Raw genomic sequence first — 72,089 nt, forward strand, 5'->3', positions numbered from 1 at the left:
GGAAGTCTTCTCTGATTCTAGTTTGATATATACACCTATGCTGTAACTCTTAGCACTGTGTGAATATTCATGTGATGGCTGCAATTGCCTGATTCCTTATCATGTGTCACATCACTGAGGGTAGGGTTCTATGGCTTTTTCAAGCTGATAATTAGAATGTCCTTAACACATTGGACCCAAAATATATGCCATTCATATTCTTCTAATGAATGGATAAATAAAAAATTAAACATTTAATTCTTTCCCCCCTTGTTTTATAGGTAAACTGCTTCTAATACACAAACTCAGCTCTTGTAAGAACTAGATGGAACCAAGGAACAATATATCTTACTTTGTCCTCTTGGGACTCACAAAGAATGCAAAGGAGCAAAAAGTCCTTTTTGTTATGTTCTTGGTCTTTTACATTTTGACTGTACTGGGCAACTTTCTCATTATCATTACTGTAACTATCAGTAAGACGCTGAACTCACCGATGTACTTTTTTCTTGCTAGTTTATCATTTATGGATGTCACTTATTCTTCTTCTATTACCCCCAGATTGATTTCAGACTTGTTCTTTGGGGAAAAAAACATATCCTTTGAATCTTGCATGACTCAGCTGTTTGCAGAGCACCTTTTTGCTGGATCCGGGGTCTTCCTTCTGCTGGTGATGGCCTATGACCGCTATGTGGCCATCTGTAAGCCCTTGCATTATCTGGTGATCATGAGGCACAGGGTGTGTGTTGCGCTGCTGGTGGTGTCCTGGGTTGGAGGTTTTCTGCACTCAGTGATTCAACTTAGCACTGTTTATGGGCTTCCATTCTGTGGCCCCAATGTCATTGATCACTATATGTGTGACATGTACGCCTTATTGGAACTCGTCTGTACTGACACCTATGTCACTGGCATCTTAGTGTTGGCCAATGGAGGACTGATCTGCACTCTTGTGTTTCTGCTCTTACTTGTCTCCTATGTAGTCATCCTGCACTCTCTGAAGAACCTGAGTCAGGAAGGGAGGCGGAAAACCCTCCAGACCTGTGGTTCCCACATCACTGTGGTTGTCTGCTTCTTTGTTCCCTGTATTTTCATAAATGCAAGACCTGCTAAGACCTTCCCCATTGACAAATCTGTGAGTGTGTTCTGTACAGTCATAACTCCCATGCTGAACCCACTAATCTACAGTCTAAGAAATTCTGAGTTGACTAATGCTATGAAGAAGCTCTGGAAAAGGAACATCGTATCTCATAGTAAATAAGTGCATCACCCAACATGAAGGGAGTCATTTGACATCAGGGTTCATTTACTTAGAAAGCAAAAGTCATTTTAAAATTTGATTCTGATTTCTCTTTCTTCAGAGACTTTATGATAATTACTTGAATGTTTGCAATTAATACCGCTATGCTATTAAAAACAGTTTACTTACCTACTAGAATGTAAGGTCTATAATTACTTGTTTGCTACTGTACCTAGAAAGAGGTAATGCCTATATATCTAGGAATTAGTAATATATATTAAAATATAGAGATTCAATTTCCCAACAAAAGTCCATAGGTCAATGCATAGTTTTTCCAGTAGTCATATATGGATGTGAGACGTGGACCATACAGAAGGCTGAACACTGAAGAATTGATGCTTTTAAACTGTGGTGCTGCAGAAGACTCTTGAGAGTCCTTTGAAATGTGAGGAGGTCATACTAGTCAATCCTAAGAGAAGTCAACCCTGACTATTCATTGGAATGACTGATGCTAAAGCTGAAGCTCCAATACTTTGGCCACCTGATGGGAGGAGTTGACTCATTGGAAAAATCCCTGATGCTGGGAAAGATTGAGCACAGGTGGAGAAGGGGGTGACAGAGGGTGAAATGGTTGGATGGCATCATCAATTCAATGGCCATGAATTTGAGCGCAGTCTGGGAGACAGTGAAGGACAAAGAAGCTTGGCGCACTGCAGTCCATGGGTCCACGAAGAGTTGGATATGACTATATATCAAGAACAGTAATTTAAAATGAATCAAGAAATTATTATGAGTTTCACTGATTTTTAGCTTTATATATAGTTAACTTTTAAACTTTTTATATAGAATTTTAGCTATTATATAGTTACCCTGAAATTTAATCAATTCATGTATTTATCTTTTTCACTCTCTTTGAGAGACAGGATACTTTTTAGATTTGTGTCATTTAAATGGAACATTTTTATGTATACAATTTTATATATTTAATTCTATATAAGTTGCTTTCTTTACTATATTTAAGTTGCATTATTCACAAAATGTTTAACTTAATGCTTTAACTTTATAAGAAACATTGAATTCAAAAAAGATATTAGTAAATAATATAAAGAAAAACCAAATAAATTGGGATGCAATGTCAAATAAATTTCCTATTTTTATCTCAGTATTTTCTGGTCCTCATGCTCAGAATTTAACCCTAAATTTGTTTCTTGATTGATGGCTTAATTGGCGGCTCAGTCAGTAAAGAACCTGCCTGCAATGTAGGAGACCTGGTTTCGATCCCTGATTCAAGATCTCCTAGAGAAGGAAATGGCAACCCACTCCAGTATTCTTGCTTGGGAAATCACATGGACAGAGGAACCTGGTGGGTTATAGTTCATGGGGATGCACAGAGTCAGATAAGACTTAGCGAATAAACCACTACCACCAACAATCTTTGAAACACAATATATTAGCCAAGTGTATATTTGCTTCTTTCTATATATGTAACACTTGCTTTTGGTATCTGACATATGAAAAATATTTCTATTATCAATCCATAATATCTCTTAACTATTCTTAAGCTACACAGCACTCTGTATAAATTTACACTAAAATTGACATGTCCATTCCTCTTTATTTTGTTCCTAAACTTCTCTATGAGAAATAATTTTCCAATAAATATGCTTTTGAATTGTGCAATTATGAGTTCCTAGGCACAGAATTTTTGGTATGATATTTGAACAAATGTTCAAGCATTATATTCATTTAAAATGTTGATACTGATAGTTATTGCTAAACTATCATTCTTGAGGTCAGTGTAACAGCTATAGTCCTGTCCACAGTCTGTGAGAATTCTTTCAACCACATTATCAATGACCAATTCCTGAAAGGTATTTATGACATCTGGTTAATGTTATTTTTATATTTTAACCACCACCCTTCTCATGTAATTGAATTTGGGCATCTTTCCACATACTTAATTTATCTGTATTTATTTTCCTCTGGATTATACATATATGTATAACCTATTTTTTGTTTTTATTTTTATGATATAATGATATACTAAAAATTGGTATCTTTTACATTATCTATATATTTAATATTTTCTGGTTATATGCTTTTAACATTTTATCCTATGTAGAATGCTTTTTCCTTGTAATTTATTTTATGCTTTATATTCAATTTTTAGAATTTCTTGTATCTTCTTTAGGAAGAATTTTCCCAGTTCACTTGTACCAAACATTCTTCAATCCATTTTTAGGATTTAATTTTTAAAGTGTTGTGATATCTTGTTTATTATATTAAAACTCCTGATTCATCTTGAATTAACTTTGTTATAGGAATTAAATAGTGATGAAGTCTTAATTGTTTCTCTAAATTTTAGAATTTTTAGAAAAATATTCACAAAATTATCTTAGTGCCATTGGTTTGAAATTCTGACTATGACTAGTATATCCTGAAGTTCCAATTTGGAACCAATTTGAGACTATTGTTTTTCACTAGTCTCTTTATTTATGTGCAGGTTGACATATAACTGCTATGATATATAACATATTTCAATATGTGCAGAGACTAACTGTCCCTTATTACCATTATCTTTCAGACGTATGCCTAGGGTGGTATATTTATAATTCAAAATTAATACAACTAAATAATAAACTGAATATAAATAAGATAAATAATGTAGTTTAAAATTAAGTTAAAATAAGTTTAAAATAGTTTAGTCACAAAACAATGTTGTTATTATTTTTAATAAAATTCACTTTAAGAAGGTTAATTTAAGAGGAGCTTATATATTTAGAGTATAAAAAGAACTGCTATCCAGATAAGAATAGGTGTCTTCAGTTAATAAGTCCCCTATCGTAAGTTTGGGTAGAGCTTACGGTTCCTGCCTGTTTTTCTTATCCCTTGTAGATAGCTGTGGGTTTTTATTTATGACACCTAAAATGCCAAGAAATGCCAAGAAAAAAAGAAAAAAAGTCGTCTCTTTCAGGAAGTCCAGAACTCAGCTCTTTCTTGAGTATCTCTTGCTGCTGAGATCTCCCTGCCCACAGCGGTTGCCAGAGCTCTATGTGGCCATCTGCAGAACCCTGCCCTGTGAAACTATCGTGAGTGACAGGGATGTGGTTTCTTTCGAGCATCACAGGCTGGAGGGTTTGTCCTTGCAACACTGGATTCTCTTCACAGTGTGACTGCCTGTCTGTAACTCCAATGTCATAGACCATTCCTGTGTGCCTAACACCCTTTGTTGAAACCTGTCTGCATGGACACTCACACCACTGGACTCTGTTGCTGCCAACTGTGGATTCATTTACCCATTAAAACATTTCCTTCAGAATGGGAGAAAATAATAGCAAACAAAGCAACTGACAAAGAATTAATCTCAAAAATATACAAGCAACTCCTGCAGCTCAGTTCTGGAAAAATAAGTGACCCAATAAAAAAATGGACCAAAGAACTAAACAGACATTTCTCCAAAGAAGACATACAGATGGCTAACAAACACACGAAAAGATGCTCAACATCACTCATTATTAGAGAAATGCAAATCAAAACCACAATGAGATACCATTACACGCCAGTCAGGATGGCTGCTATCAAACAGTCTGCAAACAATAAATGCTGGAGAGGATGAGGAGAAAAAGGAACCCTCTTACACTGTTGGTGGGAATGCAAACTAGTACAGCTACTATGGAGAACAGTGTGGAGGTTCCTTAAAAGCTGGAAATAGAACTGCCATATGACCCAGTAATCCCACTGCTGGGCATACACACCAAAGAAACCAGAATTGAAAGAGACACGTGCACCCCAATGTTCATCGCAGCACTGTTTACAATAGCCAGGATGTGGAAGCAACCTAGATGCCCATCAGCAGACGAATGGATAAGGAAGCTGTGGTACATATACACAATGGAATATTACTCAGCCATTAAAAAGAATGCATTTGAATCAGTTCTAATGAGGTGGATGAAACTGGAGCCTATTATTTAGAGCGAAGTAAGTCATAAAGAAAAACAACAATACAGTATATTAGCACATATATATGGAATTTAGAAAGATGGCAATGATGACCCTATATGTGAGACAGCAAAAGAGACACAGTTGTAAAGAACAGAGTGTTGGACTCTGTGGGAGAAGGTGAGGGTGGGATGATCTGAGAGAATAGCACTGAAACATGTATATTATCATATGTGAACTAGATCACCAGTCCAGGCTCGATGCATGAGACAGGGTGCTCAGGGCTGGTGCACTGGGATGTCCCAGAGGGATGGGATGGGGAGGGAGGTGGGAGGGGGAACACATGTACACCCAAGGCTGATTCATGTGAATGTATGGCAAAACCACCACAATATTGTAAAGTAATCAGCCTCCAACTAAAAAAATGTAAAAAAAATTAAAATGAGAACAGATTATAGAATGTGTCAAGCTACAGAATTGCTGTGTGTACGACACGAGCTATGATTAATAACTACAATACCTTTCTTTAGTTCAAAGTGAGATCATTTTCAACTTTTATAAAGAAATACAGTTTTTGAGTTTACAGTTTAAATAACACCCTAATGAGGGTCAGAAATTGTCAAAGTTTTTCTCACATATTTGTTAAGCAAAAACTAAAAGTAAAAAATGATGCTTTAAATGCAAAAAAAAAAAAAAAAAAAAAAAAACCAACAACAACCCAAAACATTTTCCCTTGACGGTGTCCTATGTGGAGATCTTGTGCTCCCTAAAGACATGATTTGGAGCGGAGGTGCCCAGTCCTCTCCACCTGTGTCCACATCACGATTGTCATCTTAGTTGCGTCCTACTCATTTGTTTTTGCGCCCTTATATTTGCAGCCAACCCAAGGCTACATTTTACATCATCATAACTCCTGGCTAACTCCTTAAACATGCTTTCTGTGCCTGCTAAGTTGCCTCGGTCTGTCTCATTCTTTGGGACCCTGTGGGCTGTAGCCTGCCAGGCTCCTCTGTCCATGGAACTTTCCAGGCAGGAATCCTGGATTTGGCTGCCATTCCCTCCTCCAGGGACCTTCCCAACCCAGGGATCGAACTCCCACGTCTCATGTCTCCTGTACTGCCAAGAGGGTCTTTACCACAAGCACCACCTGGGAACACAGCCACAAATTTAGAGGCGAAAATGCTATGAGGAAGTTGTGGGATGAAATAGTGACTTTGGGAAATAATCATAGCAATGAGTTTGTCTCCTAAACGGAGAAGAGAAAATACAATTTTATGGTTCAGGGTCCACTGAACACTACTTATCAAAAGTATGTTGAGTTTTACCTATAGGTACTCAGAGGAACGGCCCAGGTAGGGAATGTTTACCATTATAAAAACTGCATTTAGATTTATGTATTGCCCAGTTGGTAGCTAAACTTTATTTACTTATATTGCAAGTCATGGCTACTTTATTTTTTCCTTTATTTAATAACTACTTTAATATTAAAAGACATTTAATAGCTACTTTATTAGATGTCTCTTTTATTGTTTGCCTCTATTAGAAGAAAATAAGATCCAGGCATTAAAAAACCTTTTATATAATTTCCCCCTGGTTTTATTAATCTGTGTCCTTACTCATAGCACAGTTGCTGGCATAACAGAAGCTACCTAACTTAAAAAAAATATATATATATATATATATAATTGGATAATTCATTAGTTATTATATCCAAAGTTTTGACACATTTAATTATATTTTTGATGTAAATTTTATTTATTAAGCAATATATAATGTGATTAAATTGAATATTAAATAAAAAAAAAGAAAATCTTCCCATGACGGGTGGGGAAATGCATAACAAGTTCCCTGAAACAACATGACTGGGTCAATATTTTATATTTGATGGACAATCATCTTATATGATTCCAAAGCTACTTTCTTTGTATGTTGCACCTTTCTGACATTAATTATGTGATTTGCTAGAGTAATATCTTTACATATAGATGTTCTTTAAAAACTTTGTGGAAAATGTCAGTGAATTAATTAAACAAGAATCAGTCTTGGACATATTTCAATTCCAAGACTCAATGATAAATGCAGCTAGAAGGAATGAAATATCCTCTGATCTTCACCACTAACAGGGAGAAGATGCTATGCACTTAGTGAGTGATGTAAATTTTTCAGGAGGTCCTTTCTTAGACTTAATGCATGGCTTAAAAAATTAGGGGGGTGTCTTTCAAAACTGCAAGTCAACTAGTCTGGCTGTGTTGACATGACAGAGTGAGAAGAGCTAAACCATCAAATGGGACTTTTCTGTTTGATGTTAGTAAGAATTCGAGCCAGCTTCCCTGGTGGCTCAGACGGTAAAGCATCTGCCTGCAACGCAGGAGACCGGGGTTCCATCCCTGGGTCGGGAAGATCCTCCGGAGAAGGAAATGGCAACCCACTCCAGTATTCTTGCCTGGGAAACCCCATGGACTGAGGAGCCTGGTGGGCTACAGTCCATGGGGTCGCAAAAGAGTCGGACACGACTTAGCGACTAAACAACGAGAAGCAAGAAAGCAGTTCCTCGGAAAACTCCCCTGGTAAATGGCTAGTTGCTATCTTCTCTGTACTTATAAGATATGCTGGTCATTTTGATACAGTTCCTAAAGCGATAAGCTTTTGTTTTCCTGTGCGAACCCTGGAATTCCTTTCAAATAACCAGCAGCGCATATAAAAATGACCTGAGTAATCAGAAGACTTCATGGAAAAAATGGACAGATAGCCAAATTACATGAATACCCTCAGGTAATAAGTCAGCTTTCTACCCTCAGTTGTCAAACTGGATGAAAATGATTCCAAGTGTTTATGAGTAACTTAAAGTCATCCTTCAGATTCTGAACAAGACTCCACAAGGTAAGACTAACTATAAGTAGTGGGAACCAGACTTACAGTCATGGGGCTGTGTTTATTAGGTAAGACATTTAATTACCTTGAAATCAATCAAATTAGATTCATTTATCTAAATCAATAAATCAAATTAGATTCAATTATAGGTATAGCACTTAAAAACGTGTGACTGGAACAGTAAATTAGATGTTCTCAACTTCAGCTTCTTCAATATGAAATGATGATTACAATTCTTGTTATTGTAAATATTGACTGTGTTACATTAAACTATGAGTTCATGATTGGAATAACCGATAGGAGTTTTGCGCACTGGAATGATGTCATCAGAATAAGATTAAAAAGGATAATTTGGGCAGCTTCAGGAGAACGAATTTTTGAAGACCAGGATAAACATGGAGAGAATTGGTGGAAGGCTGTTGCAGTGGACCAGTAAGAAATTAAAAAGCAGCGAATGATCATATTAGTGATATATTTTGAAAGTAGTGCCGATAGGCTTTATTAAAGTTTTATGAGAATAACTAATAGTGAAAAGCATTGAAATTTTTTGTCCTAACACACACATGGAAAATGATAACATTTAATAAGATAAATAGGGAATATTTCTTTAAATTTGGTTTAGAAAATGCCTATGTCTATTGTGAAAAATTTAACAGTTAGTTTTGTAAATATTAAATTGCCATTAAACTGGACGTCAAAATTATAGAAGGTGCATAACAAGTTTGCAAAATAGAGGAGAGATAGAGGCTGGGGACATGAAATTAAACTGCTGCAGCATTTATTGTTTAGGAAAAGGGAAATATCCACCTAAAGACCTAAGAAAGTATCAGTGAGATCTGAAACAATTCGAGATAGGGATGTATTTATGGCTTGATCTACCCACATTGATTGTGTAAACTGCCTTAAGTGAATCTCAAGTATTAAACTTTTCTGAGTAATACTCAAGTATTGCTCTTTACAAATGGTGCACCTTTTCATGGAACTCTCTTCCCATCATTTGTATTCTTTGATTAAAAAAAAAAATTCAGCTGAAATATTGTTTCCTTTGGGAAACCTTCTCTAATTTTAGTTGATATACTCCTTTACTGTAACTCTGAGCACTGTGTGAATAATCATTTAATGCACTTATTACACGGGTCTGGAATTACCTGATCCCTAATTTTGAGTCCTATCACTAAGGGTGGGGCTCTATGGCTTATTCTAGTAAGTAAGTGTTAGTCGCTCAGTCGTGCCCGACTCTTTGCAACCTCAGGGACTGCAGCTCACCAGGCTCCTCTCTCCATGAGATTTTCCAGGCAAGGATACTGGAGTGAGCTGCCATTTCCTTCTCCAGGGGATCTTCCCAACCCAGGAATCGAAACTGGGTCTCCTGCATTGCAGGCAGATTCTTTACCCACTGAGCTACAAGGGAAGCCCTGGCTTATTCAAGTTGGTAATTAAAATGTCGATGGCACATTGGAGTCAAATGATACTCCATTCATATTCTTCTGATGAATGGATAAATAAATGACTATACTTGTAAGGCATTTAAATGTTTCCCCCCTTGTATCGTAGGTAAGTTGCCTCTACTACCTAAACTCAGCCTCTGTACAGACTAAATGGAAGAAAGGAGCAATGTAATTTACTTTTTCCTCCTGAGCCTCACACAGAATCCAAAGGAGCAGAAAGTCCTTTTTGTTCTGTTCTTGCTCTGCTATATTTGGACTGTAGTGGGCAACCTTCTCATTGTGACTATAACTGTGAGTAAGACCCTGAACTCACCAATGTACTTTTTTCTTGCTAGTTTATCATATATAGTTGTAACTTATTCCTCTTCTATTACCCCCAGATTGATTTCAGACTTGTTCTTTGGAAAAAAAAAAAAAAGAACCTTTGAATCTTGCATGACTCAGCTCTTTGCAGAGCACCTTTTTGCTGGATCAGGGGTCTTCCTTCTGCTGGTGATGGCCTATGACCACTATGTGGCCATCTGTAAGCCCTTGCATTATTTGGTGATCATGAGGCCGAGGACATGTATTGTGCCACTGGTGGTGTCCTGGGTTGGAGGTTTTCTGCACTCAGTGATTCAACTTAGCACTGTTTATGGGCTCCCATTCTGTGGCCCCAATATCATTGATCACTATATGTGTGACATGTATCCCTTATTAAAACTCGTCTCTACTGACACCTATGTCAGTTACCTTTTAGTTGCATTCAATGGAGGACTGGTCTGCACTCTTGGGTTTCTGCTCTTACTATGGAGTCACCCTGCACTCTCCGAAGAACTGGAGTCAGGAGGGGAGGCGGAAAACCCTCCAGACCTGTGGTTTTCACATCACTGTGGTTGTCTGCTTCTTTGCTCCCTGCATTTTCATGTATGTGAGACCATGGATGTGAGAGTTGGACTATAAAGAAAGCTGAGCGCTGAAGAATTGATGCTTTTGAACTGTAGTGTTGGAGAAGACTCTTGAGAGTCCCTTGGACTGCAAGGAGATCCAGCCAGTCCTTCCTAAAGGAGATCAGTCCTGGATGTTCATTGGAAGATGCTAAAGCTGAAACTCCACTACTTTGGCCACCTGATGCAAAGAGCTGACTCATTTGAAAAGACCCTGATGCTGGGAAAGATTGAGGGCAGGAGGAGAAGGGGACGACAGAGGGTGAGATGGTTGGATGGCATCACCGACTTGATGGACATGGGTTTGGATGGGCTCCACGAGTTGGTGGTGGACAGGGAGGCCTGCCGTGCTGCGGTTCATGGGATTGCAAAGAGCCAGACACGACTGAGTGACTGAACTGAACTGAACTGCTAAAACATTCCCCATTGATAAATTATTGAGTGTGTTTTATACAGTCATAGCTCCCATGCTGAATCCATTAATCTACAGAAGTTCTGAGTTGACTAATGCTATGAAGATGCTCTGAAGAAGAAGCATTGTATCTCATATTAACTAGGAGCTTCATCAACCATGGAAGGAGTAATTTGACATCAGGTTCCATTTCCTTTGAATGAAGAAACTATTTTAAATTTGAATCTGATTTTTCTTTTTTCTAGAAAATTACGATAATTATAATTAAATAATATAATCATACAACTGTGTATTCATAACATTTTGCTCCATGCTACAATGTAAGGTCCAAAATTCTTGTTTATCAATGCACCTAGATAACTGTAGGGCCTATACAGCAAGGCATTAATAGCAAATAAATGATTTAGTGAGGAAAGTTATACACTTATACTGATTTTTAATTAGTTCATGTATCTTTATCTTTTGTACTTTTTCAGACAGAGTGCAATTTTTATTTAGATTCTTTTCATTTAAGTGAACTTTTTATTTACATTATTTAAAATATTTAATTCTATATAGGTTTCCTTCTTTACTATATTTCAGTAGCATTATACATAACAATTTTTACTTTAGTACTTTTGCTGTTTATAAGATAAATGAAATAAAATAGATAATAATAAAAGCATAAGTGAAACCAAATTATATGGGATGCAGTGTTGAATAAATTTCCTATTTTCCTTCAGCATTTTCTAGTCCTCATACTCAGAGACTGGCCAAAATTTGTTTCTTCATTTTCAGCCAAGAATAATTTTTGTCAGTGCAAAGTATGTGTCATATGTGTGTTTGTTCTTTTTTATGTATGTAGCACTTACTTTTAGTATGCAACATCTTAAAAATATTTCCATATCAACCCATATTTATCTCTTAATTTTCCTTATCCTGCACAATGCTCCTTATAAATTTAAAGTTAGTATGTTGATTTCTCTTCATGTAGTTCATAAACTTTTTTATGGTAAATAGTTTTCCAACAAACACATGTTTTGAATTGTGCAAATATTATTGAGGGCCTGGACTCAGTCTCTTTTCAGGGAATTAGGATTCTACAAGCCACTGGTAGGGCAAACCCTCACCCCACCAAACTAAATATAAACAAAAAATAGCAAATGAAAAACAGACTCATTAACAAAACTCAAAAACCTTGTTAGATGCAGTTCTAGAGATTTTGCAGGGGGCAGGGGAAGGAGGGGGTGGAAATACAAACATATATATTAGCTTGGCTCAAAAGTAATTGCAGTATTTGCCTTGTTGAAATTTGCCATTTGATACTGGAGTGCATTCTTAAATATGGTTATATTATATGCATCATTTTAATGCATGTTTTTCACTTTATGTTTTTTGCTAATGACCTAATACTTGCTCTGCATTTTAAATTTATTTTAGACTAGGGAAATGATGTTAGACAAAAAGCAAATTCAAGCTAATTTTTTATTAGAGTTCAAAATGAGTGTTAAAGCAGCAGAGACAATTCACAACTCAACAATGCATCTGGCCCAGGAACTGCTAATGAACAGTTCCTGTGCAGTGGGGTGCAGTGGTGGTTCAAGGAATTTTGCAAAGGAGATGAGAGTCTTGAAGATGAGGAGCTTAGTGGCTGACCATCGGAAGCTGACAAAGATCAATTGAAAGCAATCATAGAAGCTGATCTTATAATTACAGTAGAAGTTGCTGAAGAACTCAAAATCAACCATTCTATTGTCATTCAGGGTTTAAAGCAAACTGGAAAGGTGAACAACTTCAATACTTGGGTGCCTTATCAGCTGATCAATAAAAAAAATTGTTGCTTTGAAGTGTCATCTTCTCTTACTCTGGACAACAACAATGAGCCATTTCTCCATCGAATTGTGACCTGTGACAAAAAGTGAATTTTATATGACAACTGGCAGCAACTAGCTCAGTGACTCGACTAAAGAGAAGCTCCAAAGCACTTCCCAAAGTCAAATTTGCACCAAAAAAAAAAAAAAAAAAAAAAGGTCATGGTCACTGTTTGTTGGTCCACTTCTGCTCTGATCCACTACAGCTTTCTAAATCCTGGTGAAATCATTACATCTGAGAAGTATGCTCAGCAAATCAATGAAGTGAAGTGAAATGAAATGAAATTACTCAGCTCTGTCCGACTCTTTGTGATCCCAAGGCATGTAGCCTACCAGGCTCCCCTGTCCATGGGATTCTCTAGGCAAGAATTTTGGAATGGGCTGCTATTCCCTTCTCCAGGGGATCTTCCCAACCCAGGGATCGAACCTGGGTCTTCTGCATTGCAGGTAGATTCTTTACTGTCTGAGCCACTAGAGAAGTCCCAGCAAATCAATGGGATGGACCAAAAACTGCAATGCCTGCAGTCGGTATTGATTAAGAGAGGGGCCCAGTTCTTCTCCAGGATAATGACTGAGTGCACCAAACACATATAATTTTTCTTTTATTTTTCCCAATTATTTTTATTAGTTTGAGGCTAATTACTTTACAATATTATAGTGGTTTTTGCCATACATTGGCATGAATCAGCCATGGATTTACATGTGTTCCCCATCCTGATCCCCCCTCATACCTTCCTCCCCATCCCATCCCTCTGGGTCATCCACGATTTTTCGAAAGTTGAATGAATTGGTCTAAGTTTTACCTCATCTGCCATATTCAGCCTGACCTCTTGCCAACTGATTACTACTTCCTCAAGCATATCCCTTCAATGACTTTTGCAGGGAAAACACTTCCAATACAAGTAGGAGGCAGAAAATGCTTTCCAAAAGCTTGTGAAATCCCCAAGCCTGGATTTTTACATACAGGAAAAAACAAATGTATTTCTCATTGGCAGAAATGCGTTGATTGCAATGATCCTATTTTGAGTAATAAAGATGTTTGAGCGTACATATTAATATGTTGATTTAATAGTCACAGTCTGAAACCGCAATCATGTTTGCATCCATCTGTTTTATTTTTTTTTCTTTTATTTATTTATTTATTTTTTAATTATTATTATTTTTTCAGTCGGTTTTATCATACATTGATATGAATCAGCCATTAGTTACACGTATTCCCCATCCTGATTCCCCCCTCCCACCTCCCTCTCCACCTGATTCCTTTGGGTCTTCCCAGTGCACCAGGCCCGAGCACTTGACTCATGCATCCTATCTGGGCTGGTGATCTGTTTCACCATAGATAATATACATGCTGTTCTTTCAAAATATCCCACCCTCACCTTCTCCCACAGAGTTCAAAATTCTGTTCTGTACTTCTGTGTCTCTTTTTCTGTTTTGCATCTAGGGTTATCGTTACCATCTTTCTAAATTCCATATATATGTGTTAGGGTTAGAAAATCATACACCATGACCAAGTGGGCTTTATCCCAGGAATGCAAGGATTCTTTAATATCGGCAAATCAATCAATGTAATACACCACATTAACAAATTGAAAGATAAAAACCACATGATCATCTCAATAGATGCAGAGAAAGCCTTTGACAAAATTCAACACTCATTTATGATTAAAACTCTCCAGAAAGCAGGAAGAGAAGGAACATACCTCAACATAATAAAAGCTATATATGACAAACCCACAGCAAGCATCACCCTCAATGGTGGAAAATTGAAAGCATTTCCCCTGAAATCAGGAACAAGACAAGGATGCCCACTCTCACCACTGCTATTCAACATAGTGTTGGAAGTTTTGGCCACAGCAATCAGAGCAGAAAAAGAAGTAAAAGGAATCCAGATAGGAAAAGAAGAAGTGAAACTCTCACTGTTTGCAGATGACATGATTCTCTACATAGAAAACCCTAAAGACTCCACCAGAAAATTACTAGAGCTAATCAATGAATATAGTAAAGCTGCAGGATATAAAATTAACACACAGAAATCCCTTGCATTTCTATATACTAACAATGAAAAAACAGAAAGAGAAATTAAGGAAACAATACCATTCACCATTGCAACAAAAAGAATAAAATACTTAGGAGTATATCTACCTAAAGAAACAAAAGACCTATACATAGAAAACTATAAAATACTGATGAAAGAAATCAAAGAGGACACAAACAGATGGAGAAACATACCGTGTTCATGGATTGGAAGAATCAATATTGTCAAAATGGCTATTCTATCCAAAGCAATCTATAGATTCAATGCAATCCCTATCAAGCTACCAACGGTATTTTTCACAGAACTAGAACAAATAATTTCACAATTTGTATGGAAATACAAAAAACCTCGAATAGCCAAAGTAATCTTGAGAAAGAAGAATGGAACTGGAGGAATCAACCTGTCTGGCTTCAGTCTCTACTACAAAGCCACAGTCATCAAGACAGTATGGTACTGGCACAAAGACAGAAATATAGATGAATGGAACAGAATAGAAAGCCCAGAGATAAATCCACGAACCTATGGACACCTTATCTTTGACAAAGGAGGCAAGGATATACAATGGAAAAAAGACAACCTCTTTAACAAGTGGTGCTGGGAAAACTGGTCAACCACTTGTAAAAGAATGAATCTAGAACACTTTCTAACACCATACACAAAGATAAACTCAAAATGGATTAAATATCTAAATGTAAGACCAGAAACTATAAAACTCCTTGAGGAGAACATAGGCAAAACACTCTCCGACATAAATCACAGCAGGATCCTCTATGACCCACCTCCCAGAATATTGGAAATAAAAGCAAAAATAAACAAATGGGATCTAATGAAACTTAAAAGCTTTTGCACAACAAAGGAAACTATAAGTCAGGTGAAAAGACAGCCCTCAGATTGGGAGAAAATAATAGCAAATGAGGAAAGAGACAAAGGATTAATCTCAAAAATATACAAGCAACTCCTGAAGCTCAATTCCAGAAAAATAAATGACCCAATCATAAAATGGACCAAAGAACTAAACAGACATTTCTCCAAAGAAGACATACCAATGGCTAACAAACACATGAAAAGATGCTCAACATCACTCATTATCAGAGAAATGCAAATCAAAACCACAATGAGGTACCATTACACACCAGTCAGGATGGCTGCTATCCAAAAGTCTACAAGCAATTAATGCTGGAGAGGGTGTGGAGAAATGGGAACCCTCTTACACTGTTGGTGGGAATGCAAGCTAGTGCAGCCACTATGGAAAACAGTGTGGAGATTCCTTAAAAATCTGGAAATAGAACTGCCATATGACCCAGCAATCCCACTTCTGGGCATACACACTGAGGAATCCAGATCTGAAAGAGACACGTGCACCCCAATGTTCATCGCAGCACTGTTTATAATAGCCAGGACATGGAAGCAACCTAGATGCCCATCAGCAGATGAATGGATAAGGAAGCTGTGGTACATATACACCATGGAATATTACTCAGCTGTTAAAAAGAATTCATTTGAATCAGTTCTAATGAGATGGATGAAACTGGAGTCCATTATACGGATTGAAGTAAGCCAGAAAGATAAAGAACATTACAGCATACATCCATCTGTTTTATTATGACTCATTATAATTTCTATTTAAGATATCACTGATCCATGTGGCATAAATTATTCCCTGTCACTTTGAGGGCAAACCCATTGCACTCAGTGTTTCGTCAGTGACTTTGGTACCTCTGTTTGCAAGGTGGAGTTTATGTCTAATCTGTAGTGCAAATTATCATTGCTTTGTAGGCAAGAAAGTTTCCTATTATAAAATATCATCTTTCCTCTGAAAAATCAGACAATCTGAAGTAGTCCAGAGGAGCACAAAATGTTTCTAAAGTGTTTCCTAACTTGCTTCTAAAATCTGAGTTTGAAACTCCAAAATAAAGAGTTTGGATTTTTGTTCCTTCTTTCTCATTCTTTCTTTCTTCTTCTTCTTCTTCTTTTTTTTTTTGTCTACTTTCTTTATTGATTCATGCTGAGAACTTAAACAATGCCTGGCCCATAGAAGGTACTCAAGATTAGTTGAATTGATTAGATAAAACTTTGGAATTAGCATATACAGACTACTGTATTCAAAACTGATATCCAACAAGGACCTACTTTATAGCACAGGAAGCTCTGCTCTACATCCTATAGTAACCTAAGTGGGAAACGACTTTGAAAAAGGATGGATGCATGTATACGTATACCTGATTCACCTTGCTTTACACCTGAACTAACACCTTGTTAATCAACTTTATTCCAGTACAAAATGAATATTAAAAATAGAGATTTTAATTTACTAGTTTTGCTATTGATTGACATATTTACCTACTAGAAAGATGACCTTGGTTTATTTGAAGCCAACGATCTTTGCACATACTTTGGGCTATTGTGCTATATTCTATGTTCACATCATACACCGGTTAATGAGGTCACCTTAGTTCTTACGCTTACTTTAAAAATTTTGGTAAAATATGCATAACAAAATTTACAATTTGGCCATTTTAAAGTAGCACTAAGTTAATTCACATTGTTATGCAAACATTGCCACCATCCATCGCCAAAACTTTTTCAACTTTGCAAACTGAAATCCACAGCCATTAAACAAAATTCTCCACTTTCACTCCCAGAGCCCTGGGCAGGGAAACCGCCATTCTATTTCCTGCCTGTGAATTTGACTAAGTGCCTCATGTAAGTGGGATCATAACATTTTTGTTTATTGATGATTGCCTTTTAATCACTTATTATCATTTCTTTTCCCCATAAAATGCTTGGGACCCTTGCTGAAAATTACCTAAACACATATAGGAAGGTTTATTTCTAGACTATCTGTTTTACCCCATTAGTCCATTGTCCATCTTTATTGGACGTCCACCTTTATTGGGGCTGTGACTACCATAGATTTGCACAGTATATTTTATAATCAGGAGGTATGAGACTCCCAACCTTCTTCTTTTCTAGATTGATTTGACAATTTGGAGTTCTTGAGATTCCATATGAATTTTAGCATGGATTTTTCTGTTTCTGCAAAAAATGATTTTGTGGCTATGATAGGAATTGCACTGAATCATGAGATATTATTAAGTAATGCTCAAAATACTCCAAGCTAGTCTTTAGCAATACGTGAACTGTGAACTTACAGATGTTCAAGCTGATTTTAGAAAAAGCAGAGGAACCAGAGATCAAATTGCCAACATCCACCGGATCATCAAAAAAGCAAAAGCGTTTCAGAAAACCATCTATTTCTGCTTAATTGACTATGCCAAGGCTTTTGATTGTGTGGATCACAATAAACTGTGGAAAATTCTAAAGAGGTGGGAATAGCAGACCACCTGACCTACCTCTTGAGAAACCTGTATGCAAGTCAGGAAGCAACAGTCAGAACCGGACATGGAACAACAGACTGGTTCCAAATAGGAAAAGGAGCACGTCAAGGCTGTATATTGTCACCCTGCTTATTTAACTTATATGCAGAGTACATCATGAGAAACACTGGACTGGATGAAGCACAAGCTGGAATCAAGATTGCGGGGAGAAATATCAATAACCTCAGATATGCTGATGACACCACGCTTATGGAAGAAAGTGAAGAAGAAAACTAAGATCATGGCATCCGGTCCCATCACTTCATGGCAAATAGATGGGGAAACAGTGGAAATAGTGACTGACTTTATTTTTGAGGGCTCCAAAATCACTGCAGATGGTGATTGCAGCCATGAAATTAAAAGACGCTTACTCCTTGGAAGGAAAGTTATGACCAAACTAGACAGCACATTAAAAAGCAGAGACATTACTTTGTCCACAAAGGTCTGTGTAGTCAAAGCTATGGTTTTTCCAGTAGTCATGTATGGATGTGAACATTGGACTATAAAGAAAGCTGAGCACCGAAGAATTGATGCCTTTGAACTGTGGTGTTCGAGAAGACTCTCGAGAGTCCCTTGGACTGCAAGGAGATCCAACCAGTCCATCCTAGGGGAGATCAGTCCTGGGTGTTCATTGGAAGGACTGATTTGAAGCTGAAACTCCAATACTTCGGCCACCTGATGTGAAGAGCTGACTCATCTGAGAAGACCCTGATGCTGAGAAAGATTGAGCGCAGGAGGAGAAGGGCTGGCAGAGGATGAGGTGGTCAGATGGCATCACCAACGCAATGGACATCTGTTTGGGTATACTCCGGCAGTTGGTGATGGATAGGGTGGCCTGGGATGCTGTGGTTCATGGGATCGCAAAGACTCGGACATGACTGAGCAACTGAACTGAACTGAACTGCTGAATAGTCCAGCTTATAAATGTCTTCTCATATATGTGTGTGTGTTCTATATATCTCTCAGCAACATTTTGTAGTTTTCAGAGTGTAAGACTTTATTTTATTCTTTTTTTGATACTTTTGTAAGTGGAATTATTTTCTTAAAATCTCCTTGGGTTGTCCATGATCAGATAGAAATTCAATTTTCATTTCATCGAAATCTCTCAACAATTTGGAAATAGTAGCTTGACATTATAAAGTCCATATATGACAGATCCACAGCTAATACCTTCCTCTACATGAAAGATTAAAAGTGTTTCCATTAAAATTTGAAATAATACAAGAGGGCATATATTCTCTGGTCCTTCTTAACATAGTACTGCCATAAAAATTCCTGTGAAAATTTTAGAGTTTTCTAAGTATAACTCCTGTTTTCTCTGAAGTGAGATAATTTTATTCATTAATTTTATGTAGTTTTAGTTTCTGTAACAGTGCTTCTGATGGTAGCCACTTGCTATCCTTTCAATTTCAGCTTAAACATCACCTTTGAAGGAAGGTCATCTCTACATTTTCCACAGTAGAACTCTACCTCTTATCTTTTGTCACAGTATTCTATTTCTTATAAGCAGTGAATAAGACTGAAGCTACTTTGTTAAGTTGTCTCATTCTTTATTGTCTGACTCTAAGAAAGAAGATCCATGCAGGAGAAAACCTTAGACATGATTTTCCCCCAGGTTTCATTATCTCTGTGTCCTCACTCATAGGACAGTTGCTGATATGACAGAGGTGACTTGACTTTTAAAAAAATGGTAATAATTGGAAAATAATTAGCTATTATATCTAAAATTTTAATACATTTAATTGTGCTTTTTGATATAATGTTCATATATCTAACCAAATTAAGGTGATCGAATTGAGTACTAAACAAAAGGAAAGAAAATCTTGTGATGGCAGGTGGGGAAAGAAATAACAAATGAGTTCACTGGGACAAAGTTTTTGATTATTTTTGATTGACTTTAGCCTCATAAAGATTCTAAAGCTGCCTTGTTTTGGGTAGTGCACTTTTCTGATATTATTTATGTGACTTTGCCTATTAATATATTTACATATAGATTTTTATTTTTAAAACTCTGGGTGAAATCCCAGTGAATTAATTAAACAAGAGTCAATCTTGGACACATTCCAATTCTAAGGCTCAATGATAATTGTGGCTGAAAGGGGTGAAATATCCTATGATCTTCCCCCCAACAGGAAGAAGATGTTATCCACTTAATAACTGGAATCCATTTTTCAGGTGGTCCTTTTATAGACTTAAAGCATGACTCTCTCTCTCTCTATATATATATATATATGAGAACATCTTTCAAAATCTCAGTCAACGAGTCTGATCATGTTAACATGACAGAATGAAAAGGGCTAAATAGTCAAATATTATTTTTCTTGTTGAAGTTAGTAGGAAAGACGTTACTTGTGAAAAACTTCCCTGCCAAATAACTAATTGATTTATTCTATGTATATGTAAGATTTGCTGGTCATTTTGATAAATTTCCTAATGTGGTAAACTTTTGTTTTTCTAGGTGTGCACCATGGAATTCCTTTGGAAAAATCAACACAGCACATAAAAATGTGCCTCTGAATAATCAGAAGACTCTGTGGAGGAAATGGACAGATAGTCAAATGAAATAAAATACATCCTCAAGTAATAAGGTGGCCTTTTGTCCTCTGTTGTCAAATTGGATGAAAAATAATTTCAAGTGTTTATGTGTAACTTAAAGCCACCCTTAGATTCTGAACAAGCCTCCACAAGGTAAGATTAGCAGTAAATAGTGGGAACCAGGCTCATAATTAGGGACTGTCTTTATTATGTAAGAAATGTAATTACTTTGAAATCAATCAAACTTAGATTCAGTTCGATGTATGTCCCTTAGAAATGTATGATTTTGGGAAAATGGATGAGATCTTCTAGCTTTAGTTTCTTCAATTATAAAGTGATGATTACAGTTCTTGTTACTGTCAATATTAAACAGTAAACTGGGAGTGTATGATTAGAATATACTCTAGGATTTTCGAGCAGTAGAGTGATGACATTTGGGCTGCTTCAGGAGAACCGATTCTTGGAGGCTGGAATAAACATGGAGAGACTTGATAGGAGCCTATTGCAGTGGACCAGGAAGAAATTAAGAAGTAGAGAGTGATCAAATTTGCGATATATTTTCATAGTAGGTTGAATAGGATTTAATAAAGTTTTTTGAGAGTAACAAATGAATGAAGAGTGCAGCAATTTTTTGTCCTAAAAATAACATGGGAAAAGACAGCATTTAATGAGATAAATAGGGAACACCTCTTTAAGTTTTGTATGGAAAATGCTTATGTTTATTATGGACAATTAAAAACTTTTTAAATACTAAATTACCATTCACTTGGATGTCAAAATTAGAGATGTTGCATATCCAAGTTTGCAAATTAAGAGGAAAGGTAGGGACCATGGACATAAAATTACTGCTGTAGCATTTAATTGTTAGGAAAAGGGAAATAGCCATCTAAAAACCTAGGAAGTGTCAGTGAGGTCTGAGACAGTTCAGGATAGGGAACTTCCATTCACAGTTTGATCTACTCACACTGATTATGTAAATTACCTCAAGTGGGCCTCAAGTATTAGACTTTTATGGCTTTATAAATATTGGACTTTTTGGATTTCTCTTCCTTATTTTTTTTTATTCTTTCAATTCTTTTTTACACTCAGCTGAAGCTTTGCTTCCTCTGGAAAGTCTTCTGTCATACTTATTTGATATACTCCTCTACTATGACTCAGCACTGAATATTCATTTAATGGCACTAATAGCATGGGTCTGGAGTTGGTTGATTTCTCCTTATGTGTCATAGCACCAAGGGAAAGAAACTCTGCCTTCTTCAACTTGATAATAAAAATGTCCATGATGCATTGGACACAAATAGCTGTTCTATACTCATTCTTCCAACAAATGGAAAAAAAACAATTCTCATACATTTGAGTATTTTCCCCCTTTAACTTTCCCTCCCTGTTTTGTAGGTAAATTTCTTCTACTATATGAAGTCAGCTCCTGTTCAGATTAAATGGAATCAAGAAACAATGTAACCTACTTTGTTCCTCTGGGACTCACACAGAATCCAAAGGAGGGGAAAGTACTTTTGTTTATGTTCCTGTTTGTCTACATTTTGACTGTGGTGGGCAATTTTCTAATTATAGTCACTATAACTGTCAGTAAGACCCTGAACACACCAATGTACTTTTTTCTTGCTTGCTTATCATTTATGGATATTGCTTATTCCTCTTCTATCACCCCCAGATTGATCTCAGACTTGTTCTTTGGAGAAAAAACCATAACCTTTAAATCTTGTATGACTCAGTTGTTTACAGAGCACCTTTTTCTGGATCAGGGGTCTTCCTTCTGCTGGTGATGGCCTATGACCGCTATGTGGCCATCTGTAAGCCCTTGCATTATCTGGTGATCATGAGGCAGAGGGTGTGTGTTTTACTGCTGGTGGTGTCCTGGGTTGGAGGTTTCTTGCACTCAGTGATTCAACTTAGTACTATTTATGGGCTCCCTTTCTGTGGCCCCAATGTCATTGATCACTTTATGTGTGACATGTACCCCTTGTTGAAACTCGTCTGTACTGACACCTATATCGTTGGTGTCTTAGTGTTGGCCAATGGAGGACTGATCTGCACTCTTGTGTTTCTGCTCTTACTCGTCTCCTACGGAGTCATCCTGCACTCTCTAAAGAACCTGAGTCAGGAAGGGAGGCGGAAAGCCCTCCAGACCTGTGGCTCCCACATCACCGTGGTTGTCTGCTTCTTTGTTCCCTGCATCTTCATATATGTAAGACCTGCTAAGACCTTCTACGTTGATAAATCATTGAGCGTGTTCTATACAGTTATGACCCCCATGCTGAACCCACTAATCTACAGTCTAAGAAATTCCGAGTTAACTTATGCTATGAAGAAGCTCTGGAAAAGAAGCATCATATCCCATATTAAATAAATGTATCATCCATCATGAAGGGAGTCATTTGACATCAAGTTTCATTTTCTTAGAACGCAGAAGTTATTTTAAAATTTGTTTTGATTTCTCTTTCTTCAAAGAGTTTATGGTAATTATAATTAAGATTACAATTATACAACCAGGGTATAATAACAGTTTACCTAGCTACTAGAATTAATTATTTTGTTTATCAGTGTACCTAGATGGTGTAATGTCTATATAGCAAGAAATTAATATGTAATGAATTAGCGAGTTAATTGTTATATAGTTATACTGACTTTTCACCAACTTATGAATTTATATTTTTTATTCTTTTTCAGAGACAGTGTAATTTTTATTTAGTATCTTGTCTTTTAAGTTAACATTTTTACTTATAGAGCTTAAAATACATAATTATATATGGCTTGCCTTTACTGTATTTCATTTGCATTATACAACACTTTTACTTTTACACTTTTAGTGTTTACAAAGAAAATGAAGTAAAATAGATAATAATAAATAGTATAAGTGAAAACTGAATGCTACGAAAGTGTAGTCGCTCAGTATAGTCTGACTGTTTGCAACCCCATGGACTCTAGTCCACCAGGCTCTTTTGTCCATTGAATTCTATAGGCAAGAATACTGGAGTGGATTGTCATTCCCTTTTCCAGGGGATCTTCCCAACCCAGGGATGGGACCTGGGTCTCCCGCATTGCAGGCAGTTTCTTTACCATCTGAGCCACAAGGAAATTCAAACAATACGAGGTGAAACGTAAAATGAATTTTCTATTTTTCTCTCAGCTTCTTCCAGTCCTCATTCTCAGAGGTTGATGCTACATTTGTTTCTTAATTTTCATCTAGTAATAATCTTTGCAGATTCAGGTGTATTTTCTATATGTGTATGTATTTGTTTCTTTCTATATATGTATCACTTACATTTACTATGCAATATCTTAAAGATATTTCCATACCATCCCATATATATTTTGTAAATTTTCTCATTTTGCAAAACACTCTTCATAAATTTATATCAAAATTAATCTGTTTATTTCTTTCATGAGATTCCCAAACTTTTCTATGACAGTTATATTTCCAATAAGTGTATGTTTTTGAATATGTGCAAATATAAGTTCCTAGGTGTAGAATTGCTGATATTACATTTGATTCAATGGTCAAGTAGTATATGCATTTAAAATGCGGATATTGATATTTGTTGCCGAACTATCATTCTCTGTTTAAAAATTAATTTTTAATTGGAAGAAAATGCTGTATAATGTTGTTTTGGTTTCTGCCATATGATAGCCCAAACCAGTCATAATTATACATAGTTATACGTAATTATACTGAGCCTCTTAGCTCAGTCAGTGAAGAATTTGCCTGCAATGCCGGAGACCCGGGTTTGATTCCTGGGTTGGGAAGATCCCCTGAGAAGGAAATGGCAACCCACTCCAGAATTCTTGCCTGGAGAGCCCCATGGACAGAGGAGCCTGCCGGCTACAGACCATGGGGCCACAAGAGTCGGACGCGACTGAGTGACTGAACCAGCACCGCCTCCATCCTCAGCCTCCTCTCCTCCCCGACTCCACCCCTGCAGGCCACAGACTGCCAAGCTGGGCTCCCTGTGTTATATAGCAGCTTCTCAGTTACCTGTTTTACACAAGCTAGTGGGTATATGTCGATGCTACTGTCTCTGTTTTCCCCACTCTTTCCTCCCCCTGCTGCATCCACGAGTCCCGTCTCTGTTTCTGCGCCTCCAGTTCTTTCCTGCAAATAGGTTCATCAACACCATTTTACTAGATCCCATACAGACACGCTAACATACTATATTTGCTTCTCCCTTTCGGACTTACTTCACTCCAAACTGTTGCCCTTGAGGTCGTACTAACAGCTACTGTGTCTATGCTTAGCTGCTCAGCTGTGTCCTATCTTTGTGACTCCATGGGCTGTAGCCTGCCAGGCTTCTCTGTTCTTGGGATTTTTCAGGCAAGAATACTGGAATGGGTTGCCATTTCCTCCTCCAGGGGATCTTCTTGACTTAGGGATTGAACCTGCATCTCCTGTATCTCCTTTACTCACTGAGCCATCGAGAAAGCCCCACTAACAACTACTGGCCTGTCCATAGTCCATGTGAATTTTTTTGACCACATTCTCAATGACCAGTACCTGATAAATATATTTATCACATCTGATTAAAGTTATTTTCTACTTTAACTGTAAACCTTTTGACATAATTGAGTTTGAGCATCTTCCTACATGTTTAATTTGATTTGTATTTATTTGTGGAGAAGGAAATGGCAACCCATTCCAGTATTCTTGGCTGGAGAATCCCACAGACAGAGGGGCCTGGTGGGCTACAGTCCATGGGGTTGCAAAGAGTCGGACACGACTGAGCAACTTTATTTTCACTTTATTTGTGGATTTTATATATATGTCTTTAATCTGATTCACTCAGTTTTTTATTTTTATGAGAGAATTTTAAGCAAAAGAAATGATCTCTTTACATTGTATATATAGTTAATGTTTTCTGGCTATATGTTTTTAACTTTTTATCCTATGTAGAATTATTTTTGCATATAAATTTTTTGTAGTTTATATTAAATTAAAAAAATTATATCTTGCTTAGGAAGAATTTTCTCATTTCATTTGTGCCAAAAGTTCTTCAATTTTTTTTGCATTTAATTTTAGAAAGCATTTTTCATATCTTGTATCTTATAATATTTGATTCATCTTGAATTTATTTGGGAGTTTAAATAGGAGTTGATTTTATTTGTTCTGTAAATTTTAGAATTTAAAAAAATATTCACATATTTTTTTTTTTGCCATTGATTTGAAATTATCACTATTGTATTTTGAACTCCCAATGTATTTGGGTCCAATTCAAAACTTTAATCTTTTTCACTGATCTCTTTTTTTCATGTACACATTGGCATATAATTGCTATGTTATCTAAGATATTTTGATGTGTGATGAATCTACCAGTCCCTTTTTAGTATTATTTCTCAAAATCTTGCCTAAGCCTGTATATTTCTATTTCAAAATTATTAGAACTTAAATAATAAATTAAGTATAGATAAGATAAAACTGTTTGAATTAAAGTTAGTTTAAAATTGTTAAAATAAATTTAAAATATGTTCAAAACTATTATTTTCATTAAGATTCCCATTGAAAAGATTAAGAAGAATTTATACATTTAGAGTATAAAAAAACTGTTATCCAGATAAGAATTGGCGTCTTCAGTTAACAAGCCACCTATTCTAACACTGGGTTGAACTTGCAGTTCCTGCCTGTGTTTCTAATCCCTTGTAGATAGCTGCTGTTATTTGACTATGACACCTAAAATGCTACCTGACACTTGATTTAGGAAAGAAAAAACATCTCTTTCAAGGAAGTTCAGGACTAAAATCACTGCTGACCATCTTGTGCAGCTGAGATCTTCTTGCCATGTGCTGTGCTAAGCCGCCTGAGTCCTGTCTGACTCTTTGCAACTGTATGGACCATGGCCCGCCAGGATTCTCTGTCCATGGGCTTTGCCAGGAAGACTATAGCCACAAAAAAAAAAAAAAAAAAAAAGGATAGAAAGAAAAAGAAAAAAAGACTAAAAAAAAAACTGTGTCAGGATGCAGTTTTAGAGATTTTTTTTCCTGAAATGCGAACATGTTTATTTTATTACGACTTATTACAACCCCAGGTGGTGCTAGTGATAAGGAAGCCACCTGCCAATGCAAGAGATGCAAGAGACTTGGGTTTGCTCCCTGGTTGGGAAGATTCCCTGGAGCAGAAAGTGGCAACCCACTCCAGTATTCTTTTTTTTTAATTAATTAATTAATTTATTTACTTTACAGCATTGTATTGATTTTGCCATATATTGACATGAATCCACCATGGGCGTACATGTGTTCCCCATCCTGAACCACCCTCCCACCTCCCTCCCCCTCCCATCCCTCTGGGTCATCCCAGTGCACCGGCCCCGAGCACCCTGTATCATGCATTAAACCTGGACTGGCGATTCGTTTCACATATGATAATTTACATATTTCAATGCCGTTCTCCCATATCATCCCGCCCTCGCCCTCTCCCACAGAGTCCAAAAGACTGTTCAATACATCTGTGTATCTCTTACTGTCTCGAATACAGGGTTATCATTACCATCTTTCTAAATTCCATATATATGCATTAGTATACTGTATTGGTGTTTTTCTTTCTGGCTTACTTCACTCTGTGTATAATAGGCTCCAGTTTTATCCACCTCATTAGAACTGATTCAAATGCATTCTTTTTAATGGTTGAGTAATATTCTATTGTGTATATGTACCACAGTTTTCTTATCCATTCATCTGCTGATGGACATCTAGATTGCTTCCATGTCCTGGCTATTATAAACAGTGCTGTGATGAACATTGGGGGTACATGTGTCTCTTTCAATTCTGATTTCCTCGGTGTGTATACTCAGTAGCGGGATTGCTGGGTAATATGACAGTTCTATTTCCAAATTTTTAAGGAATCTCCACACTGTTTTCCATAGTGGCTGTACTAGTTTGCATTCCCACCAACAGTGTAAGGGGGTTCCCTTTTCTCCACACCCTCTCCAGCATTTATTGCTTGTAAACTTTTGGATAGCAGCCATCCTGACTGGTGTGTAATGGTACCTCATTGTGGTTTTGATTTGCATTTTTCTGATAATGAGTGATGTTGAGCATCTTTTCATGTGTTTGTTAGCCATCTGTATATCTTCTTTGGAGAAATGTCTGCTTAGTTCTTTGGCCCACTTTTTGACTGGGTCTTTTATTTTTCTGAAATTGAGCTGCAGGAGTTGCTTGTATATTTTTGAGATTAATTTTTTGTCCATTGCTTCATTTGCTATTATTTTTTCCCATTCTGAAGACTGTCTTTTCACCTTGCTTATAGTTTCCTTTGTTGTGCAGAAGCCTTTAATTTTAATTAGGTTCCATTTGTTTATTTTTGCTTTTATTTCCAATACTCTGGGAGGTGAGTCATAGAGGATCCTGCTGTGGTTTATGTTAGAGAGTGTTTTGCCTATGTTTTCCTCTAGGGGTTTTATAGTTTCTGGTCTTATATTTAGATCTTTAATCCATTTTGAGTGTATTTTTGTGTATGGTATTAGAACGTGTTCTAGTTTCATTCTTTTACAAGTGGTTAACCAGTTTTCCCAGTCTTTTCTCCACTGTATATTCTTGCCTCCTTTGTCAAAGATAAGGTGTCCATAGGTGCATGGATTTATCTCTGGACTTTCTATTTTGTTCCATTGATCTATATTTCTGTCTTTGTGCCAGTACCATACTTTCTTGATGACTGTGGCTTTGTAGTAGAGACTGAAGCCAGACAGGTTGATTCCTCCAGTTCCATTCTTCTTTCTCAAGATTGCTTTGGCTATTCAAGGTTTTTTGTATTTCCATACAAATTGTGAAATTATTTGTTCTAGTTCTGTGAAAAATACCATTGGTAGCTTGATAGGGATTGCATTGAATCTATAGATTGCTTTGGGTAGTATACTCATTTTCACTATATTGATTCTTCTGATCAAAAGCATAGTATATTTCTCCATCTATTTGTGTTCTCTTTGATTTTTTTCATCAGTGTTTTATAGTTTTCTATATATAGGTCTTTTGTTTCTTTAGGTAGATTTATTCCTAAGTATTTTATTCTTTCATTGCAATGGTGAATGGAATTGTTTCCTTAATTTCTCTTTCTGTTTTCTCATTGTTAGTGCATAGGAATGCAAGGGATTTCTGTGTGTAATTTTATACCCTGCAACTTTACTATATTCATTGATTAGCTCTAGTAATTTTCTGGTGGGGTCTTTAGGGTTTTCTATGTAGAGGATCATGTCATCTGCAAACAGAGAGAGTTTTACTCCTCTTTCTATCTGGATTCTTTTTATTTCTTTTTCTGCTCTGATTGCTGTGTCCAAAAACATCCAAAACTATATTGAATAGTAGTGGTGAGTAGTGGGCAAAATTCCAACATATGGAGGCTGAACAACACGCTGCTGAATAACCAACAAATCACAGAAGAAAAGAAAAAAGAAATCAAAATATGCATATAAATGAATGAAAATGAAAACACAACAACCCAAAACTTATGGAACACTGTTAAAGCAGTGCTAAGGGAAAGGTTCATAGCAATACAGGCTTACCTGAAGAAACAAGAAAAAAGTCAAACAAATAACCTAATGCTACACCCAAAGCAACTTGAAAAGGAAGAAATTATGAACCCCAGGGTTAGTAGAAGGAAAGAAATATTTAAAAATTAGGGCAGTAATAAATGCAAAAGAAGCAAAAGAGACCATAGCAACAATCAACAAAACCAAAAACTTCTTCTTTGAGAAGGTGAATAAAATTGACAAAGCATCAGGCAGACTCATCAAGAAACAAAGGAAGGAAAATCAAATCAACAAAATTAGAAATGAAAATGGAGAGATCACAGCAGACTACACAGAAATACAAAGGATCATAAGAGACTATTATCAGCAACTATATGCAAATAAAATTTACAACTTGGAAGAAATGGACAAATTCTTAGAGAAGTACAACTTTCCAAAATTGAACCAGGAAGAAATAGAAAATCTCAACAGACCCATCACAAGCATGGAAATTGAAATTGCAATCAGAAATCTTCCAACAAACAAAAGCCCAGGACCAGATGGCTTCACACCTGAATTCTACCAAAAATTTAGAGAAGAACACCTAACCTACTCAAACTCTTCCAAAAACTGCAGAAGAAGGTAAACTTCCAAACTCATTCTATGAGGTCACCATCACCTTAATACCAAACCCTGACAAAGATGCCACAAAAAAAGAAAACTATAGGCCAGTATCACTGATGAACATAGATGCAAAAACCCTTAACAAAATTCTAGCAAACAGAATCCAACAACATATTAAAAAGATCATGCATCATGACCAAGTGGGTTTTATCCCAGGGATTAAAGATTCTTCAATATCCACAAATCAATCAATGTAATACACCACATTAACAAATTGAAAAATAAAAACCATATGATTATCTCAATAGATGCAGAGAAAGCCTTTGACAACATTCAACATCCATTTATGATAAAAACGCTCCAGAAAGTAGGTATAGAAGGAACATACTTCAACATAATAAAAGCTATATATGACAAACCCTCAGCAAACATTATCCTCAATGGTGAAAAATTGAAAGCATTTCCCTGAAAATCAGGAACAAGACAAGGGTGCCCACTCCAGTATTCTTGCCTAAAAAATTCCATGGACAGAGGAGCCTGGCAGGTTACTCAAGTAGATTACGTAATACTTGGATATTGACAATACGCACTAGTATATTTAAAATAGATAATCAACAAGGACCTACTCTATAACAAATGTAACTCAATATTTTGTAATAACCTAACTGGAAAAAGAATTTGGTAAAATAGATACATATATATGTATAACTCAGTCCATTTGATTTAGGCCTGACACTAACACATTGTGGATCAACTGTACTCTAATATAAAATAAAATTAAAAAAAGAATTTAATTTAGTGGTTTTTGCCATTGCATTGACATATTTACCTCTTAAACAAGTTATCCAACTTTATCTGAAGCCAATGATATTTGCATATACTTTGGGCTATCGAGGTACAGTTTATGTTCCCTTTCATATTTCAGTTAATGAAATCACCTTAGTTTTTTTTTTTTTTAATTTTTTTTCCTTTTAAGAAACTGACTTCATTTTTTTTTTTTTTTTTTTTTGGCATGAAATGCAACCCACTGCAGTATTCTTGCCTGGGGAGTCCCCTGGACAGAGGAGCCTGGCGGGCTACAGCCCACGGTATTGCAAAGAGTTGGACATGATTGAGCAACTAACACATAAACTGTTTTATTTGTTTATTGGTTGCCCTGAGTCTCTGTTGCTGCACGCGGGATTTCTATAGTTGTGGAGAGTGGAAGCTGCTCTCTAGTTGTGGTTGCATGGGCTTCTCACTTTGTGGCTTCTCTTGTTGAGGAGCAAAGGCTCTAGGTATACAGGCTTCAAGAGTTGAAGCATGAAGGCTCCATAGTTGTGACTAAAAACTGTGAAAAGCTGCCTCTAGGGTGCCTGGGCTTCAGTAATTGCAGCACCGGGGCTCATTATTTGAGGCTAGAGGACCCTGGAGTATGCAGACTTCGGTAGTTGTGGCGTGCGGGCTCTGTAGTTGTACCGCACAGGCTCTAGAGCATGTGCTCAGTGGTTGTGGAGCATGGACTTAATTGCTCCGCAGCATGTGGGATCTTCCGGACCAGGGTTTAAACCTATGTCCCCTGCACTGGCAGGAGGATTACCATCCACTGCCCCACCAGGCAAGTCCCTTAGTTCTTACATTTATTTTGAAAATTGTGCTCATATGTGCATACAGAAGGTTGGGTGTCAAAGAGTTGATGCTTTTGGATTGTGGTGCTGGAGAAGACTCTTGGGAGCTCCTTGGGCAGCAAGGAGATCAAATTAGCCAATCCTAAAGGAAATCAACGCTGACCATTCATTGGAAGGACTGATGCTGAAGCTGGAGCTCCAATATTTTGGCCATCTGATACAAAGTGCCACCCATTGGAAAACACCCTGATTCTGGGAAAGATTGAAGGCAGGAGGAGAAGGGAACACAGAGGATGAGACAGTTAGATAGGATCACGAACTCAGAGAGCATGACTTTGAGCAGACTCTGGAAGGATAAAAAAGGACAGGGAAGCCTGGCATGCTGCAGTCCATGGGGTCAGCAAAGAGCTGGACATGGCTTAGTAAAACATACATAACAAAGTTTACAATTTTAATCTTTTTAAAGTGACAGCTACTTGTTATGCAAACATTACCACTATCCATCTGTAGACTTTTCCAACTTCCCAAACTGAAATTTCAGTCATTAAACAATATTCTCCATATAAGCTCATGGAGCCCCAGGCAGCCACCATTCTAATTTCTGTTTATGAATTTGACTGCTTTAAGTCCTTCATGTAAGTGAAATCATATGATAATTGCTTTTTTGTGATTACCTTTTTTATAACTTGTTATATTTTCCCCACTAAATACTCTTGGCACCCTTGTTGAAAATTATGTAAAGACATACACAAAGATTTATTTCTAGGCTTTCTATTTTATTCCATTAGTTCATCGTCCATCTTTATTCAAATACTGGTGCTATGATTACCATCGCTTTGTATAATATGTTTTAAAGTCAGGAAGTAAAAGACCCCCCAGCTTTCTTCTTTTCAAGATTGTTTTGGCAACTTGGAGTCCTTGAGATTTCACATGAATTTTAGTATGGATTTTTCTATTTCTGCAAAATCAGTTTTGCTATTTTGACCTGTAGATCACTTGAGGTAGTATTAACAACTTAATACTTTTAAATGTCCCAGATCATAAATGTCTTTTCGTATTTGTGTGTGTTCCATAATATCTCTCACTAAGCTTTTGTAGTTTTCAGTTTACAGGATTTATCTCTTTGGTTCAGTTCAGTTCAGTCGCTCAGTCGTGTCCGACTCTTTGCGACCCCATGAATCGCAGAACGCCGGGCCTCCCTGTCCATCACCAACTCCCGGAGTTTACGCAAACTCATGCCCATTGAGTTGGTGATACCATCCAGCCATCTCATCCTCTGTTGTCCCCTTCTCCTCCTGCCCCCAATCCCTCCCAGCATCAGGGTCTTTTCCAATGAGTCAACTCTTCGCATGAAGTGGCCAAAGTACTGGAGTTTCAGCTTCAGCATCAGTCCTTCCAATGAACACCCAGGACTTATCTCCTTCAGGATGGACTGGTTGGATCTCTTTGAAGTCCAAGGGACTCTCAAGAGTCTTCTCCAACACCACAGTTCAAAAGCATCAATTTTTCGGTGCTCAGCTTTCTTCAGAGTCCAACTCTCATATCCATACATGACCACTGGCAAAACCATAGCCTTGACCAGACAGACCTTTGCTGGCAAAGTAATGTCCCTGCTTTTTAATATGTTATCTAGGTTGGTCATAACTTTCCTTCCAAGTAGTAAGCGTCTTCTAATTTCATGGCTGCAGTCACCATCCGCAGTGATTTTTGAGCCCCCCAAAATAAAGTCTGTCACTGTTTCCACTGTCTCCCCATCTATTTCCCATGAGGTGACGGGACCAGATGCCATGATCTTAGTTTTCTGAATGTTGAGCTTTAAGCCAACTTTTTCACTCTCCTCTTTCACTTTCATCAAGAGGCTTTTTAGTTCCTCTTCGCTCTCTGCCATAAGGGTGGTATCATCCGTATATCTGAGGTTATTGATATTTCTTCCGGCAATCTTGATTCCAGCTTGTGTTTCTTCCAGCCCAGCGTTTCTCATGATGTACTCTGCATTTAAGTTAAATAAACAGGGTTACAATATGCAGCCTTGACGTACTCCTTTTCCTGTTTGGAACCAGTCTGTTGTTCCATGTCCAGTTCTAACTGTTGCTTCCTGACCTTCATACAGGTATCTCAAGAGGCAGGTCAGGTGGTCTGGTAAATATTTTATTCTTTTTTCATGCTTTTGTACATGGAATTACTTTCTTAATTTTTCCTTGAGTTGCTAGTTACACATAGAAATTCAACATCATTTCATAAAAAACTCCCAACAAATTGGAAATAGAAGGAAAGTACCTTGACATAAGCAAGTCTATATATAACATATCTATAGCTAACATTATCCTCAACATAGAAAGGTTGAAATCTTCCCCATTAAAATATAGAATAAGACAAGAGGGCACACTCTCACAAGTCCTTTTATAACATAGCACTGCCAAAAAAATTCCTGTGAAAAGTTTATATTTTTCTAAATATAGGTCCTGTCATCTCTGATGACAGGAGAAAATTTTATTAATTTTTATTTAGTATTACTTTCGGGAACAGTGCTTCTAATGACAGTCACTTCCTACCTTTCAATCACAGCTTAAAGATAATCTTTTAAGGGACTTCCCCTATTATATTATCCACAGTAGAATTCTCCCTCTTCTTTTCTGTCTCATTATTCTATTTTTTTTCTTATAAGCCCCAAATAAGACTATAACTATTTTATTAAATATCTCCTTCTTTATTTTCTGACCTATTATAATGTCTGTGCAAGAAAAAAAATTTTTTTACGTGATTTTCCCTCTGGTTTTATTAAGTGCTGTGTCCTAGCTCATAGCACAGTTGCTGTCATAAGAGATATGCCCTAACTTTAAAAACAATTAATAATTGGAAAAATCATTAGTTGTTACATCTAAAACTTTAAAACATTTAATTTTATTTTTAATATAATTTTATTTATTTAACCAGATTTTAACGTGATTAAATCTATTATTGAATAAAGAGAAAGATATTCTTTCCATGGCAGGGGAGAATATATTGTCTCCTAAGTCATGTCCGATTCTTTTGCCACCTCATGGACTGTAGCTTGGCAGGCTCCTCTGTCCATGAGATTTCCCAGGCAAGGATACTGGAATGGGTAGCTATTTCCTTCTCCAGGGGATCTTCCCAACCCAGGGATCAAACCTGCATCTTATGCATTGGCAAGTGAATTCTTCATCACTGAGCCATCAGGAAAGCCCCTATAGATGTTCCTAAAACCTTTGTGGAAAACCCCAGTGAATTAGTTAAACAAGAATCAGCCTTGGACACATTCCAAGGCTCAGTGATAATTGCAGCTGGAAGGGATGAAATAGCCTGTGATCTTCACCCCTAATAGGAAGCAGATGTTATTTGCTGAGTACCTGGCATAACAATTTCAGGAGGTCCTTTCTTAGACTTATAGCATGATTTAAAAAGTATCATGGGAATGTCTTTCAAAATTTCACAACAAGTCTGGTCATGTTAATATGACAGAGTGAAAAGAACTGAACAGTCAAATGCTATTTGTATTTTTGAAGTTAGGAGGAAAGAAGTTACTTGTGAAAAATTTCCCTGCCAAATAACTAGTTAATTTCTTCTATGTATATGTAGGATTTGCTTGTCATTTTGATATATTTCCTAATGCAATAAACATGTTTATCAGTGTGTGCACCATGGAATTCCTTCCAAATAATCTACACTGCACATAAAAATGATCTGAATAGTCAGAAGACTCCATGAAACAAATGGACAGACAGTCAAATAAACTATATGCTCAAGTAATGAGGCAGCCATTTGCCCTCTGTTGTCAAACTAGAAGAAAAATAATTCTAAGTGTTTATAAGTAACTTCAAGTTATTCTTCAGGTTCTGAATAAGCGTCCAGAAGGTAAGACTGATATTAAATACTGGGAACCAGGCTCACGGTTGTGAGACTTTCTTTGTTATGTAGGAGAGTAAATTACTTAGAGTAAATCAAACTTAGATTCAATTCTAAGTATACCACGTACAAATGTGTACTTGAGAAAATGAATTAGATATTCTGAGCCTTAATTTCTTCGCTTCTGAAACAAGGATTACAGTTCTTGCTACTGTAAATATTAAATGTGTTGCATTAAACTATGAGTGAGTGATTGGAATATACTGTAGGAGTTTGGAGAAGTAGAGTGATGTTATCAGAATAAGATTAAAAAGGACAGTTTGACTGCTTCAGGAGAACTGACTTTTGAGGCCAATATAAATGTGGAAAGGCTTAGTAGGAGGCTGTTATGGTGGACCTGGAAGAAATTAAGTAGGGAATGATCGAATCTGTGATATAGTAGAGCTAGTAGGATTTATTTAAATTTTCTGAGAGTAACAAATGAGTAAAAAACACTAAAAAAATTTTCTGGACAATAACATGGAAAACTATAGTATTTAATGAGATAAATAAGGAATGCCTCTTTAAATTTTGTTTAGAAAATGCTCATGTTTATTGCGGAAAATTCAGAAATTAGTTTTACAAATAGTAAATTGCTATTCAATTTGTTTTCAAAATTAGAGATGTTGCAAATAAACGTTTGAAATTTCGGGAAAGATGGGGGTTGGAGATGCAAAATTAGACTGCTGCAGTCTAACTCATTGGTCAGAAAAGGGAAATATGCACCTAAAGACATAAGAAGTGTCAGTGAGGTTAGAGACAGTTCAGGACGAGGATCTTCTATTCACTCATTCATCTACCCATATTGATTATGTGTATTACCTTATGTGTGTCTCATATATTATACATCGTGTCTGTAAGTGCTACACCTTTTCATGGCTTTCTCTTCCTATTTCTTTATACTTTCAATTCTTTTATACACTCAGCTCAAGTACTGCTTCCTCTTGAAAGTCCTCTGTGATACCCATTTGATGCATTCCTATATCTGACTCCTCAGCACTGTGTGAATTTAATGGAACTTCATACAGGTGTCTGGAATTTCTTGCGTTTTCATTCTGTGTCATATCACTGAGGTTAAAACAAACAAACAAACAAAACAACAGAAAAAAGAACTATGCCTTATTCAATTTGGTAACCAAAATGTCTATGACACATTAAACACAAATAGATGTTCTATAAACGTTCTTCCAATGAATGGATAAATAAAAAATTATTCTTATACATTTGAGCACTTTTCCCCCTTTAAGTGTTTCCCCCATTGCTTTTTTTTTTTTTTTTTAAGGTAAACTGCTTTAGTATGTGAAGTCAGCTCCTGTCCAGATTAGATGGAATCAGGAAACAATGTAACCTACTTTGTCCTTCTGGGTCTCACAGAATCCAAAGGAGCAGAAAGTCCTTTTCGTTTTGTTCCTGTTCATCTACCTTTTGACTCTGGGGGGCAACCTTCTTATTATAGTGACTATAGCTGTCAGTGAGACTCTGAACTCGCCGATGTACTTTTTTCTTGCTAGCTTATCATGTATGGATGTCACTTACTCCACTTCTATAACTCCCAGATTGATTTCAGAGTTGTTATTTGGGGGAAAAAACATATCCTTTGAATCCTGTATGACCCAACTGTTTGCAGGGCACCTTTTTGCTGGATCCGGGGTCTTCTTTCTGCTGGTGATGGCCTATGACCGTTATGTGGCCATCTGTAAGCCCTTGCATTATCTGGTGATCATGAGGCAGAGGGTGTGTGTTGTGTTGCTGGTGCTGTCCTGGGTTGGAGGTTTTCTGCACTCAATTATTCAACTTAGCACTATTTCTTGGCTCCCATTCTGTGGCCCCAATGTCATTGATCACTATATGTGTGACATGTATCCTTTATTGGAACTCGTCTGTACTGACAACTATATCATCGGCATCTTAGTGTTGGCCAATGGAGGACTGATCTGCACTGCTGTGTTTCTGCTCTTACTCGCCTCCTACGGAGTCATCCTGCACTCTCTGAAGAACCTGAGTCAGGAAGGGAGGCGGAAAGCCCTCCAGACCTGTGGCTCCCACGTCACCGTGGTTGTCTGCTTCTTTATTCCCTGCATTTTCATGTATGTGAGACCTGCTAAGACCTTCCCCCTTGACAAATTATTGAGCGTGTTTTTCACCGTCATAACACCCATGCTGAACTCATTAATCTATAGTCTAAGAAGTTCTGAGCTAACTTATGCTATGAAGAAGCTGTGGAGAAGAAACATCATATCTCATATTAAATAAGTGCATCATCTAGCATGAAGTGAGTCATTTGACAGCAGGTTCCATTTCCTTAGAGTACAGAAGTCATTTTAAAATTTGATTCTGATTTTAAATTTTTTCTTTAAAAAGAAAAAAATCCTCTTTCTTCAAAGAGTTTATGATCATTGCAATTAAAGATCATTATTGTACAGCCGTGCTGCTAATCACAGTTTGCTCCATACGGAGTCCTCCCCACCCGTGTCTCCCGTCACTGTGGTCGCCTTAGTGTTTGTGTCCTGCTTATTTGTGCATTTGTCCGCAAGCCTTGGGTACATTTTATATCATAATACGTCCCTTGTTAAGCGTACACTTCACCCTCAGAAATTTAGATGTGAAAATGCTATGAGGAAGTTCTGGGATGAAAAAGTGACTTTAGGCAAAGATCATAGTAATAAAGAGTGAGTTTGTTTTTAAAATGGGAAAAGAGAAAATAGAATTTTATGATTGAAGACAACCGCACACTACTTAACAAAAGCATGCTGATTTTGACATATAGCTACTCAGAGGCGAGCTCCAGATAGAGAGTTATTTGCCATTATAAAATTGTACTTAGTTTTATGTATTACCCTGTTGGTAGCTAAATTTTATTTTCTGTCAGAATTAGAGTTTGGATTCCCTGCCAGTCCAGAAGTTGGGACTACATACTTTCATTGCCAAGGGCCTGTGTTCAGGCCCTGCTGGGAGAACTGGAATCCCAGAGGCTACACCACACAGCCACACACATAAAAAGCCACACCGATAATAAGCAAACAAACAAGCAAACAAAAAACCTAGGCAAGGAATATTGAAAAAAAGAGTTTGCGATAATACAGTTCTAAAATTTTTTGAAATGCAAATGTTTGTTTTACTATGACTCATTACAGTTTCTATTTAAGTCTTCATGCTTCCATGTAGCATAATTATTCCCTGCCACCCTGAGCGTAAACCCATCTCACCCAGTGTTTCATCAGTCACTTTGATGTCTCTGCAGAGTGGAGTCGAAGTCCAATCTGTGGTGTGTAATCTGGGTGTATATTCCCACTGCTTTGTAGGGAGGAAGTTTCACATTATAAAATATCCTCTTACCCTGCATAACCAGTCAATCTGAACTATTCTGGAGGAGCACAAAATACTTCAAAAATGGTTGCTATCTTGCACCTAAAATCTGATTTTGAAACTCCAAACTCTCCCTTTATCTGGTCTGCTTTATTTATTGATGAATCCTGAGTACTTGGAACAATGCCGGGCCTATGGTAGATACTCAATGTTGGTTGAGTTGATTACATAATACTTGGGTATTGACAATACACACTAGTATATTTAAAATTGATAACCAACAAGGATCTACCGTATACAGCACGGGGAACTCTATTCAGCATCCTGTAATAACCCAACTGGGAAAAGCATTGAAAGAGAACAGGCACACATACACGTACAGCTCCCTCACTCTGCTGACCACCTGATGCTAATATTGTTAGTCAACTATAATCCAATACAAAATAGGCATTAAATATTAAAAAACAGAAATTTTAATTTACTAGCTTTTTCATTGGATTCCTAGATGTCCATCAGCAGATGAATGGATAAGAAAGCTGTAGTATATATGCCCAACAGAGTAATCACTCAGTTATAAAAAGGAACGCATTTAAGTCAGTTCTAATGAGGTGGATTAACCTAGAGCCCATTATAAGAGTGACGTAAGGCAGAATAGATGTCGTGTATTAAAGTGTATATATGGAATCTAGAAAGATAGTACTGATGGTCCTGTGTGAAGGGCAGCAATGGAGACAGTCATAAAGAACGGATGTTTGGACTCAGTGGAAGAAGGAAGGAGCGGGATGACTTGAGAGAACAGCACTGAGACACATGTCTTACCATATGCAAAGTGATAACCAGAGGGAGTTTGATGTATGACACAGGGAACCCAAGCCAGTGCTCTGTGTGAACCTGGATGGATGGGGGGGAGACGGTGGGGGGTTCTGGAGGGAGGGGACACAAGTATGCAGCAGAGGCTATCACAATATTGTAAAAGAATTGTCCCCCAATTGAAGTAAATAAATAAATTAAAATATAGAACTATTAAAAAATAGAGCTTTTAATTTAGTTGTTTTGTCATTAGATTGACATATTTACCTCTTAAACCCAGGTGTATTTAAAACCAATAATAGTTGGAGACAGTTTGGGCTTTCATGCTATCATTTATGTTCATATCATAAACCAATTAATGAGGTCACCTGAGTTCTTCAATTTCTTTTAAAAACTGTGGTCAAATACACATAACAAAATATACAATTTTAACCATTTTAAAGTGTCACTACCTTAATTTATATTGCTGTGCCAACATTATGGTTGTCATCTCCAAAATGTTTCCAACTTGTCAAACTGTAATTTCACAATCATTAAACAAAATTTCCCATTTCCACTTACCAAGCACCATCCAACTATCATTCTATTTTCTGTCTATAAACTTGACTAGTTAAGTGCCTCAATCAAATGTAGTCATACAAAATTAGTTTTTCTGTGTGACTTCCTTTTTCCTTTGCATCAATATACTATCCTTTCTCCATTAAATGCTCTTGACACTCTTGTTGAAAATTATCTAGGATGTATACAAAGCTTTATTTCTAGATCATCTATTTTATTCCATTAATATGTTGTCCATCTTTATTTCAACGGTCGTGCTGGGATTACCATAACTTTGTATAATATGTTTTAGGATCAGGTAGCGTGAGACCTACAACTTTCTATTTCCTTTCAAAATTGTTTCAGCAATTTGGAGTCCTTGAGATTCTGTATGAATTATTCTGCTTCTATAAAAATGATTCTGGGATTTTGATAAGGATTGCACTGAATCTGAAGGTATTATTGACATCTTAATAATATGTAGAGATATTATCAGCATCTTAATACTGTTAAATATCCCAGATCATAAATATCTTTCCATGTTTGTGTGTATTTGATAATATCACTCAGATACATTTTGTAGTTTTCAGTTAACAAGACTGTCTCTTTGGTTAAATTTATTCCTAAATACTTTATTCCTTTTGGTGCTCTTGTAAGTGTAATTATTTTCTTAATTTATTCTTGGGTTTTTCATGATCGTGTAGACATTCAACATCATTTCATAAAAAACTCTCAACAAACTGGAAATAGAATGTAGCTTGACATAATAAAGTCCATATATGACAGATGCACAGCTAACATCATCCTCAACATGGAAAGGTTAAAAGCTGCCTCATTAAAATCTGGAATAGACAAGAAGGCACAAGTCTTTTTAACATAGTACTGCCATAAAAATTCCTGTGAAAATTTTAAAGTTGTGTTAAGTATAGCTCCTCTCATCTCTGAAGTGAAATAATTTTATTAATTTTTATATACTTTCAATTGCTGTAACAGGGCTTATTAAAAAAACCCGACAACTTATTTTTATACTGGAGGGTAGCCAATAAGCAATGTTGTGATAGTTTCATGTGATAGCAAAGCAAAGAGCTCAGCCTATGTACACAAGCATCCATTCTCCACCAGACTCCCCTTTCACCCAGGTTACCACGTAACACTGTGCAGAGTTCCCGGTGCTCTACAGTAAGACCTTGCAGATTATTGAATTTAAATGTTGCAGTGTGTACATGTCAACTCCAAAATCCCTAACTGTCTCTTCCCCAAGTTCTTCCAGCCTAACAAGCGTAAGTTTATTCTCTGAGTCTGTGAGTATGTTGTGTGTGTGCTGGGTCGTGTCCCATGGCCTGCAGCCCTCCATACTCCTCTGTCCATGGAATTTTCCAGGCTCCGTTTCATAAATAAGGTCATTTGTATAATTTCCATAAGAGTGTCTCTGATGGAAGTCACTTCCTATACTTTCGAACTCAGCTTGAGCATCACCTTAAAAAAGCTCATCTTGGATTACTTTATCCACAGTTGAATTTTCCCTCTTATTTTCTGTCACTATACCCCACTTCGTGTCTTTTAAGCAGGGAATAAAACTGCAACTTCTTTCTTAAAATTGTCTCCTTTTTTATATGATTCTATTATAACAAAATAAGATCCACACAGGGGAAAGTTTTACATGACTTCCCCCTGATTTTATTAATTCTTGTATCCTCACTTATAGCATGGTTGCTGGTCAAATGCAGGTATTGTCAACTTTTTGAAAAATTAATAATTGGATTATTTACTATATATAAAATTTTAATACATTCAACTGTGTTTTTGGATATTTTATATACATATATAAAAGCAAATTTAAGATAATTAAATTGGATATTGTGTAAAAAGAAACAATCTTGCTATGGCTGGTAGGGAAACACATAACAAATAATTTCACTAAAGCTAAATGACTGAGCTGATATTTCATTCTTGATTTGTAGTCATTTCATGATTCTGGAGCTCTTTGTCCATGTTGCACCTTTCTGACATTAATTTTGTGATTTGGACTATTAATAACTTTACATATAGACTTCCTTTAAAACGTTGGGGAAAATCACAGTGAATTAATTAAGCAAGAATTAGTCCTGGACACATGCCAATTCCAAGACTCAATGATAATTGCAGCTGGAAGGGATGAATATCTTGTGATCTTCACCCCTAACAGGAAGAAGATGCTGCCCGCTTAGTGACTGACAGAAATTTTTCAGAAGGTCCTTTCTTAGACTTAAGGCATGGCTTAAAAAAGGTGAGGAAATTGTTTCAAAATCTCAATCAACTACTCTGTCCATGCTAATGTGACAGAGTGAAAAGGGATAAAAAGTCAAATGCGTTTTTTTTTTTTTTTTTTTTTTTTTGACATTAGCAGGAATAAGTTACTTTTGAAAAATTTCCCTGTGAAATGACTAATTGATATCTTCTATGTAAATAGATAATTTCCTGGTCATTTTGATAAATTTCCCAAGGTAATAAACTTTTCTTTTCTCTGTGCAACATGGAATTCCATTAAAGTAATATATACTGCACATAAAAATAACCTTCTGAATAATCAGAAGACTCCATGAAGTTAACGAACAGACAGTCAAACAAAATAAATTATATCCTCAAGTAATAAGGCAGCTTTTTGCCCTCTGTAGCCAAACTGGATGAAAAATAATTTCAGTGTTTATGAGTAATTTAAGGTCGTCCTTCAGATTCTGAACAAGCCTCCACAAGGTAAAACTAACAGTAAATAGTGGGAACCAGTCTCCCAATTGTGAGAAATTATTATGTAGAAATTAAATTACTTTGAAATCGAACTTATACTCAACTCTAGGTATATCATTTAAAAATGTGACTTGGAAAACTGAATTCATTGTTCTGAGCCTTAGCTTCTTCAGTTATGAAATGAGGATTGCAGTTCTTGTTACAGTAAATATTAAATGTGTTACATTAAGATATGAGTATATGTTTGAAATATATTGCAGGAGCTTTGAGCAAAAGAAAGATGCTATCAGAATAAGATTAAAAAGGACAATTTGGGCAGCTTCAGGAGAACCAATTTTTTGGAGGCCAGAATAATTTTTTCTCCAATTTTTTGGACAGACTTGGTAGAAAGCTATTTCAGTGGAGCAGGAAGAAATTAAGAAGTTGGGTATGATTATATTTGTAATATATTTTGAAAGTAGAGTTGATAGGATTTATTAAGATTTTATGAAATTGATAAATGAGAACAGTACTGAAATTTTTTTGTCTGAAAAATAACATGGAAAATGATAGCATTTAATGAGATAAATACAGAACACCTCTTTAAATTTTATACAGGAAACCATTATGTTTAGTGTGGACAATTTAAAAGTTTAATAAGTACTAAATTGCCAATCAATCGGATGTCCAAAATTAGAAATGTTGCATATAGGCAGCTTGGTGGTAAAGTACCCGCCTGCCAGTGGAGGAGAGGCAGAAGATAAGGGTTAGATCCCTGGATTGGGAAGATCCTTTGGTGGAAATGGCAACCACCCTGGTATTCTTGCCTGGGAAATCCCACGCATGGCACATATCTACGCTTGAGAATTTGAGGAGAGTTAGGGACTGGGGACTCAGTTTAGATTGTTGCAGTGCTTACTGGTCAGGAAAAGGGAAGTGTCCACCTGAAGACCTAAGAAGTGTCAGTGCAGTTTGAGACACTTCAGGACAGCGAACTTCTACTTATTGTTTGATCTACTCATATTGATTATGTAAATTACCTTAAGCGGGTCTCAAGTATTGTACTTTTGTGACCTTATAAATGGTGCACCTCTTCATGAACTTCCCTTCCATCTTTTTTATTCTTGCATTTTTAAAAACTCAGCTTCAGCATTGCTTCTACTGGTAAGCCTTCCTCTGATTCTAGTTTGAGACACTCCTACTGTGACTCTTAGCCCTGTATTGATACTCATTTAATGACATCTATTACCTGGGTCTGGAATTGCCTGATTCCTCATTATGTGTCTAGCACTAGAGTGAAGGGAACTATGCCTTATTCAACTTGGTAATAAAAATGTCCATGACATATTGGACACAAATAGATGCTCTGTGCATATCTTCTAATGAATGGATACATAAAAACAAACATTGAAGTGTTTTCTGTCTTTAAGTGTTTTCCCCTTCATTTTGGAGGTAAACTACTCAGATGTGAAGTCAGCTTCTGTACAGACGAAATGGAAGCAAGGAGCAATGTGACTCACTTTGTCCTCCTGGGCCTCACACAGAATCCAAAGGAGCAGAAAGTCCTTTCTCTTATGTTCTTGCTCTTCTATATTTTGACTGTGGTGGGAAACCTGCTCATTGTTGTGACTGTAACTGTTAGTAAGACCCTGAACTCACCAATGTACTTTTTTCTTGCTAGCTTATCATTTATGGATATCACTTATTCCTCTTCTATTACTCCCAGGTTGATTTCATACTTGTTCTTCGGGGAAAAAATCATAACCTTTGAATCTTGCATGACCCAGCTGTTTACAGAGCACTTTTTTGCTGGATCCGGGGTCTTCCTTCTGCTGGTGATGGCCTATGACCGCTATGTGGCCATCTGTAAGCCCTTGCATTATCTGGTGATCATGAGGCAGAGGGTGTGTGTTTTACTGCTGGTGGTGTCCTGGGTTGGAGGTTTTCTACACTCAGTAATTCAACTTGGCACTATTTACGGGCTCCCATTCTGTGGCCCCAATGTCATTGATCACTATATGTGTGACATATTCCCATTATTAAAACTCGTCTGTACTGACACCTATGTCACTGGCGTCTTAGTTGTGGCCAATGGAGGACTGATCTGCAGTCTTGGGTTTCTGCTCTTACTTGTCTCCTATGGGGTCATCCTGCACTCTCTGAAGAACCTGAGTCAGGAAGGGAGGCGGAAAGCCCTCCAGACCTGTGGTTCTCACATCACTGTGGTTGTCTGTTTCTTTGTTCCTTGTATTTTCATAAACGCAAGACCTGCTAAGACCTTCCCCATTGACAAATTATTGAGTGTGTTCTATACAGTCATCAGTCCCATGCTGAACCCATTAATCTACAGTCTAAGAAATTCTGAGTTGACTAATGCTATGAAGAAGCTCTGGAGAAGAAACATCATATCTCATATTAAATAAGTACATCATCCACCATGACGGGAGTCATTCGACATCAGGGTCCATTTCCTTACAATGCAGAAGTCATTTTAAAATTTGATTCTGATTTCTCTTTTTTGCAAAAACTTTTCTATAGTTATAATTAAAGATAGTTATACAACTGTGCTGTTAAAACAGTTTTCCTCTGTACTACAGTATAAAGCCTATAAATACCTATTTATCACTGTAGCTAGCAAGATTTAATGCCTATGCAGCAGGATATTAATAATATATAATTAATTTGCAAGGTTATGATTATATAGTTACACTGATTTTAGAACATTTATGCTTTTATCTTTTTTACTCTTTTTGAGACACAGAGTAATTTTTATTTAGATTCTTGTCATTTAAGTAAACTCATTTATTTATATAACTTAAAATTGTTATTTTATATAGATTATCTTCTTTGCTATGTTTCCATCACATTATGCCCCCAAATTTTAACTTAAATATTTTGCTGTTTACAAGAAAATTTGAAGTAAAATAGAGATTATTTAACAGCCTATATGAGAACCAATCAATATAGGATTGAAAGAAAGTGAAAATTGCTTAGTCGTGACCGACTCATTGCAGCACCATGGACTGTATAGTCCATGGAATTCTCCAGGCCAAAATATTGGAGTGGGTAGCTTTTCCCTTCTCCAGGGGATCTTCCCAACAAGGAGATGAACCCAGGTCTCCTGCATTGCAGGCAGATTCTTCACCAGCTGAGACACAAGTGTAGCCCAAGAATACTGGAGTGGGTATCCTATCCCTTCTACAGCGGATCTTCCCACCCCAGGAGTTGAATCGAGGTCTCCTACATTGCAGGTGGATTCTTTAACAACTGACCTATCCATGAAGCCCTAACAATATAGGATTAAGTCTCAAATAAATTTCCAAATTTCCTATTTTTTTCTCAGCATTTTCTGGTCTTCATAAATGTAACCCTTAATTTTGTTTCTTAATTTTCATTTGACAATAATCTTTGCAAATGCAAATGTGTTTAACATATGGATATTTGTTACTCTCTCTATATATCATCCTTGCTTTTACTATGCAATGTCTTGAAAAAATGTTTTTGTAGGAGTTCATATATATCTCATAACCTTTCTTATGCTGCACAATACTCCTCATAATTTTACACTAAAATTAATATGTCCATTTCTCTTCATGTGGCTGCTAAATTTTTCTATGACAAATAATTTTCCAATGAACATATGGTTTTGAGCATGTACAAATCTAGCTCATAGGCATAGAACTGTAGCTATGATATTTGAATCAGTGGTAGAGTAGTATATGAATTTAGAGTGCTGACATTGATAGATATTGCAAACTACCGTTCTTGAGATTGTCCTAAGAGCTATTGTCCTGTACACTGTCTATGAGAAGTCTTCTGTCCACCTCCTCAAGACCAGTCCCTGATAAATGTTTATGATAACTGATTAAAGTTCATTTTACATTTTAACCACTACCCTTTTGATATAATTGAGTTTGGATATTTTTCCATATGTTTTGTTTGATTTGTATTTTTTCTTTTTTTTTGATTCTGAAGCTGAAGTTCCAATACTTTTGGCCACTTGCTACGAAGAACCCACTCACCAGAGTGTGTTATTAATTTTTGAGTTTTGATATTGAAATTCCAACTAGCAATGTTAATTTATGTACTTAAACAATAATTGTAGTATATAGTGGAACTATGAACTTCCCTGATGGCTCAGCAGGTAAAGAACTCTGCCTGCAATGCAGGAAACACAGGAGATGTGGATTCCATCCCTGGGTTTGGAAGATCCCTTGGAGGAGGGCATGGCAACCCACTACAGTGCTCTTGCCTGGAAAATCCCATGGACAGACGAGCTTCATGGGATACAGTCCATGAGGTCACAAAGAATTGGACATGACTGAGTGAGCAACCAGCACGCACACAATGGAAGTATGTGTAACTTTGTTCTGCATTTTCCAAGTCTCCTGTAAATGTGTTATCTTACTTTCCTAATTTAAAAAATAAAATAGAAGGAAGAAAAAAAGATCTTTTTACCATTGAATATGTAACTAATATTTTCTGGTTATATGTTTTTACCTTTTTAAACTACTTGCAGTATTTTGATGAAAGTGAAAGAGGAGAGTGAAAAAGCCAATGCTATCTCAAAATGCATGTTGTGGGTTAGGGGCCTGTTGCAACTCTCTCAATTTTCAGGCATTTCCTTTCTCTATTTAGGAACTTGCTAAAGGTCCGTATAGTCAAGGCTGCGGTTTTTCCAGTGGTCATATATGGATGTGAGAGCTGGACTGTGAAGAAAGCTGACAGCCAAAGAATTGATGCTTTTGAACTGTGGTGTTGGAGAAGACTCTTGAGAGTCCCTTGGACTGCAAGGAGATCCAGCAAGTCCATCCTAAAGGAGATCAGTCCTGGGTGTTCATTGGAAGGACTGATGCTGAAGCTGAAACTCTAGTACTTTGGCCATCTCATGTGAAGAGTTGACTCATTGGAAAAGACCCTGATGCTGGGAGGGATTGGGGGCAGGAGAAGAAGGGGATGACAGAGGATGAGATGGCTGGATGGCATCACCGACTTGATGGAGATGAGTTTGAGTAAACTTCGGGAGTTGGTGATGGACAGGGAGGCCTGGCGTGCTGCGATTCATGGGGTCGCAAAGAGTCGGACACCACTGAGCAACTGAACTGAACTGAATAGGCATATAACTTCTTGCTAAAAACTAGCAAGGGGGCACTCTATCTGTCCCCTTCTGATGTCTATGTCAGAAGATTTCACTGTCTTTTTATACTTTAATAAAACCTTGCTACACAAAAAACTCCGAGTGATCAAGCCTTGTCTCTGGCCCTGGATCAAATCCTCTCCTCTGGAGGCCACGAATCCCAGTGTTGTTCCCAGTTTGTAGCAACAACATTTCAAAACCATCATATCATGAGTGTCATGACAGTTTCACAGAACAGGAAGGGACGTGGCTGACTCTTTCAGGTATGGGAGCTACAGGATTGCCCTTGCAATCACCCAGATGCTCTTCATGGTGTTGCTGCCTGTCTGCGGCTCCCATGTCACCGACCATCCACGTGTGAATTAAACCCTTTACTGGAACCTGTCTGCATGGACTCTCACTCCCTTGGTCTCTCTTGCTGCTAACAGTGGGTTCATTTATCGGTTAAATATTTTCCCCCTGATGGTCTCCCATGTGGTCAGCTTGTGCTGCATAGAGACCTATAGGTTGGAGGGGAGATGCAAAGTCCTCTCCACCTGTGTCTTCCACATCACTGTGGGCATCGTGATCTTTGTGCCCTGCTTATTTGCCCTGAAGGCATGGCTCATTTTATATCATGATAACTCCTTTGTTAAACTTCTTAAACTTACTCAGAAATCCAGAGGTGAAAAAATGCTATGAGGAATTTTTGGAGTGAAAATGTGGGCTTGGGAAATAATCATAACAATATTAAATGGCTTTGTATTTTAAATGGTGAATAGAAAATAAATACAATTTTATGGTTCAGGGCCAACTGAACATTGCTTATCAAAAGCATGTTGATTTTGACATATAAGTACTCAGGGGTAAGGTCCAGGCAGGAAATCACTAACCATTATGAAAATTGTATTTAAATTTATATATTGCCCAGTTCAGAATTCATTATGGTTCTGAGATTCTCTGGGTTTCCAGTGGTTGGGACTACTGACTTTCATTGCCTAGGGCTTAGATTCAGTCCCTGGTAAAAGCAGGATCCCCCAATTCACATGGCATGACCAGAAACAAACAAACAATACCAAGAAAAACATACAAAGAAAACCTAGCTGACAAATAATAAAAAAAGAGAAGTTGTTAGGATACAACTATAGAGACTTTACTTTTTGAAATGCAAACATGTTTATTTTATTATTACTCAACACAATTTCTCTTTAGGCTGTCACTCTTCCACATAGCACAGATTATTCCCTGTCACTCTGAGAGTAAACTCTTCCCAATAAGGGGTACATCAGTCACTTTGGTGCCTTTCTTTGCAGGTTAGAATTTAAGCCCAGTCTCTGGTGTATAATCTGTGTTGTGTATATTTCCACTGCTTTGTAGAGAGGGACGTTTACTTTATAAAATCCCCTCTTCCCCATGCATAACGAGGCAATTTGAACACATCTGGAGGAGCATAAAATCCTTCAAATATGTTTTCTAACGTATATCCAAAACCTAATTTTGAAACTTCAAAATAAAAAATTTGGATTTCATTTCTTTCTTTCTCACCCAGGCTTTTTTGGGGCCTTGTTTCTTCTTCTGATGCATCCTGAGTACTTAGAACAATGCCTAGTCCATGGTAGGTACTTAATATTTGCTGAATTTATTATAAAAAATTTGAGATTGACAAATATTTGCTACTATATTTAATGTAGATAGTCAACAAGACATACTATACAACACAGGGAACTCTACTCAGTATTTTGTAAAAACTTAAACAAAAAAAATTGAGAAAAAATTGATACAGGTGTGTGTATATATATATACATCTATCTAACTTTTTATATACACATATGTTTGAATCACTTTGCAGTACACCTGCACCTAACACGTTTTAATCAACTATACTGAAATATAAACTAGAAATTTAAAACTAGAGGTTCTAATTTAGTAGTTTGTCATTATATTGACATGAAAATGAAAGTGTTAGTTGCTTAGTCATGTCTGACTTTCTGACTTCATAGACTGTAGCCCACCAGGCTGCTCTGTCCAAGGACTTTTCCAGGCAAGAATACTGGAGTGGATTGCCATTTACTTCTCTATTGAACTGACGTATTTGTCTCTTAAATAAATTATCCATGTGTATCTGAAGCCAATGATATTTGCATATATTTGGGGCTATTGGGTTATTAGACTATTGTACTTTAGTCCAGATTCACATCATAAATCAATTAATGAGGTGACCTTAGTTCTTAAATTTGTTTTTTTTAAATTATGCTCAAGTATGCATAATAAACTTATATTATCCACAGGACTGGAAAAGGTCAGTTTTCATTCCAATCCCCAAGAAGGACAATACCAAAGAATGTTCAAACTACCTCCCAATTGCGCTCATCTCACCTGCTAGCAAAGTAATCCTCAAAATTCTCCAAGCCAGGCTTCAACAATCCGTGAACTGTGAAATTCCAGATGTTCAAGCTGGATTTAGAAAAGGCAGGGGAAGCAGAGATCAAATTGCCAACATCTGCTGGATCATCGAAAAGGCGAGAGAGTTCCATAAAAACATCTCCTTCTGCTTTATTGACAATGCCAAAGTCTTTGACTGTGTGGGTCACAAGAAACTGTGGAAAATTCTTCAAGAGATGGGAATACCCTAGTCTCTGAGAAATCTGTATGCAGGTCAAGAAGCAACAGTTAGAACCAGACATGGAACAAAGAACTGGTTCCAAATTGGGAAAGTACAATATCAAGGCTATATATTGTCCCCCCACTTATTTAACTTCTATGCAGAGTACATCATGAGAAATGCTGGGCTGGATGAAGCACGAGCTGGAATCAAGATTTCCAGGAGAAATATTAATAACCTCAGATATGCAGATGACACCACACTTATGGCAGAAAGTGAAAAAGAACTAAAGAGTGAAAGTGAAAAAGGAGAGTGAAAACGCTGGCTTAAAACTCAACATTAATTAGCCTCAATTAAAACAAACAAATTAATTAAAAAATAAAAATAAAAATTAATGAAACAAAAGATGTTCACAGTTGTGCCACTTACAAGAGTTAAAAGAGTAGAAAAAACCTACATGTCTAATAAACAGAACTGCTTAAAGAAAAAACAATAAAAAACCTCAACATTTGAAAAACTAACATCATGGGATCCAATCCCATCACTTCATGGCAAATGGATGGGGCAACAAAAGAAACAGGGAGAGACTTAATTTTTGGGGCTCCAAAATCACTGCAGATGGTGACTGCAGCCCTGAAATTAAAAGACGCTTGTTCTTTGGAAGAAAACTATGACCAAGATAGACAGCATATTAAAATGCAGTGACATTACTTTGCCAACAAAGGTCCATCTAGTCAAAGCTATAGTTTTTCCAGTAGTCATGTATGGATGTGAGAGTTGGACAATAAAGAAAGCTGAGTGTCAACAATTGATGCTTTTGGACTATGGTGTTGAAGACTCTTGCGAGTCCCTTGGACTGCAAGGAGATCCAACCAATCCATCCTAAAGGAAATCAGTCTTGAATATTCATTGGAAGGACAGATGCTGAAGCTGAAACTCCAATACTTTGACTCCCTGATGCAAAGAAGTGACTCATTGGATAAAACCCTGATGCTGGGAAAGATTGAAGTCAAGAGGAGAAGGGGACGACAGAGGATGAGGTGGTTGAATGGCATTATCAACTCAATGGAGATGAGTTTGAGCAAGCTCTGGGAGTTGGGAATGGACAGGAATTGGGTGATGGATAGGGAAGTCTGGTGTGGCACATTTCATGAGGTTACAAAGAGTTGGACATGACTGCGTGACTGAACTGTTACATAATAAAATTTACAATTTTCACCATCTTAAGGTGGTATTAATTTAACTCATGTTGTTGTGTAAATGTTACTAAAGTCTATCTAGACAACTAGTCCAATTTCACGAACTGAAAGTCCAGAACTACTAAAGAAAATTTCCCATTTTCACTCACAGAGACCCAGGAAACCTCTATTCTACTTTGTCTATGAATCTATTTTATTTGCCTCCGTCAGTGGAATCATACAAAATCTGCTTTTGTGTGTGTTTGTGACTGCCTTTTTCAACTAGTGTCATATTAAATCCTTTTTCCATTAAATGTTCTTGACACCCTTTTTGAAATTTATTAAATACATGTTTAGAGATTTATTTCTAGGCTGTCTATTATATTGCATTAATCTGTCATTCATCTTTATTCCAATATGGGTGCTGTGACTACTATAGCTTTGCAGTTTTTTAGCATGTGGAAGTATGAGATCTCTAACTTCTTTTTCAATATTGCTTTGGCAGTTTGTAGTCCTTGAGATTCCATATGAATTTTAGCATGGATTTTTCTATTTTTGCTAAAAATATTTTTGGTGTTTTGATAGCGATTGCACTATATTTTAGATCACTTGAGGTGGTATTAATTTCTTAATACTGTTAAATATCCCAGTTAATAAATGTCTTCCCATATATGTGTGTGTTCCATAATGTCTCTGAGTAATGCTTATAGTTTTCAATTTACAAGACTATCGTCTCCTTGGTTAAGCTTACTCTTAACTATTTTATTCTTTTTGATGTTGTAGTGGAATTATTTCCTTAATTTCTCCTTGAGTTGTTTATGATCATATAAACTTTCACATCATTTCATAAAAATACTTTTAATAAGCTGCAAATAGGAATGCAACTCAACATGATACTGTCCAAATATGAGCGATCCACAGCTAATACACTCACATTTAAAAGTTTACAGCTTCCCATTAAAATCTGGAATAGGAGGAGCAGGCACACATTTTTAAATATAGTGCAGCTATATAATTTTCTATGAAAATTTAGATTTTTCCAAGTAGAGCTCTTGTGAGTTACTTTTGTTTTGCTTTTGTTTTAGGCTTTGATGGTGATATTTATTGGGATTGAATTGACTTCATAGATAATGTTGGGAAATAAATTGTTATCTTTTCAATTATTTTCCTATCCAGAAATACGCAGTATTCTTGCACTTCTTAAGTATAAAGTATTATTCTTCAAATGTAAGTCTTGTGTGGTTCTCAGTTCACTTCAGTTCAGTTCAGTTGCTCAGTCGTGTCCGACTCTTTGCGACCCCATGAATCGCAGCATGCCAGGCCTCCCTGTCCATCACCAACTCCTGGAGTTTACTCAAACTCATGTCCATTGAGTCGGTGATGCCATCCAGCCATCTCTTCATCTGTCGTCCCCTTCTCCTCCTGTCCCCAATCCCTCCCAGCATCAGGGTCTTTTCCAATGAGTCAAACTCTTTGCATGAGGTGGCCAAATTATTGGAGTTTCAGCTTCAGCATCAGTCCTTCCAATGAACACCCAGGACTGATCTCCTTCAGGATGGACTGGTTGGATCTCCTTGCAGTCCAAGGGACTCTCAAGAGTCTTCTCCAACACTACAGTTCAAAAGCATCAATTTATCAGTGCTCACCTTTCTTCACAATCCAAGTCTCACATCCATACATGACTACTGGAAAAACCATAGCCTTGACAAGACAGACCTTTGTTGGCAAAGTAATGTCTCTGCTTTTTAATCTGCTGTCTAGGTTGGTCATAGCTTTTCTTCCAAGAAGCAAGTGTATTTTAATTTCATTGCTGCAGTCACCATCTGCAGTGATTTGGGAGACCAAGAAAATAAAGTCTGTCACTGATTCCATTGTTTCCCCATCTACTTGCCATGAAATGATGGGGCCAGATTCCAAGATATTGGTTTTTTGAATGTTTAGTTTTAAGCCAGCTTTTTCACTCTCCTCTTTCATTTTCATCAAGAGGCTCTTCAGTTTCTCTTTGCTTTCTTCCATAAAGGTGGTGTCATCTGCATGTCTGAGGTTTTATATATTTCTCCTGGAAATCTTGATTCCACCTTGTGCTTCATCCAGCCTGGCCTTTTGCATGATGTACTCTGCATAGAAGTTATATAAGCAGCATTACAAAATACAGCCTTGATGTTCTCCTCTCCCAAATTTGAGGCAGTCTGTTGTTCCATGTCCGGTTCTAACTGTTGCTTCTTGACCTGCATACAGGTTTCTCAGGAGGCGGGTCAGGTGGTCTGGTATTCCCATCTCTTTCAGAATTTTCCCCAGTTTATTGTGATCCGCACATAGTCTTTGCCATAGTCAATAAAGCAGAAGTAGATGTTTTTTCTGGAACTCTCTTGGTTTTTTTGATGATCCAACAGATGTAGACAATTTGATCTCTGGTTCCTCTGCCTTTTCTAAATCCAGCTTGAACATCTGGACATTCTCGGTTCATGTATTGCTGAAGCCTGGCTTGGAGAATTTTGAGCATTACTTTGTTAGCGTGTGAGATGAGTCAAGTGTATGGTAGTTTGGACATTATTTGGCATTGCCTTTCTTTGGGATTGGAATGAAAACAGGTTTTCCAGTCCTGTGACCACTGCTGAGTATTCCAAATTTGCTGGCATATCGAGTGCAGCACTTTAACAGTGTCATCTTTTTGGTCTTAAAATAGCTCAACTGGCATTCCATCACCTCCACTAGCGTTGTTTGCAGTGATGATTCCTAAGGCCCACTTGACTTTGGACTCCAGGGTGTCTGCCTATAGCTGAGTGACCACACCATTGTGGTTATCTGGGTCATGAAAATCTTTTTGAACAGTTCTTCTGTGTATTCTTGCCATCTTTTCTTAATTCCAAACAATAGCAAGGAGAGATAAGTCCTTCCTAAGTGATCAATGCAAAGAAATAAAGGAGAATAATAGTGTGAGAATGACTAGAGATCTCTTCAAAAAAAATAGAAATTCCAAGGGAATATTTCTTGAAAAGATGGGCACAATAAAGGACAGAAATATTATGGACCTAACAGAAGCAGAAGATATTAAGAAAATGTGGCAAGAATGCACATAAGATCTATACAAAAAAGATCTTAACAAACCAGATAACCAAGATGGTGAATTTTTTTTTTTGTTTTTTTATTCGCAGCAGTGAATTTAAAATTAGCTGCTACATATTTTACTTTAAGGCATTTAACTGTGTTTTCTGATGTAGCTTTCATATATCTAACCAAAATTTAAGGTGATTAAATTACATCTTAAATAAAAGGATAGAAAATCATGCTATTGCAGGTGGGGAAATACACAACATATCTGTTCACTGGAGTAAAATGACTGGGTTTATATATTAATTTTGGTTGTCTTTGGTCTCATGACGATTCTTTTTTTCTCGTGAAGTTCTCATTCTTATGAAGAGTTTTTCCCATGTTGGACCTTTCTGACATGAATTATGTGACTTGTCCAATAAAAACTTTGCATATAGATGATCTTTAAAAACTTTGGGGAAAATCCCAGTGAATTAATTAAATAGGAATCAGTCTTGGACATATTCCAATTCTAAGACTCAAGGATAATTGCAGCTGGAAGGGATGAAATAGCCCGTAATCTTCACGCCTAAGTGTAAGAAGATGCTATCCACTTAGTAACTGGCATTGAGTTTTCCTGAGGTCTTTTCTTAGGCTTAAAGTATGACTTAAAAAAAATCACACGAATATCTTTCAAAATCTTAGGTCAACTAACTGGCCAGCTAGCATGACAGAATGAGAAGGGCTAAACAACCAAATGTTATTTTTCTTTTTCAAGTTAGTAGAAAGAAGTTACTTGTGAAAAATTTTCCTGGGGAATGGCTACTTGATATCTTTTATGTATATACAGAATTTCTTGGTCATTTTGATAAATTTCTAATTTGATAAACTTTTGTTTTTCTGTATGCACCCTGGAATTCCTTTCAAATAATCTACACTGCACATAAAAATGACTTGAATAATCATGAGACTCCATGAGGAAAATGGACAGACAGCCAAATGAAATCAAATTGATCCTCAAATAATAAAGCAGCCTTTTGCCCTCTGTTGTCAAACTGGATGAAAAATAATTCTTAGTGTTTACGAGTAACTTAAAGGCATCATTTAGATTCTGAAGAAGCCTCTAAAGGTAAGACTAATGGTAAATCATAAGAACCAAACTCACAAGCGTGGAATGTTCTTTATTGTAAAAGAAATAATAATACTTTGAAATCAATCAGACTTAGATTCAGTTCTAGATGTAAACCTTAAAAATATGTGATTTTGAGGGAAATGAATGGGATATCCTGAGCATTAGTTTCTTCCATTATAAAATGGGAATTCCCATTCTTCTTACTCTAAACATTAAATGTGATACATTAAACTATGGGTCTGTGATTGGAATATACAGTTAAGACTTTTCAGCGGCAGGATGATTTCATCAGAATAAAATTTAAAAGGACAATTTGGGCTGCTTCAAGGGAATCAGTTTTTGGAGGCCAGAATAAACATGGAGAGATTTGACAGGAGGCTACAGCAGTAGACCAGGAAGAAATTAAGAAGTAGGATATGATCAAACTTGTGATACATTTTGAAAATAGGGTAAATAAGAATTATTAAATTTTTATGAGTATCAAAGAGTGAAGAGCATTGAATTTTTTTGTTTGAATAATAGTGTGGAATATAATAGGATTTAATAGATAAATAGGGAGCACCTGTTGAAATTTTGTATAGAGAATGCTTATATTTATAGTAGAACTTTTAAAAGTTAGCTTTGTAAATACTACATTGCCAGTAAACTATGCCAAAATTAGAGATGTTGCATATGAGTTCAGTTGCTCAGTTGTGTCCCACACTGTGATCCCATGGACTGCAACATGCCAGGCCTCCCTGTCCATCACCAACTCCCGGAGTTTATTCAAATTGATGTCCATTGAGTTGGTGATGCTATCCAACCATTTCATCCTCTGTTGTCCCCTTCTCCTCCCACCTTCAATCTTTCCCAGCATCAGGGTCTTTTCTAATGAGTCACTTCTTCACATCAGGTGGCCAAAGCATTGGAGTTTCAGCTTCAGCATCAATCCTTCTAGTGAATATTCAGAACTGACATCCTTTAGGATGGACTGTTTGGATCTCCTTGCAGTCCAATGGACTCTCAAGAGTCTTCTCCAACACCAGAGTTCAAAGGCATCTATTGTTCAGTGCTCAGCTTTCTTTATAGTCCAACTCTCACATCCATACATGACCACTGGAAAAACCATACCTTTGACTAGATGGATCAGTTTGTTGGCAAATTTATTGTCTCTGCTTTTTAATATGCTGTCTATTTTGGTCACAAGTTTTCTTCCAAGGAGCAAATGCCTTTTAATTTCATGACTGCAGTCATCATTTACAGTGATATTGGAGCCCCCAAAATAAAGATTATCAATGTTTCCACTGTTTCCCCATCTATTTGCCATGAAGTGATGGGGCCAGATGCCAGGATCTTAGTTTTCTGAATGTTGAGGTTTAAGTCAACTTTTCCACTCCTTTCACTTTCATCAAGAGGCTCTATAATTCTTCTTCACTCTCTGCTATAAGGGTGGTGTCATCTGCATATCTGAGGTTATCGATATTTCTCCCGGAATACTTGATTCCAGTTTGTGCTTCATCTAGTCCAGTGTTCCTCATGATGTACTCTGCATCTAAGTTAGATAACCAGGGTGACAATATGCAGCCTTATTGCATACACATGTTTGAAAATTAGGGGAGAAACAGGGACTGACCCAAAATTAGACTGTGGTATCATTTACTGGTCAGAAAAAGGGAAATATCCACCTCAAGACCTAAGACGTGTCAGTGAGGTTTGAGACAATTCATGACAGGATCTTCTGTTCAGTTTGATCTACCTACACTGTAAATTACCTTAAGTGGATCTAATTTATTATACTTTCTGACTCTATAAGTGATGCACTTTTTCATGGAATTCTCTCCCATCTATTTTATGCTTTCAATTTTTAAAAAACTCAACCAAAGCATTGCTTCCTCCAGGAAGCCTTCTTTGATTACAGTTTGATATACTCCTAAAGTGAAGGAAAGTGAAAGTGAAGTCATTCATTCATGTCCAACTCTTTGTGACCCCATGGACTGTAGCCTACCAGGCTCCTTCTTCCATGGGGTTTTCCAGGCAAGAGTACTGGAGTGGGTTGCTATTTCCTCTCCAGGGGATCTTCCTGACCCAGGGATCAAACCTGGGTCTCCCTCACTGTAGGCAGACGCTTTTACCATCTGAAGGACCTGTGATCCTAAGCACTGTGTAATATTCATTAAAAAAAAAAAAAAATACAGTTGCTCAGTCATGTCTGATCTTTGTGACTGCTTGGACTATAATTTTCCAGGCTGCTCTCTCCATGGAATTTTCCAGGCAAGATAATGGAGTGAGTTGCCATTTCCTCCTCCAGTGAATGTTAACAATCCTGGAATCAAACCTAGGTCTCCTGCACTGCAGGCAGATTCTTCACCATCTGAGCACCAGGGAAGCCAAATATTAATGGCATATATAACTTGGGTCTGGAATTGCCTGATCCCTTGTTATGTACCATATCACTGAGGGAAAGAAACTATGCCTTACTCAACTTGTAATCAAAATGTCCGTGACATATTAGACAAAAATAGACGTTCTACATACATTCTTCAAGTGAATGTGTAAACAAACAATTGTGCATTTAAGTGTTTTCCCCTTGAAGTGTTTTTTTTTTTTTTTTTTTTTTTTTTTTCAATTTAAATGTTCTTCCCCTTGTCTTTTAGACTAACTGCTTCTAATACCTGAACTCAGCTTCTGTCCAGACTGGATGGAACCAAGGAACAATGTAACTTACTTTGTCTTCCTGGGCCTCACTCAGAATCCAAAGGAACAGAAAGTAATTTTTGTTATGTTCTTCTTCTTCTACATTTTGACCCTGATGGGTAACCTGGTCATTATTGTGACTATAACTGTCAGTAAGACCCTGAACTCACCAATGTACTTTTTTCTTGCTAGCTTATCATTTATGGATGTCACGTATTCTTCTTGTATTACACCTAGACTGATTTCAGACTTGTTCTTAGGGGAAAAAATCATATCATTTGAATTTTGCATGACTCAATTGTTTACAGAGCACTTTTTTGGTGGATCTGAGATCCTACTTCTGCTGGTGATGGCCTATGACCGCTACGTGGCTATCTGTAAGCCCTTGCATTATCTGGTGATCATGAGGCAGAGGGTGTGTGTTGTGTTGCTGGTGGTGTCCTGGGTTGGAGGTTTTCTGCACTCAATTATTCAACTTGGCACTGTTTACAGGCTCCCATTCTGTGGCCCCAATGTCATTGATCACTTTATGTGTGACATGTTCCCTTTACTGAAACTCGTCTGTACTGACACCTATGTCACTGGCATCTTAGTGCTAGCTAATGGAGGACTGATCTGCACTGCTGTGTTTCTGCTCTTACTCGTCTCCTACGGAGTCATCTTGCACTCTCTGAAGAACCTGAGTCAGGAAGGGAGGCGGAAAGCCCTCCAGACCTGTGGCTCCCACATCACCGTGGTTATTTGCTTCTTTGTTCCCTGCATTTTCATGTATGCGAGACCTGCTAAGACCTTCCCCATTGACAAATCTGTGAGTGTGTTTTATACAGTCATAAGCCCCATGCTGAACCCATTAATCTACAGCCTAAGAAACTCTGAGTTAACTAGTGCTATGAAGAAGGTCTGGAGAAGGAACATCATATCTCATTTTAAGTAAGTGCACTGATTACTATGAAAGGTGTCATTTGACATCAGGGGACATTTCCTTTGAATGCAGAAGCATTTGTGCTCAGTCACTCAGTCATGTCAGCTGCTTGCAACTGCATGGACTGTAGCCGGCCAGGCCCCTCTGTCCATGGGGATTCTCCAGACAAGGATACTGGAGTGAATTGCCACACTCTCCTCCATGTGATCTTCTCAACCCAGCGATCGAATCCAGGTCTCCCCCATTGCAGGAAGATTCTTTACAATATTAGCTACCAGGGAAGCCATTTTAAAATTTGATTCTGATTTCTTTTTCTTGAACAAATTTATGATAATTATCATTAAAGATTGCAATTATACACCTGTGCTATTAATAACAGCTTTTCTGCTTACTAGAATGTAAGGTCTATAATTACTTGTTTATAACTGTACCCAGAATGGCATAAAACCTATATAGCCAAAAAAAAAATGTATAATGAATTCATGAGAATATTATTGCACTGATTTTTAACTAATTTATGTATGCTCAGTCGCTTCAGTCTTGTCCGAGTCTATGTGACCCTAGGGACTGTAGCCCACCAGGCTTCTCTGTCCATGGGAGTCTCCAGGCAAGAATACTAGAGTGGGTTGCCATGCCCTCCTCCAGGGGATCTTCCTGACCCAGGGAATGAACTGGCATCTCTTATGTCTCCTGCATTGGCTGCTGAGTTCTTTACCACTAGAGCCACCTGGAAAGCCCAACCAATTTACGGATTCATATTTTTCACTCCGTTTCATGAAAAAAAAGAGCAAAAACGATATTGCAGTTCATGGAGAAGCACAGAGTTGGACTTAGAGGTTGAATAACAACAACTCTTTTTCAGGACAGGATGATTTTTATTTAGACTCATCATTTAAATGAACTTTTTTATTTATAAAATTTAAAATATTTATTTATATATATCTTCTTTTTTTATTATACTTCTGTGGCATTATGCACAAAATCTTTAACTTAATACTCTCCCATTTACAAGAAGATTTGAAGTAAAAGAGATATCAATAAACAGCGTAAATGTAAACCAAACCATATGGTATGCAGGATCACATGAATTTCCTATTTTTTTCTCAGCATTTTCCAGCCCTAGTTGTTGGCCCTAAATTTGTTTCTTTTCATCTGGTAATAATCTTTGCAAAAGCAAGTGTAATTAACATACATATATTTGCTTCTTTCTATATATGTAACACTTGCTTTTACTATGCAGCATCTTGAAGATGTTTCCATACAAGTCCATATATTTTGTACATACATGATCAGTTGCTTGTAGTTTCTGACTCTTTGAGATCCCATATATTATAGCCTGCCAGTCCCCTCTGTCCGAGGAATTTCCCAGGCAAGAATGCTGGAGTGGGTTGCCATTTCATACTCCAGGGGATCTTCCTGACCCAGGATCGAGCTTGTGTCTTCTGCGTCTCCTGCACTGGCAGCCAGATTCCCACTGTGCCACCTGGGAAGCCCTGTCAGAAGCCGAGTCATATATAATTTTTCTTATGGTGCACAGTTCTCCTTATAAATTTATAGTGAAATTAATGTGTACATTTCTATTAATGTGATTGCTAAACTTTTCATAAGGCAAATAATAGTCTGATTAATATATGTTTTATGTATAATAAATATAATTTTATAGGGATAGCATTGTTCCTATGATATTTGAATGAATGGTCAGATAATATATGCATTTAAATGTTGATATTGATAGTTATTGCCACATTACCACACTTGAGGTTAAGTAGTTATAGTCCTGTCCACTCTATGAGAATTCTTTTGTCCACAATTCAATCATCAGTACCTGATAAATATATATGACATCTGATTAAAGTTAGTCTTATTCTTTAACCACAACCCTTTTGATATAATTGATTTCCATAATCTTTCCACATGTTCAATTTGATTTGTATTTTCTGTGAGTTTATATGTATATAAAAATAAACAAATTTATATATATATATTCATTTAAATTTTACCTATTTAATGGTTAGTCTTTTCCATACTGATTTTTATGAGATGTTTATATAGTAAGAAACAATCACTTTCATCACTGCGTGAGTAGTTTATGCTTTCTGGTTGTGTGAAAGTATCTCAGCTGTGTCCTGCTTGTTGTGACCCCAAGGACTGGGACCTGCCAGGCTCTCTGTCCATGGCACTCTCCAGGCCAGAAGATTGAGGTGGGTAGCCATGCCCTTCTCCCGGGGATCTTCCCATCCCAGGGACTGAACCAAGGTCTCCTGCATTGCAGGTGGATTCTTTACCGTCTGAGCCACCAGCTGCTAAACAAATAGAATAAGAACACAGGACTGCGGTACCACTCACTGCAGTGAAAAGCAAAAACCTAAACAACCAAAAATATTTGACAAGTAAATGAATGCAATCTATTCATAAGATGGATTATCATGCAGCTATTAAAACTTGTGTTTTCAAAGAAAATTTGAAGACATGAGAAAAAGTGCATGATATAATATTAGTTCAAAAGGGATGATAAAAATGCACACACGATATGACATCAAATTAGATTTAAAAATTATATTTCTTGTTCTTTACTTGCTAAGTTGTGTCTGACTCTTTTTCTACCCTATGGACTGTAGCCCGCCAGGCTTCTCTGTCCATGGGATTTCCAGGCAAGATTACTGGAGTGGGTTGCCATTTTCTTCTCCATTTCCTGGTTACATGGTTTTAACCTTATAAACTATGTAAAATGATTTTTGCATGTAAATTTTTTATTTTTACATTTTATATTCAATTTTTTTCATTTGTGTATCTTGCTTAGAAAGATACATTTTCCCATTCCACTTGTGCGAAATAGCCTTCAATTCTTTTCCAGTGCTTTTTTTTACAAAGCATTTTTATATCTTATATTAAAACTTTTGATTAATCTTGAATTTATTTTGCTATAGGAGTTAAAGAGGGATTGAAATTTTAGTGGTTTCTCTATATTTTATGGTTTTTAAAAATAGTTGCATAGCTATCTTTTTGCCATTAACTTGAAATCCTGATTTTTGTTTCCTGAAATCCCGGTGTATTTGGATCCAATTCAAGACACTCTTCTGCTTCACTAATCTCTTTTTCATGTGCAGGTTGACACATAATTGCCATTATATGTAACACATTTTGGTCTGTGAGGAGACTAGCAGTCTCTCATTCTTATTGTTTCTCAGAAATACACCTAGGCTTGCGGGCTGCGATGCCCTCCTCCAGGGATCCTCTCAACCCAGTGATGGAACCCAGGTCTCTGGTGTCTTCTGCGTTACAGGTGGGTTCCTGACCAGTGAACCACCAGAGAAGCGCCCAGTACACACTGCTGCTGCTGCTAAGTCACTTCAGTCGTGTCCGACTCTGTGCGACCCCATAGACGGCCGCCCACCAGGCTCCTCTGTCCCTGGGATTCTCCAGGCAAGAACACTGGAGTGGACTGCCATTTCCTTCTCCACCAATATGCACTCCTGTATTTAAAATAGATTATAGCAAGGCCTACTGCATAGCACAGGGAACTCTGCTCCATATTTTGTAATAAACTAAATGGGAACAGAATTTGAAAAAGAGTAGATACATGTATATGTGTAAGTCAGTCACTTTGCTGTAGACATTTTTTAGCAATGTAGACAACTGCAGCAATGTAGACAGGCTAATCACTATACTATAACATGGGCTTTCCCGCTGGCTCTGTGGTAAAGAATCCACCTGCAAAGCAAGAGCTGGAGGAGATGTGGGCTGGATCCCTGGGTCAGGAGACCTCGTGGAGGCGGGCATGGCATCCCTCTCCAGTATTCTTGCAGGAAAATCCCATGGACAGAGGAGCCTAGCAGGCTGCTGTCCCTGGTACCGCAAGAGTTGGACTAAGGCACCACATGTTTAACATGGATTATAACAAGTCCTACTGTACAGCACAGGGAACTCTGCTCACACTTTGTAATAAACTAAGAGGGAAAAGAAATGGAGAAAAGGTAGACACGTGTGTATGTATAACTCAGTCCTTTGCTGTAGATCTGAAACTGGCACGCTGTAAATCACTGCAGTCTACTGTGGGGTTCCTGGTGGCTCTGTGGTAATCCGCCTGTAACTCAGGGGCTACAGCAGATGCAGGCTTGGGCCGGGAAGACCCCATGGAGGGGGGCGAGGCGCTGCACTCCACTGCTCTTGTCAGGATCATCCCATGGACAGAGGCGTCTGCGGGCTGCAGTCCACACGTTTACAGAGTCAGACGCGACTGAAACCACAGCACACAGGCATACACGCTCCAAATTAAAATAAAAACTTAAAGATAGAGATTTTAATTTAGTAGTTTTGTCATTGGATAGACATATTTGCCTCTTAAATTCCCCAGATGTATCTGAAGCCGATGATATTTGCCTTTACTTTGGGCTACCAAGCTATACTCTATATTCATGTCATAAATCAATTAATGAGGTCACCTTAGATCTTATATTTACTTTTAAAATTATGGCCAAGTATACATGACAAAATTCATAACTTTAATCATCTTAAAGTGATATTAAGTTATGCAACTATGACCACTGTCTATATCCAGAACTTTCCCAACATCTCAAGCTGAAATTCTAAAACCGTTAAACAAAATTCCCCATTTTCCCTCACTGACCTGTGGGCAGTCACCATTCTACATTTTCTCCATAATTTGACTCTTTAAGTGTCTCAGTCAAGTGGAATCATACAGTATTTGTTTTTTGTGACTGTCTTTTTTCACTTAATTCCATATTATATCTTTTTTTTCCATAAAATGCTCTTGGCAGTCTTGTTGAAAATTATCTGGGACATACACAAAGGTTTATTTCTAGAGTCTGTTTACTCCATTAGTCTGTTGTCCATCTTTATCTCAATACTAGTGCTGCGGTTACTGTAGCTTTGTAGTATGTTTTAGAGCAAGGAAGTGTGAGACCTCCAACTTTCCTCCTTTTCAAAACTGTTTTGGCAATTTTGAAGTCCTTAATAGTCCATACGAATTTTATCATGAATTTTTCTACTTCTGCAAAAAACATTTTTATAGTTTTGATAGGAAGTGAACAGAATCTTTAGATCACTTGAAGCGATAGTAACATCTAAATACTATTAAATATTCTAGTTCATAAATGTTTTCCCATATATCTATGTGTTCCATAATATCTCTGAATAAAGTTTTGTGATGTTCAGTTTAAAATGCTTTTGTCTCATTGATTAAGTTTTCTCTTAACTATTTTCTTCGTTTTGGTGCTCTTGTAAGTGGAATTATTTTCTTAATTTCTGCTTGGCTTGTTCATGACCACATAAAACTTCAACAACATTTCACAAAATACTCTCAGCAAGGTTGAAATAGAAGGAATGTGCCTGGACATAATAAAGTCCACATGTGACTGCTCCACCGCAAACATCACCCTCAGCACTAAAGCTTGAAACTTCCACGTTAAAATCTGAAAGAAGACAGTGGGCACACTTTCACAAGTCCTTAATAAAAAATTAATTTATTTTTTATTGAAGGATAATTGCTGTACAGAATGTTGTTGTGAACTGTCAAACCCCAACATGAATCAGCCATAAATATACACATATCCCCTCCCATCCCACTCCTCTAGGGTGATACAGAGCCCCTGTTTGAGTTTCCTGAATCACACAGCAAATTCCCATTGTCTATCTGTCTTACATATGGTAATGGAAGTTTCCATGTTACTCAGATTTTTTCTAAGTGTAGCGCCTATTCTCTGAAGTGAAATAATTTCATTTTTAAATTTTTACTTAGCTTTGCTTTCTGTAACAGTACCTCTATGGTAGTCACTTCCTATCTTTTTAATCTGAGTTTAAATATCACTTTTTAAGAAAGGCCTTCTCTGATTACATTATCCACAGTAGAACTTCCTCTTATTTTCTGTCACAGTAAACTATTTCTTATATTACAAGCCATTAATACAACTACAATTACTGAATGTCTCCTTCTTTATTGTCTGACTTTATTCTGAGAAAATAACACAGGAATGCAAGAAAAAAATTTTTACATGATTTAACCCTGGTTTTATTAATTGTTGTGTCCTTACTTATAGCACAGTTGCTGGCCTAACAGAGGCATCCTACTTTTTAAAAAGTTGCTAATTGTTTAAACTATTAGCTCTTATATCTACAATTTTGATATATTTAGTTGTGTCTTTTGATATAATTTTCATATTTCTAACCAAATTTTATGGTGATTAAGCTGAGTATGAAATAAAAGGAAAGAAAATCTTGCTATTTCAGGTGGGGAAATATATAACAAATAAGTTCACTGGAGCAAAATGACTGGGTTGATATTTTATTCTTGATTGGCAGCAGTCTTATAGAGATTCTAAAGTACTATTTGTTCTGACATGAACTATGTGATTTGGCCTATTAATATCTTTACATACAGATGTTATTTAAAAAGTTTGTGGAAAATCCCACTGAATTAATTAAGCAAGAATCAGTCTTGGACACATTCCAACTCTAAGATTCAATAATAATTGCAACCAGAGGGGATGAAATACTCCATGATCTTCATTCTTAACAGGAAGAAAATGCTATCCACTTAGTAACTTGCACCAACTTTTCAGGAGGTCCTTTCTTAGACTTAAAAAATATCATAGAAATATATTTCAAAATTTCAGTTTGAACTAGTCTGGCCATGTCAACGTGACAGAGTGAGATGGGCTAAACAATCAATGCTATTTTTCTTTTTAATGTTATTAGGGAAGAGGTTACTTATGAAAAAGTTCCCTGGAAAATGACTAGTTGCTATCTTCCTATGTTTATATAGAATTTGTTGGCCATTTTGATAAATTTCCTAATGTGATTAAGGTTTTTCTTTTCTGTGTACACCAAGGAATTCCTTTCAAATAATCCAGCACATAAAAATGACCCTCTGAATAATGAGAAGAATTCATTTAGAAACTGGATGGTCAAATGACTGTACAAATTTATATACTCAGATAATAAGGCACCCTTTTGCTGTCTACTGTCATATTGGATGAAAGAATTCCAGGACTTACATTGTGTTAAAACTCATTCATCAATTTGTGAACAAGCCTCTGCAAGGTAAGACTAATGGAAAATACGGGGAAACAGGTTAACAATTGAGAGACCTTCTTTGTTATGAAAGAAATTAACTTACTTTTGAAATAAACCAAACTTAGATTCAATTCTAAGTATAGCACTCAAAAATGTGTGACTTTGGGAAAATGAAATAGATGTTCTGAGCCTTAGTATTTGTTAGTGATGAAACAGGGATTGTAGTATATGTTACTATAAATATTAAATGTGACACATTAAACTATGACTGCATGATTGGAATATACTGTAAGCCTTTTGAGCAGCAGAGTGGTGATATCATCAGAATAAGAATGAGAAGGACAATTTGAGCTGCTTCAGGAAAACCAGTTTTTGGAGGCCAGAATAAACACGGAGAGACTTGGGAGGAGGCTATCACAGTGGACTATGAAGAAACTTAAAAAAAAAAGTATAGCAGAAAAAAATAGATGAGAATATTCCAATTTGTGATATATTTTGGAAGTAGAGTCAATAGGATATATTTAATTTATATAAGAGTAAAAAATAAGTGAAGAGCACTGAAATTTTATGTCTGCACAAAAGCATGAAAAATTATATCATTTGGCAAGGTAAAAGGCAACACGTCAAATTTTGTATAGGAAGTGCTACATATTGTGGAAAATAAAAATGTTAGTTTTGTAAATACTAAATTGCCATTCAGTTGCTTGTCCACATTTAGAGATGCTGCATAGACATATTTTAAAATTAGGGGAAACACAGGGTTTGGAGGCACACAATTAGACTGTTGCATTGTTTACTGGTCAGGAAAAGGTAAATATCCACTTAAAGACCTAAGAAGTATCAGTGAGATCTGGGACAATTCAGGAGAGAAACCTTCTATTCATGCATCCATCTACTCACGTTGATTATGTAAATTACCATGAACCTCATTTTTACAGTTTTGTGACTTCACTGCATTCCCTTCCAGTCCGTTCTTGTTTCACTTAAAAAAAAATTCAGCTAAAGCACTAATTCCTCTGGAAAATCTTCTCTGATTTAATTATTATTGATACATAACTGTACCATGATTCACCATGATTTGTGAATTTTCTTATAGCTTATTATACGGATCTGGAATTATCTTATCCCTATTCCTGTATTATATCATGAGGGCAAGTAACTCTACCTTATTCAACTTGGAGATGCACTATCAATGACACATTGGACATGAAAAGACTGTCCACATACATTCTTTTAATTGAATATATAACAGTAGATGGAAATTTAATTCATTTAAAAGTTTTCCCCTTGTTTTGTAGGTACACTGCTTCTAACAAGTGAGCATAGAATTTAGACTGACTAGATGGAAACAAGGAGCAATGTAACTTACTTCATCCTCTTGGGTCTCACACAGAATCCAAAGGAGCAGAAAGTCCTTTTTGTTACATTCTTACTCTTCTATATCTTGACTGTGGTGGGAAACCTGCTCATAGTTGTGACTATAACTGTCAGTAGGAACCTGAACTCACCGATGTACTTTTTTCTTGCTATCTTATCATTTATGGATGTCACGTACTCTTCTTGTATTACACCTAGATTGATTTCAGACTTGTTCTTTGAGGAAAAAATCGTATCCTTTAAATCTTGCATGACCCAGCTATTTACAGAGCACTTTTTTGGTGGATCAGAGATCGTACTTTTGCTGGTGATGGCCTATGACCGCTATGTGGCCATCTGCAAGCCTTTGCATTATCTGGTGATCATGAGGCAGAGGGTGTGTGTTGTGTTGCTGGTGGTGTCCTGGGTTGGAGGTTTTATGCACTCAGTGATTCAACTCAGCACTGTTTATGGGCTCCCATTCTGTGGCCCCAATGTCATCGATCACTATATGTGTGACATGTTCCCTCTACTGGAACTCGTCTGTACTGACACCTATATCATCGGCATCTTAGTGTTGGCCAATGGAGGACTGATCTGCACTGCTGTGTTTCTGCTCTTACTCGTCTCCTACGGAGTCATCCTGCGCTCTCTGAAGAACCTGAGTCAGGAAGGGAGGCGGAAAGCCCTCCAGACCTGTGGCTCCCACATCACTGTGGTTGTCTGCTTCTTTGTTCCCTGTATTTTCATAAATGCAAGACCGGCTAAGACTTTTCCCATTGACAAATCAGTGACTGTGTTTTATACTGTCATAAGCCCCATGCTGAACCCACTAATCTACAGTCTAAGAAATTCTGAGTTGACTAATGCTATGAAGAAGCTCTGGAGAAGAAACATTTTTATCTCATATTAAAGAAGTGCATCATTTACTATGAAGGGAGACATTTGACATTAGAGTTCATTTTCCTAGAATGCCGAAGTCATTTTAAAATTTGTTTCTAGATTCACTTTCTCCAATGAATATATATGAATTATTTTTAACTAATGTAATTATAGAACTGTGCTGTTATTAACAGTTTCCCTCCCTACTATAATGGAAGGTCTATAACTCCTTGTTTATCACTGTACTAGAAAGGCATAATGCCTATATAGTGAGAATTAATAATATATGGTGATGAAACTTATAGTGGGAAAATTATACACAAAATTTTTAATTTCATATGTTTTTGTTTGTAAGTAATGTTGAACTAAGATATTAATAATCAAGATTTTCCTGGTGATGCTTGTGGTAAAGAATCCATCTACCAATGGAGGAGACCAGGGTCAGGATGATCCCCTGGAGGAGTGCGTGGCTACCCACTCTTGAATCACCATTGTCAGAGGAGTTTTGTGGGCTACAGCTCGTGGGTTGCAAAGAGTCAGACATGACTGAAGTGACTTAGCATGCATTAGCAAGCAGAATGAATGAAACCAAACAATATGGGATAGAGTTTCAAATGAATTTCCTATTTCTCTCAGCATTTCCCAGCCCTCGTCCTCAGCTGCTGTTCGGTCACTAAGTCGTGTCCGACTCTGCGACCCCATGGACGGCAGCATGCCAGGCTCCCCCATCCGTCACTCTCTCCTTGAGTTTGCTCAGATTCATGCCCATTGAGTCAGTGATGCTAGAGGTTGGCCTTAAATTGGCTTGTTTTCATCTGGTAATAATCTTGGTACATGCAAGTGTATTTAACATATGGATATTTGTTTCTATATATATATTTAACACTCGCTTTTACTATGCAAAATCTTGAAAATGTTTTCATTCCAGTCCATATATTGTGTACATTTTACAGGCAAGATTACTGGAGTGGGCTGTCATTTCCTCCTCCAGGGGATTTTCCTGACCCAGGGACAAACACCCCTCTCTTGCATCTCCTGAATACGCAGGTAGATTCCTGACCACTCCGCTACCTAGGAAGCCCAGTCCTTATATATAACCTTAATTTTTCATATGGTCGGCAATACTCTTTATAAATTTTTACTAGAATTAATGTGTACATTCCTCTCCAGTTGATTGCTAAACCTTTCTATGACAAAGAGTTATTCAAAAATATATGGTCTTATAAATAGGTAAATATGAGTTCATTGGCATAGAATCATTGCTATAATATTTGAATCAATGGTCAGGTAGTATATGCATTTAAAATGTTGATATTGATAGTTGTAGCCAAACTACCATTCTTGAGCATCCTCTAATAGTTACAGTCCTATCCGCTGTCTGTGAGAATACTTTTGTCCACATCTCAATGAGCAGTACCTGATAAATATGACATTTGATTCAAGTTGTACTTTAGCAATGACTGTTTTTATATAATTTAGTTTGATCATCTTTCCACATATTTAATTTGATTTTTTTGTGAAAATAATATTTCTTTTACCCATTTCATTCAATTCGTTCTCTTATTCATACTGATTTTTATGAGATATTTATGAACTAAAGAAATAATCTTTTTTACCACTGCATATGTAGTTAATGCTTTCTGGTTATATGTTCTTAACTTTTTGAACTATGTAGAATGCTTCTTGCATGTAATTTTTTTTTTTACATTTTATATTCAATTTTTTTTTGTTTTTTGTATCCTACTTGGAAATTATTTTCCCATTCCACTTGGGCGAAATATTCCTCAATTCTCTTTCAGTATTTAATTTTTAAAGCCTCTTTATCTCTTATATTAAAAAGCTGGATCCATCTTGAATTTATTTTTGGTATAAGAGTTGAAAAGGGACTGAAATTTTAGTGCTTTCACAATATTTTGAGGTTTTTAAAAATAGTCTCATGGTTATGTTTTTGTCATTAATTTGAAACCTGACTATTATATCCCAGTGTATTTGGGTCCAATTCAAGACAATCTTCTGTTTCAATGATCTCCTTATTCATGTGCAGGTTGACATAGAATTGCTATGATATGTAACACATTTTGATCTGTGAGGAGACTGGTAGTTCTTTATTCCTATTGTTTTTCAGAAATATGCCTAGATCTTCATAGTTCTATTTCAAAATTATTAAAAAATAAGCAATAGTTTGAATATAAATCAGATAAATAATATAGTTTAGAATGAAAATTAAGTTAAATATATTTAAAGAGTCTAGTCACAAAACAATTTTCAGGTGTTATTTTCAATGAGAGTCATTTTAAGAAGGCCACTTTAGGAAGAGCTTATAAAGCTATTGCCGTCACTGGAGGTGTCTTCAGCCAACACGTCACCTGCTGTAGGCTTGGGCAGAGCCGAGTTTCCTGTCTGTGTTTCTGACACCTTGTGGCTAGCTGTTGTTCTTCAGCTATGACACCTAAAATGCTAGCTGACTTTTGCTGTAAGAAAAAAAAAAAATCTTCTCTTTTCAGCAAGTTCAGGTCTCAAATGTTTGCTGAGAGTCTACTGGTGCTAATTCTGCCCACACTGGTTGCCAGTGAGCGCTATGCGGCCGTTTGCAAAACCTGGGCTGTAAAACCACCATGAGCGGCAGGGATGAGGCCTCTTCCTTCAAGCGGCGTGAGGTAGAGGGCTGGACCCGCTGCCACCCAGGCTCTCTTCATGGTGCGGGCGCCTGTCCGTGGCCACAGAGCCGTAGACGCTCATGTGTGATGCAAACCCTGTGTGGAAGCTCGTTTGCGTGCGCAGTCACAGCCTTGACCTCTGCTGCTCCCAGCAGGGGGTTCTTCTGCCTGTGAAATGATTTCCCTTAACGGTCTCCTATGTGGTCATCTGTGCTCCCCAAAGGCGTACAGGTTGGAGGAGAGACGGCAGTTCCTCCCCATCCGTGTCTCCCACATCATGTGGCCCTCTCAGTCTTTGCACCCTGCTTGTTTGCAGCAAGCAGACCACGGCTGCATTTTATACTTCGAAAAGCCCCGTGCTAAAACTCTCAGGCTTGCACACTCAGAAATTTAGAGGTAAAAAAAACGCTACGAGGAAGTTCTGGAAAAAACAGAGTATGGAAAATAAGTATAAAAATATAAAACAACTTTGTCTTTTAAATGTAGAAAGGAAACATAATTTTATGGTTTGGGGACATAAAATAATACTACTTTTTTTTTTTCATTTATTTTTATTAGTTGGAGGCTAATTACTTTACAACATTGTAGTGGATTTTGTCATACATTGACATGAATCAGCCATGGATTTACACGTATTCCCCATCCCGATCCCCCCTCCCACGTCCCTCCCCATCCCATCCCTCTGGGTCTTCCCAGTGCACCAGGCCCGAGCACTTGTCTCATGCATCCAGCCTGGGCTGGTGATCTGTTTCACTACTTATTAATAGTATGTTTATTTTGAAATGTAGGCACTCAGAGGCAAATTCCAGGTAGAGAATTCTTTACCATTATAAAACTATATTTATATTTAGGTATTGCCCAGTTGTTATTTAAACTTTAATTTGTTGTCAGAATTAGGGTTTGAGAATTCTCCAGCAGTTCAATGGTCGGGGCTATGTGGTTCCATTGCCAAGGGCCAGGGTT

At 37.0% G+C, this 72,089-nt stretch overlaps 4 protein-coding genes across 4 annotated transcripts; all 4 read left to right on the forward strand.

The window, feature by feature from the left end:
- Positions 1 to 36,681: 36,681 nt before the first annotated feature.
- Positions 36,682 to 37,443, forward strand: LOC136175573 (olfactory receptor 4A47-like). Its single transcript, XM_065945838.1, has one exon. It carries the CDS (start codon positions 36,682 to 36,684, stop codon positions 37,441 to 37,443), a length of 762 nt encoding a protein of 253 aa, XP_065801910.1.
- A 6,596-nt stretch (positions 37,444 to 44,039) lies between these two features.
- LOC136175574 (olfactory receptor 4A47-like) lies at positions 44,040 to 44,969 on the forward strand. The gene has a single exon (XM_065945839.1). The coding sequence runs from the start codon at positions 44,040 to 44,042 to the stop codon at positions 44,967 to 44,969; it is 930 nt and encodes a 309-aa protein (XP_065801911.1).
- Positions 44,970 to 58,281: 13,312 nt separating this feature from the next.
- On the forward strand, positions 58,282 to 59,211 carry LOC136175170 (olfactory receptor 4A47-like). The gene has a single exon (XM_065945490.1). The coding sequence runs from the start codon at positions 58,282 to 58,284 to the stop codon at positions 59,209 to 59,211; it is 930 nt and encodes a 309-aa protein (XP_065801562.1).
- Positions 59,212 to 67,573: 8,362 nt separating this feature from the next.
- Positions 67,574 to 68,500, forward strand: LOC136175158 (olfactory receptor 4A47-like). The gene has a single exon (XM_065945472.1). It carries the CDS (start codon positions 67,574 to 67,576, stop codon positions 68,498 to 68,500), a length of 927 nt encoding a protein of 308 aa, XP_065801544.1.
- Positions 68,501 to 72,089: the final 3,589 nt, after the last annotated feature.

Source organism: Muntiacus reevesi, chromosome 9 (genome assembly GCF_963930625.1).
Source record: "Muntiacus reevesi chromosome 9, mMunRee1.1, whole genome shotgun sequence".
Lineage (NCBI taxonomy): Eukaryota > Metazoa > Chordata > Mammalia > Artiodactyla > Cervidae > Muntiacus > Muntiacus reevesi.

Excerpts from the sequence above, each read along its gene's own strand:
- LOC136175158 (XM_065945472.1), top strand. The coding sequence starts at position 67,574 with ATGGAAACAAGGAGCAATGTAACTTACTTCATCCTCTTGGGTCTCACA.
- LOC136175170 (XM_065945490.1), top strand. The coding sequence starts at position 58,282 with ATGGAACCAAGGAACAATGTAACTTACTTTGTCTTCCTGGGCCTCACT.
- LOC136175573 (XM_065945838.1), top strand. The coding sequence starts at position 36,682 with ATGTACTTTTTTCTTGCTAGCTTATCATGTATGGATGTCACTTACTCC.
- LOC136175574 (XM_065945839.1), top strand. The coding sequence starts at position 44,040 with ATGGAAGCAAGGAGCAATGTGACTCACTTTGTCCTCCTGGGCCTCACA.